The 72089-nt window shown below is 41.1% G+C and overlaps 1 protein-coding gene and 1 pseudogene across 1 annotated transcript; both read left to right on the top strand.

Moving 5' to 3' along the window:
- Positions 1-20592: 20592 nt before the first annotated feature.
- Positions 20593-21474, top strand: LOC142443621 (ADP/ATP translocase 3 pseudogene; annotated as a pseudogene).
- An 8891-nt stretch (positions 21475-30365) lies between these two features.
- On the top strand, positions 30366-48063 carry LOC142443620 (albumin-like). Its single transcript, XM_075544931.1, has 14 exons — positions 30366-30444; positions 31139-31196; positions 32092-32224; positions 33608-33819; positions 34306-34438; positions 35398-35495; positions 37232-37361; positions 38177-38391; positions 39701-39833; positions 41575-41672; positions 44120-44258; positions 45334-45557; positions 47059-47191; positions 48022-48063. Exons 1-14 carry the CDS (start codon positions 30366-30368, stop codon positions 48061-48063), a joined length of 1827 nt encoding a protein of 608 aa, XP_075401046.1.
- The last annotated feature ends 24026 nt before the right edge of the window (positions 48064-72089 follow it).

Here is a 72089-nt window from a genome sequence, read left to right as displayed (position 1 = left end):
GGGCTCATACAACCCTTACCACAATCTATACATACATCAATTGTCTAAAGCATTTTGTACATTCATTGCCATCATCATTCTCAAAACATTTGCTTTCCACTTAAGCCCCTGGCATCAGCTCCTCATTTTTTCTCCTCCCTCCCCACTAGCCCCTGCTTCATGAATGCTTGATAATTTATAAATTATTATCTTGTCATATATTGCCCTGTCCAACATCTCCCTTCACCCCCTTTTCTGTTGCCTGTCCTCCAGGGAGGAGGTCACATGTAGATCCTTGTAATCAGTTCACTCACTCCAACCCACCCTCTCTCTACCCTCCCTGTATCGCCACTCACATCATTGGTCCTGAAGAGATCATCCGCGTAGATTCCCTGTGTTTCCAGGTCCTATCTCTACCAGTGTATGTCCTCTGGTATAGCCACACTTGCAAGGTAGAATTGGGATCATGATAGTGGGGTGGGGCGTGATGGGAGGAAGCCTAGGTAGCATTTGGGAACTAGAGCAAAGTTGTATGTTTCTTTATATGAGTTCTTTAATGCTTTATTTAAAAAAACATTTTATTAGGTGCTCATACAACTCTTATCACAATTCATACATACAACAATTGTGTAAAGCTTTTCTGTACACTCATTGCCCTCATCATTTTCAAATCATTTGTTCTCCCCTTAAGCCCTTGGCACAGGTCCTCCTTTGAACTCCTCCCTCCCTGCTCCCCCTACCTCATGAGCCCTTGTTAATTTACAAATTATTATTTTGTCATATATTGCCCCTTTTGCGTTTTTGTTAAAGCTTACCTCAGTAGACTCATGTTGTACTTGTCCTTTTGTGCTTGACTTACTTTGCTCAGCATGATTTCCTTCAGTTCTTCCCATGCAGCCATGTGCTTCATATGTTCATCACTGCTTTTTAGTGATGTGTAGTACTCCATTATATGTACATACCACAGTTTTTAAATCCAATCATCAGTTCATGGAAATTTGGGTTGCTTCCACTTCCTTGCAATTATGAACTGTGCTACAATGAACATTGGAGCACAGATGTCTGGCCTTGGTTTGTTTCTTGCCTCTTCTGGGTATATGCCTAGTAGGGGGATGGCTGGGTCGTATGGTAAGTCAATTTCCATGTGTTTTAGGTATTGCCAGATAGATTTCCATAGTGGTCATACATTCTTACAAGTCCACCAGCAGTGGATGAGTGTTCCTCTCTTCCCATAGTCCCTCCAACAGTTGTTGCTTTCTGATCATTTGAATTGGCCTACCTTTGAGGGTGATAGGTGGTACTTTATTGTTGTTTTAATTTTCATTTCTATTATGGCTAAAGATTGGGAACATTTTCTCATATGTTTGTTGGCCATTTTCATTTCTGCCCTGTGAAACTTCTGTTTTGGTCCTTGCCCACCTCTCAAGTGGGCAGTTAGGTTTTTTTTTCTTTTTGGAAGCTAGCAGAGTATTGCAGATTTTAGTAATAAGGCCTTTGTTTGATGTGTCATTGCTAAAGATGTTTTGCCAGTCAGTGGGCTCTCTTATTACTCTCTTGGTGAATTCTTTTGATATACACAGGTGTTTTATCTTCAGTATATCCCATTTGTCAGTTTGTGCCTCCTCTGTGTTTGTCCTTCCCTATTTCTGATAGCCTATGTATTCCCTGTGCCAAAATTCTCAAGTTGGTCCCGATTCCCTCACTGATGGCCCTGATAGTTTGGGGTTTAACATCAAGGTCTGTGATGCACCATGAGTTTATTCTTGTGCATTGAGTGAGATAAGGGTCTTGTTTCTTTTTTACTGCAGATAAATATCCATTTATTCTAGCACCACTTGTTAAAAGAGGACATCTGCTTCCCATTGATATTTTTGGTGCCCTTATCAAAGATCAGTTGTCTGTATGCTGATGATTTTATTTCTGGGTTTTCAGTTCTTTTCCATTGGTCTGAGTATCTGTCATTGTACCAATACCATGCTGTTTTGACAACTGTGGCTGTATGGTATGTGTTAAAGTCAGGTAAAGCAAGCCCTCCTACTGTGTCCTTCTTCTTGTGGAGATCTCTGCTAAATCTGGGCTTCTTCCCTCTCCATATGAAGTTGGTAACCAGTTTTTCCATTTTCTGAAGAAAGATGAGGGTAACTGTGTTGGAATTACATTAAAGTTATATAGTGCCTTTGGCAGAACTGACATCTTGAGTATATTGAGTCTTCCAATCCGTCAGCATGGGATATCCTTCCATTTGTTGAGGTCGCTCTTGGTTTCTTGTAATAGTGTTCTGTATTTTCCCCTGTATATATCTTTTGTTCTTTTTGTCAGGTATATTCCTAGATATTTCAATTTGTGTTTGGCTATTGTGAAGGGTACCACCTTTTTGATCTCCTATTCTGTGGTCTTATCCGATGCGTATAACAGTCCGATGGACTTCTGTTTGTTGGTCTTGTATCCTGACAGCCTGCCAAACTCCTCTATTGCTCCCAGTACTCCCCTTGCGGAACTTTGGGGATTTTCCATATATAAAATCATATCATCTGCAAATAACAATAGTTTCACCTCATCCTTCCCCAGACAAATAACTTTGATGTCTCCTTGCCGTATGCTGTTAACTAAAACCTCCAGCACAATATTAAATAAGAGTGGGGACAAGGGACATCCTTGTCTGGTCCCCATTTTCAGTGGGATTGTGTTAGTCTTTTCTTCATTGACTACCATGTTGGCTCTTGTTTTTTCATATATAGCTTGTATTATCTTCAGGAATTTTCCTTCCATTCCTATCTTCTCAATGGTCTTAAACAGGAATTGGTTTTGGATGTTGTCGAATGCTTTTTCTTCATCTATTGATATTATCATGTGTTTCTTGTAGTTATTCATGTTAATGTGATGAATAATACTAATGGTCTTTCATTTGTTGAACCATCCCTGCATTCCTGGTATGAATCCCACTTGGTCATAGTGAATTATTTGTTTTATATACTTTGGTATTCTTTTGGCTAGTATTTTGTTAAGGAGTTTGCATCGATGTTCATTAGGGATATTGGTCTGTAGTTCTCTATTCTTGTGGGACCCTTGGCCGGTTTGGGTATCAGAGTTATACTAGCTTCATAGAAGGGGTTTGGGAGTTTGCTGTCCTTTTTCTATGTTCTGGAAGAGTTTGTGTAGGATTGCGGTTAGTCCTTCCCTAAAGGCTTGTTAGACTTCTTCAGTGAAGCCCTCAGGTCCAGGAGACTTTTTTTGTTGTTAATCCCTTGATAACCTTGTTTGTTTCTTCAGTTGCCATGGTCTGTTGAGATTCTTGACGTCCATCGAGGATAGTCAATGGAGGACTTATTTTTTCCAAGAATTTGTCCATGGCTTCCAAATTATTGAACTCACTGGAGTACAATCCCTCGCAGTACTGTATAATTATCCTTTTGATATCATTAGGGTCTATTGTAATGTCCCCTTTTTCATCCCTATTCTTGCTATTGAGATTTGTTCCCTCCTTTCTTTGGTTAGGTTTGCCAGTGGTCTGTCGATTCTGTTTATCCTTTCAAAGAACCAAATTTTAGCCAGCATTAACTTTTTTCATAGTTTTCTTATTTTCCCTCTCCTGCTTCTCAGCCCTGATTTTTATAATTTATTTATTTTTTTGCTATTAGTAGGATTGTCCTGTTGACTCTACTCCAGTTGTTGTAAGTTTTGTGCCATCATATCAATTATGAGTCTCTCTTCTTTTCTCCTGTGTGCATGTATTGCTATGAAACTTCCTCTGGTTACTGCCATTGCTGTGTCCCATAAGTTTTGGTACGTTGTGTGCTCATTCTCATTGGTTTCTAGATATTTCCTAATTTCATTTCTGATGTGTACCAGTACGTTCTCCTTTTGTAATAGAGATGTATTCATCCTCCAATTGTTTGCTCTGGTTTTCTTCATCTTTCTTTTGTTGATTTCCAGCCTTATAGCACAGTGGTCAGAGAGAGAGATCTGTGTGATAACAATGTGCTTAAATTTATGTAGATTCACCTTATGCCCTCAGCATGTGGTCTATCTTTGAATATGTGCCATGTGGGCTTGAGAATAATGTGAATTTATTTATATTTTGATGAAAAGCTCTGTAAATATCTATCAGGTCAAATTGTCTAATTGTACTGCATAGCTCTCTAGCCTCTTTTTGAGTTTCTTTCCCTGTGATCCATCTTTTTCAGAGAGCGGTGTTTTGAAGTCACCCACTGTAATTATTGAGGCTGTGATTTCTTTTTTAATCTTTTCGAGTGTTTGGTTGATGTTTTCAGCAGGTCTCTCATTCGGGGAATATATGTTTACAATACTTAGTGGTTCGTTGTCTACCATTCCCTTGAGCATTATATAGTGTCTCTCCTTTTTATGGTTTGCACTTTGAGGTCGATTTTATCTGAGATTAGGATTGCAACCCTGCTTTTTTTGAATTGTTCTTTGCTTGGTATGACTTTCTCCGGCCTTTGATTCTCAGCCTATTTTTGTGTGTAACCTTGAGCTGTTTTTCCTTTAGGCAGCAAGTATGATGAAGAAAGCTGATAGTGCCCACATGGAAGAATCACAACAGGATGTGTGATCACAAGTTGCTGAAGGGATCAGTTATCAGTCATCAAAGAACAAAAAATCATATAATGTGTGCTCACCTCCCCGATATGATCACTGAAGACAAATGGGTGCATAGGCAAATATGGTGAAGAAAGCTGATGGTGCCCAACTATCAACAGATATAGCACATGGGGTCTTAAAGGCTTAAAGGTAAGCAAACAGCCATCTAGCTCAGAAGCAACAAAACCCACATGGTAGAAGCACATCAGCCTGTGTGACCACCAGGTGTCTAAGGGATCAGGAATCAGGCATCATCAGAACAAAACATCATATCATTGCGTAGGAGGGAGTGTGCAGAGTGGAGTCCTAAACGCCATATGTAGGCAATAGAACATCCCCTTACTGAAGGGTCGCGTGGAGGAAACAAGCCAGTCAGAGTACAGTGTAGCAACAATGAAACATACATCTTTCCTCTAGTTCCTAAATGCTTCCTCCCCTGTCCCCACTATAATGATCCCAATTTTACTTTACAAATCTGGCTGGACAGGAGAATTTACAGTGGTACAGATAGGAACTGGAAACACAGGGAATCCAGGGCAGATGATCCCTTTAGGCCCAGTGGCGAGAGTGGTGATACCAGGAGGGTGGAGGGAGGGTTGGATGGAAAGGGGGAACTGATTACAAGGATCTACATATAATCTCCTCCCTGGGGGATGAATAACAGAAAAGTGCATGCAGGGAGACTTCGGACAGTGCAAAATATGACAAAATAATAATTTATATATTATAAAGGGTTTGTGAGGTAAGGGGGAACCAGAAAGGAGGGTGAAAAATGAGGAGCTGATGCCAGGGGCTTAAGCAGAGAGCAAATGTTTTGAGAATAATGAGGGCAATGAATGTATAAATGTGCTTTACACAATTGATGTACATATGGATTGTGATAACAGTTGTATGAGCCCCTAATAAAATGATTTTTTTAAAAAGAGAGCGGCAACAACCCTGCACCCTGAATTTGGACTTCTAGCCACTTAAATTGTGAGAAAATATATATCTGTTTTTAAAGCCATCACCTGTAGCATTTATATTACAGAAACACTACATAACTAAGACACTAAATAAAAAAAACAGATTAAAAAAATTACAAGTTACATGGCACCATTTATTTCAAATCTCCCCCAAAAGGCAAATTCATGACACAGAAAGCATACCAGTGGTTGTCCCCGACTGGCATAGAAAATATGGATTACTTGTAAACATGCAGGAATAGATATTACTTACAAATAGATGTGAGGAAAGTTTTGAGGTGATGACACTGCTCTAAATATGAATTGTGATGATGGTTGTACTACTTTAAATATGTACTAAAATAACTAATTTGTACCTTAACTTAAATAAGTTTAGTGTACATAAATTATACTACAAGAAATAGTTAACAAATGAAATACACCTATACCCAATATTCAAAAGTCAACCAAACACTTGATGGGAAGACCAACGTATTGTCTGTATTCTGAAGTCCAGATTAGAAAGATATTTAGACCTAAAATTGTCCCCGAACACCACTCTTTTCCCTTAATTTACAGCTAAAAAATACCACTCCAGGTTAGGTGATGAGCCACCAAAAGACAGTGTTCTTTTAAATGTTAGTTTGGTTTTGGTATTTTGTGTTTTTAATGAACCCTTTGCACTGAAGCAGTGGTTCTCAACCTTCCTAATTCTGTGACCCTTTAATACAGCTACTCAGGTTGAGGTGACCCCCAACCATAAAATTATTTTCATTGCTATTTCTTAAGTATAAATTTTCTACTGTTATGAACCATAATGTAAATATCTTATATGCAGGATGTATTTTCATTGTTACAAGTTGAATGTAATTAAACATAATTAAGCCATAGTGATTAATCATAAAACAATATGTAATTACATATTGTGGAATATTTATGTTTTTCTGATGGTCTTAGGTGATCCCTGCAAAAGGGTCATTCAACCCCAAAGGGATCATGATACACAGGTTGAAAACAGCTGCACTAGTGGATCAAGGTACTTCTTGCAAAGGGAGGCATTTCTAGGGTTTGGATTTCAGGGACTGGGACTAAGATTGGCTTCTGACGGGGTTTGCCATCAGAGGGTGCCAGCAAGAGGAATAAATTCCATTTAATCCTGACAGAGTTATGGGGAGAAAATTGCAGAAAATTATGTAAGTGTATGGGTTCAAACGCCAGGAATTCCCAAGGGAAATGAAATATACCAACACAAAAATTAGTCCACTAATGTTTATTCTAATATTCATAATAGTCAAAATGGAAATGACCTGCATGGCCATCAACTTCTGGATGGATAAATACAGCATTGTACAATGAACTATTCTTCATAATAAAAAGAAATGAAGTGTTAAAAATTCAAGCTTTGAGTCACTATATTAAAGGGGTCTGTAGGCAAACAATGTAGTTATGTAGGAAACGTTAAGAGAAGATGTAGAGAATAGACAATCACTGTACCAAAAGAACTAATCAATATTCCACCATTTTGGGAGGTCGCACATGAGCAAGAACCAATGGTACTGAATCAAGAAGTATGAACTGCACTGAATACGTTAACCATTGGAAATGTTTTATAAAGTTAAAGAAGCACTGGAAACCCTCACTCATGTATGCAAAGAAACTTAAAGGACAGCTATTTTGCCAATGGACTGGAAGAGATCCATATTGGTGTCCATTCAAGAAAAAGTGATTCAAAGGAACGCAAATAATATCATGGACATAACATGGCCGTGGGATTTTGCTGAGGGTCATCCAACAATGATTGCAGCAGTACATTGACAGGGAACTGCCATCAGTCCAGGCTGGATTCAAAAGAGGATGTGCATCAAGGGGTATTACTGATGTCTGGTGGATCTTGACTCAAAACAATGCAGAAAGATATTTATTTCTGTTTCTTTGACTATGCCAACACATTCAACTGTGTGGATCATAGTCTGTGGATAACTTTGAGGAAGAGGGGAATTCCAAAACCCTTCATTGTGCCCATTCAGAACTGTATAGATCAAGAGGCAGTTGTACACATAGAAAAGGGATGATGAACATCATTGTCAGTTTAATAGAAGAAAGTATTCTTGCATTGAGGGGGTACTTGTGTGGAGGCCCAATGTCCACCTGCTACCTTTATGCTAAGCCTATAAATATATGCACATAGATCTATTTCCACATCCTCATATATAAACATATTTATATATGTAGAGAGCTTTATGTAGGCCTGTATATATGTCCTTTGCCTCCTAGCTCTTTCATCTTTTTCCTCTTCCTTTCCTCTTGTCCTACTATCAAGTTCATCCTTCATTTGGGTTTCAGTAATTCTTCTCAGTTACATTACCCTTGGTCATGCCCTACCTAGCCTCCTGCAACCTCCTCACTTGTTCCCTTGGATCATTTGTTGTTCCCTTGTCCCTGGGTTTGTTAACACCACTTCCTTTTCCCCTACCTCCCTCTCTCCCAAGTCCACCCAGAACTGGTGGTCCCGTTGTTTTCTCCTTCAGATTGTTCATCCAACCTATCTTATTTAAAATGACCTGTGGATATAATAACATGCACAAAAGCAAGATGCAACAAAACCCAGAAACAACAACAACACCAACAAGCAAATGACAAAAATCCAAACAAAACACAAGAAAGAAAAGGTTGTAGTTAATTCAAGGATTGTTTGTTGGCCTTTAGGAGTGTTTTCCGGTCAAGTATGATGGTGGGCCAATCACTAGCCCTAAAGTCTATTTTTGGTATTCCCTGGGGACTTTGTTTCTCTGTTCCCTTGCTGGTCTATTCCACAGCTTTAGTTTTTTACCTCGGTGTGGGATCAGATTGGGCGGAATTCCTACACCGTGTCTCCAGTGTTGTCCCCTGTAGGGCTATGGGTCAGTGAGGGTTGTTGTGTCTCATATTGGGGCCAGCCATATCATCTTCTCTGTGGATTGGGTAGTCTGAGCAGGAATCTCATCCTTGAGGCTTGGCAGACTAGGATGTGCTTCACTCTTCTCCGTTCATTTGTGCCCCTGTTCTGTGATCAGACATGTCCCTCTCCCTGAGCTGCAGCTTCAGTGCTGTACTCTGAAATAAATTTTTATGGGGGGAGGGGCAAGTGTCCACTTAGTAGTTGGGATTGGGGTTGACCCCTCAGACCTTTCCACTGGTTCCCTACTCATGTTATAATCACATCTTGGAGCACTGGGTTGAAGTCTGGTCCCTCTTTCCCTGTGGAGTTATAATCAATACCCTCCCCTTGGGTGGGTTAGTGCCTTATGTCCCCTGCTACCCATCTCTTTTGTATTTTTTATCCTTTCACCTCCTCCTTTTTAGTTTTCTACCACATGTATCACTGGGTTTGGTCTGCCCCCTGCCAAACTACCTGGTCCTCACCCAAGCAATGTTTGTATACAGTAACTTTTCCCCTATGCCCCTTTTGCATTGTTTAAATCTTACCTCAGTAGACTCATGTTGTACTTGTCCTTTTGTGCTTGGCTTACTTTGCTTAGCTTGATTTCCTCCAGTTCTTCCGATGCAGTTATGTTTTTCATATGTTTATCGCTGCTTTTTGCAATGCATAGTACTCCATTGTATGTATGTACCACAGTTTTTTAATCTACTCATCAACTGATGGAAAATTGGGTTGTTTCCAACTCCTTGCAATTGTGAACTGTGCTGCAATGAACATTGGAGCACAGATGTCTTGCTGTGTTTTGTTTCTTGCCTCTTCTGGGAACATGCCCAGTAGGGGGATTGCTGTGTCGTATGGTAGCTCAATTCCCATCTGTTTTATATATCACCAGATCAATTTCCATCGTTGCTGTACATACTTACAAGTTCACCTGTACATACATGCTGTACATACTTACAAGGGAATGAGATTTCCTGTCTCCCCACAGTCACTACAACACTTGTTGCTTTCTGATTTTTTGAATTGGGTATCTTTAAGGGTGTTAGGTGGTACCTCATTGTTCTTTTGTGTTTCTCTTATGGCTAAAGATTGCGAACATTTCCTCATATGTTTGTTGGACATTTGGATTTCTGCCCCTGTGAAACTTCTGTTCAGGTCCTTTGCCCACCTCCTCAGTAGTCAGTGTTTTTCTTTTTGGAAGCTAGTAGAGTACTAGAGATTTTAGTAAGAAGGCCTTGTCTGATGTGCCATTGCTAAAGATGTTTTCCAGCATGAGGATTTTATTATTACTCTCTTGGTGAATACCTTCGATGTACACAGGTGTCTTATATTCGGTATACCCCACTTGTCAATTTGTGAAGCTTGAATATTTCTTGAGTTCTTTCAGTTGCAGATGTGTTGAGTGTGTTCTTCCCTTGTGGTTTCTGCTTATAGGTCCTTTCACATTTCATTATAATATTTGGCTGTGTCTTCTTGAGTTGCCGTTTAAATGTTTTATTTAGGTCTTTGACTTTCTCCTTTCCTCTAGTTGCTTTAGCTACTTTACAATTAAGAGCAACTTTCACTGTCTCTTCTGGCATGCACTTCGTTCTTTCCTTTCTTTCCTGATTTTTAATGACCATTGCTTTCTCATGCATGATCATCTTTTTCTTTTTATAATCATTTTATTGGTTGCTTGTACAACTCTTATCACAATCCAAACATCCATCCAATGTGTCACGAACTTTTATACATTTGTTGCCATCATTTTAATTTTTTTGGAAGACCAATGACCTGCTTTATAATCTTTTACAAAGGGACTTCCTGGAAGATAGCGATGGAGTGACACATACCAGAGGAACTCTGCAAAATTTAGCCTAGGAGAGTTGCTTAGAGGGAAATTTAATGCTGCTGGAACGCAGGAGGGGAACCATAAGGATAAGTAGGCACAGATCCATGGGATTTTGAGGGGCTGGGGGCTTTTGGTTTACCTCAGTGGAGGCCCGCTGGGGCTTGACCTTGGCCCTGCCACTGTCTCTGCTGGAGCCGGGACATTTGGAGCCCATAAAGGTGCTTGGTCTCCATACAGCCACATTTTGCCAATGCCTGTCTTGGGCCATCGACTGGACACTTGCTGCTCCATGGTCAGGGATCAGGTTGCAGCTACATTGTTGCTTTTGTTGCCATTTCTTCTCTCTATTTCCTCATAGTCTTTGAGGGCTGGCAGGGACTTTTCCTCAAAACAGCCACAGCTTGCCCGAGCCCCTTGGGGCAGGGACTAAACTCTTGAGGCTCCTTGGGCAGGGAGAGGGCCTCAACTACATTGTTGCTTTTGTTTACATTTCTTCACTATATCCCTGCACAGTCTCAGCAGGCTTATTTTAATTTTATGTTCTCCTTTTTTTCTCTTTCCTGTTCTCTCATACTTCCCTGATGACCTGAGACCACTCCCCTTAACCTAGGGCATTTACTCCTGCACCACAACAAGCTATATGAGCTCGACCCTGTGTAGATAGCCTGAGGCTGGGGAAAGTCCTGCAGACCTCCACCAGGGGATACGCTGCCCAACTTCTTACCGGGAATTACTGTCTATGTGCTTTTGGCCCTAAGGCAGCTTGGCCAACATTTGTCAACATTCCAAGCTGTGGCAGTAACCTCTGCCCAATGTCTGTAACAATAAAACAGGGAACCCACTAGCCTTCTGGGGCAAACCCTGATAGGAAAGCCACAGGCGGATAAACTATTAGGGAAGTTTCATAGTGAAATTTGTTGTAGACAGTTCGAAGAAGCACCCCTACACATCTCCCAGAGAAAGCCAGTGCTCGTCACTTGCCTGGAAATAGCTCCTGACTCCTCTAAAACAACACAACCCAAACAGCCATCAGCCCCAATGACCTCAACGAGAAAACAGGAGAAACAAAAGGCAATGGCAGAAGATATCTTGAACAAAACAACATGCATTCAAGAAGCAGACATTGAACTGTAACAGAAAGAAAATTTCAGAATGCTGCTTGGAGTCATACAGGATATGAGGGAAACAATACAGAAAAAAGATGAAATTATAGAGGAGTTAAAGGCCAGATGCCAAAGGGAAATACAGGAGCTTAGGGATGAGATAACAAAAACTGCAGCAGAAACACAGACCTCAGATCCACTGGAGGAAGCAGAGAACTGCATCAGTGACTCGGAGCACAGCCAAACACACTTTAACAAACACGAACAAAAATCTAATAAGATCATCAGAGAAGCTGAAGAAAACTTAAGAGCCATGTCTGATTCTATGAAGCTGAACAACATTATATGAAGCAGAATTATTGGCTTACTGGAGGAAAACACAGCAAAGAAATCATCTGCAAAAATAGTGAGAGAATTCTTGGAGGACAACTTCCCCAGCTGAATGCAAACCAGGCAATCATTCAGGAGGCCGAAGGAATACCAGCTAGAGTAAATCCCAAGAAGAGGTCACCAAGGCACATAATAGTTAAACTAAAGAATGATACATACACAAACATCCTCAAAACACTAACGAGAAAGGAAAATAGGAAAACACCCAACACAACAGTTATAAAGTTATAAGATGACATTACAGAGTCCGCAGATGGAGATAATAACCCTGAATATCAATTACCTGAATTCAGGCATTAAAAGACTGAGACTAGCTGACTAGCTTAGAAAACACAACTGATTATGCTGCTGCCTAGAGGAGACACAGTTCAAGGCTACAGACAACAACAGGCTGAGAATCAAAGGCTGAAGAAATGTATATGAAGCTAACAACAATTTTAAAAAAGCAGGGGTTGCAATCCTAATCTTGAATGAAATAGACCTGAAAGTGCAAACCATAAAAAGAGATAAGGAGGGACACTATATAATACTCAAGGGAATGGTAGACAAAGAAGGACTAAGCATTATAAACATATTTTCCCCGAATGACAGACCCCTGAATATGTTAACCAATCACTCGAAAAGATGAAAAAACAAATCACAGCCTCAACAATTATAGTGGGTGACTTCAACACACTGCTCTCTGAGAAAGATAGATCACAGGAAAAGAAACTCAACAAGCAGGCTAGAGATCTAAACACTACAATTAGGCAATTTGATCTGATAGATATTTATAGAGCTTTTCATCAAATATAAACAAATTCACATTATTCTCAACTGCACATGGCACATATTCCAAGATAGACGACACACTGAGGCATAAGGAGAATCTACATAAAATTTTCACATTGATAACCCACACACCTCTATCTCTAACCAACGTGCCACAAGGCTGAAAGCAACAAAAGGAAAATTAAGAAGTCAAGGGCAGACAATTGGAGAATGAATAACTCTCTACTGCAAAAGGAGTGTGTACTGGCACAGCTCAGAGATGAAATTAGGAAATTTCTAGAAATCAATGAGAATGAGCACATGATGTACCAAAACGTATGGGACACCTCAAAGGCAGTTATCAGAAGTTTCACAGCAATACATGCACACCCGAGAAAGGAAGAGAGACTCGTGATTGATATGATGGCATAAATTTTACAACAACTAGAGCAGAGTCAGCAGGACAATCTTACTAATTGCAAAAGTAAAGAAATTATAAAAAAAACAGGGCTGAGATGCAGGAGAAGGAAAATAAGAAAACTATGAAAAAAATTAATGCTTCTAAATGTTGGCTCTTTGAAAGGATAAACAGAATCAACAGAATGCTGGCAAACCTAACCAAAGAAAGGAGGGAACAAATTAAATAGCAAGAATAAGGGATGAAAGAGGGGACATTATAACAGACCCTAATGAGGTCAAAAGAATAATTACACAGTATTAAGAATGACTGTACTCCAATGAATTCAATAATTTGGAAGCCATGGACAAATTCTTGGAAAAATAAGTCCTTCATAGACTATCTGCGATGGACTTCAAGAATCTCAATAGACCATTGCAATTGAAGAAACAAACAAGCTTATCAAGGGATTAACAACAAAAAGTCCCCTGGTCCTGAGGGCTTCACTGGAGAATTTTACCAAGCCTTTAGGGAAGAACTAATACCAATCCTACACAAACTCTTCCAGAACAAAGAAACAGACGGCAAACTCCCGAACTCCTTCTATGAGCTCTGATACCCAAACCAGGCAAGGATCCCACAAGAATAGAGAACTACAAACCAATATCCCTAATGAACATCGATGCAAAACTCCTTAACAAAATACTAGCCAAAAGAATACCAAAGTATATAAAACAAATAATTCACTATGATCAAGTGGGATTCATACCAGGAATGCAGGGATGGTTCAACAAATGAATGACCATTAGTATTATTCATTACATTAACATGAATAATTACAAGAAACACATGATAATATCAATAGATGAAGAAAAAGCATTCGACAACATCCAACACCAATTCCTGTTTAAGACCACTGAGAAGATAGGAATGGAAGGAAAATTCCTGAAGATAATACAAGCTATATATGAAAAAACAAGAGCCAACATGGTAGTCAATGAAGAAAAGACTAACACAATCCCACTGAAAATGGGGACCAGACAAGGATGTCCCTTGTCCCCACTCTTATTTAATATTGTGCTGGAGGTTTTAGCTAACAGCATACGGCAAAGAGACAGCAAAGTTATTTGTCTGGGGAAGGAAGAAGTAAAACTATCGTTATTTGCAGATGATATGATTTTATATATGGAAAATCCCCAAAGTTCCGCAAGGGGAGTACTGGGAGCAATAGAGGAGTTTGGCAGGGTGTCAGGATACAAGACCAACAAACAGAAGTCCATCGGACTGTTATACGCATCGGATAAAACCACAGAATAGGAGATCTGTTCTGCCAAAGGCACTATAAAATTTAATGCAATCCCGATACAATTACTCTCATCTTTCTTCAAGGAAATGGAAAAACTGATTATCAACTTCATTCGGAGAGGGAAGAAGCCCAGATTTGCAGAGATTTCTGCAAGAAGAAGGACACAGTGGGAGGGCTTGCTTTACCTGACGTTAGCACACACTATACAGCCACAGTTGTTAAAACTTCATGGTAATGGTAACACGGAAGCAATTCAGAAAAAAGATGAAATGATAGAGTAGATAAAGGCAACACACCAAAGGGAAATACAAGAGTTAAGGGATGAAATAATAAAATCCAGTGACAAATTGCAGATCTTGTCAATGGGCTTGAGGAGCCAGAGAATCGCACCAGTGACCTAGAGGATAAACAAGCAGACCTCAGTAAATCAGAAAAGCAGTCAAATAAGACAATCACATTAGCTGAAGAAAACTTGAGAGCCATATATGATGCTATGAAAAGAAACAATATTAGAATAATCGGACTACTGGAACAAGACAAAATAAAGAAGTCAGCAGCGAAAATAGCATGAGAATTCTTAGAGGAAAAGTTCCACAGCTTAATAAATGAAAATCAGTCATCTACTCAAGAGGCTCAAAGAACACAAACCAGAGTGAATCTCAAGGAGAAGTCACCTAGACACATAATGGTCAAATTATCCAACTATGAGGAAAAGGAGAAGATCATAAAAGCAGCTAGCGAAAAGCAAACAGTCACGTATAAAGGGACCCCAGTAAAGAGTATGTTCAGACATATCAGCAGAAATGATGAAGAAGAGGACACAATGGAGTGACATTTTTCAAAAATTGAAGGAAAACAATGCAAACCCAAGATTACTTTACCCAGCCAAATTATGTATTAAGATAGAGGGAGAAGTAAGAGTCTTCCCAGACAGGGACAACATCAAAGAATACATAAAAAGAAACCCAGCCCTACAAAAGATCCTTGCTGATCCAGTATGGGCAGAAGATCAACACTCACCGGGGGCAAATAAGAGACCATCACATAGAACAACTCCACCCACAGGATGACAAAGAGGAAACAGCCCCCAGGATAGCATCAGCTCAATAGTGGAAAGAAGATAAACATCAACCATACACACAAAACAAGTGGATATGATAGGTAGATAAGAAAATATCCAACACAAAAAGTACTAGATATCATCACAACGTCCACAGATGGATATAATAACACTGAATATCAATGGCCTGAACTCAGGCATTAAAAGGCAGAGGCTAACAGACTGACTCAGAAACATAACCCATCAATCCGCTGCCTTCAAGAGACTCGTCTCAAGCTTACAGACAGAAAATAAGTTGACAATTATATGCTGGAGAAAAATATACCAGGCAAATAGCAATGCAAAAAAAGTAGGGGTAGCAATCTTAATATCTGACCAAATTGACCTCAAGATATAGGCCATAACAAGAGACAAGGAGGGGCAATATATAATGCTCAAGGAATCAATACACGAAGAACCAGGGAGCATAATAAACATATATGCACCTAATGAGACCTGTGAAATTCGTAAATCAAACACTCCAAAAGTTGAAGAGATCACAGGCTCAACAGTTATAGTTTGTGATTTTAATACATCACTCTCTGAAAAAGACAGATCATTGGGAAACAAACTCAACAAGGAGGCTACAGATCTAAATAGCACAATTAGCCAAATTGTTTTGATAGATATTTTCAGAGTTTTCCACCCACATGCAAAAAATTTCACATTCTTTTCAAGCCCACATGACACATACTTGTAAACAGACCACATACTGGGATACAAGATGAACTTGAGTAAATTCAAGCACATAGAGGTTATAAAGATGTCACTCTCCGATCATTGCACCATAAAGCTGGAAATTAACAGAAGGACAGTGAAGAGCACAAGGGTAAACAATTGGAGGATCAAAATTTTCCTATTGCAAAAGGAGTGGGTATTGACCCATATCAGAGATGAAATCAAGAAATTTCTAGAAACCACTAAGAACTAAAATACGATGTACCAAAACGTGTGGGATACAGCAAAGGCATTTATCAGAGGAAGGCTGATAGCAATAAATGCACACATTAAAAAAGAAGAGAGACTCATGGATGATGTGCTGACACAAAACATACACCAATTAGAGCAGAATCAACAGAACAACCCTACTAATAGCAAGAGGATAGATATAATAATAATAAGAGCCAAGATACAGGAGAGGGAAAACAAGAAAACTATGGACAAAATTAATGCCGCTAAAAGTTGGTTCTTTGAAAGATTTAACAGAATTGATAGACCTCTGGCAAACCTAATCAAAGATGGGAAGTAACAAACGACATTTGCAAGGATGAGGGATGAAACAGGGGACATTACAACGGACCCTAATGAAATCAAAAGGATAGTTACACAGTAATATGAAGGTCTATACTATAGCGAATTCAACAATTTGGAAGACATGGACAAATATTTGGACACACAATCCCTCCCTAGACTATCCCAGATGGATGTCAACAACCTCAACAGGCCCATAGCAATGGAAATAATAGACAACGTAATCAAGGGATTATCAACAAAAAATCCCCCGGGGCCAGATGGCTTCACATGAGAATTCTACCATTCAGGGAAGAACTGACACCAATCCTATACAAACTCTTCCAGAACATAGAAGAAGACGGAAAACTCCCAAACTCTTTCTATGAAGGTAGTATAACTTTGATACCTAAAGAGGACAAAGATGTCACAAGAATCAAGAACTATGGACCAATATCCGTTATGAACATCGATGCAAAAATCCTTAACAAAGTACTGGCCAATAGAATTCAAGAACATATTAAAAAAATAATTCACCATGACCAAGTGAGATTCATTTCAGGGATGCAGGGATAGTTTAACATATGAAAGAACATCAGCATTATTCACTACATAGGTAGGAAAAATGATAAGAACCACATGATAATATCGATAGATGTGGAAAAAGTATTGGACAACATCCAACACACATTCCTGCTTAAGACAATTAAGAAGATAGGAATAGAATGAAAATTCCTCAATATTATACAAGCCATATATGAAAAACCAACAGCTAATGTGGTTGTTAACGGAGAAAAGATGAAAAAATTCCACTGAAAAAGGGAACTAGACAAGGATGCCCCTTGTCCCCACTCCTATTTACCATCATCCTGTAGGTCCTAGCTAACAATATAAGACAAAGGAAAGATATTAAAAGTATTCAGCTGGGGAAGGAAGAGGAGAAATTATCATTATTCACAGACTATATGATTCTATATATTGAAGATCCCTCAAACTCCACAAGCGGAGTGTTGGAAGTAATAGAGGAATATGGCAGAGTGGCATGATACAAAATCAACAAACAGAAGTCTATTGGACTGCTCTACACATCAGACAAGATCATAGAAGAGATGATTAAAAAGTTTGCACCTTTTATAATAGCCAACTAGAAATTGAAATCCCTAGGGATATACCTGACTAAAAAAAATGAAAGATTTGTATGAGGGAAATTATAAAACACTACTTCAAGAAATAAATGGAAGAATATCCTATGCTCCTGGATTGGCAGACTGAATATAGTAAAGATGTCAGTTCTGCCCAAGGTACTATATAAGTTCAATGCTACCCTGATACAAACACCACCATCCTTCTTCAAAGAATTGGAAAAACAGATTACCAACATCACATGGAAGGGGAAGAAGCCCAGAATAAGCAGAGAACTCCTCAAGAAGAAGCACAAAGTGGGAGTGCTTGCTCTACCTGATTTTAGCATGTACTATACAGCCACAGTAGTCAAAACAGTGTGGTACTGGCATAATGACAGATATTCAGACCAATGGAAAAGAGCTGAAGACACAGAAATAAAAACATCAGCCCACAGGCAACTGACCCTTGATAAGGGCCCCAAAATATTAAATGGGAATCAGATGTCATCCTCAATATATAGTGCTGCTAAACATGGATATCTACCTGCAGAAAAATGAAGCAAGACCCTTACCTCACCCCATGCACAAGAATAAACTCAAGGTGGATCACAGACCTTTAGATAAAACCTTAAATAATTAGGGCCATTAATGAGGAAATTGGGACAAACCTGAGAATCTTGTCACAAGGAATACATAGGCTTTCAGAAATAGGGAAGGATACAAATACAGAGGAGTAACAAATAGACAAGTGCAATATATTGAAGATAAGAATAAGACACCTGTGTACATCGAAAGAATTCATTATGAGAGTAATAAGAGAGTACACAGACTGGGGAAATATCTTTAGCAATGGCAAATCAAACAAAAGCTGTCTTACTAAAATCTACAATTCTCTGCTAGCTTCCAAAAAAATAAAAACTAATTGCCCACTGAGGAGGTGGGCAAAGGACTTGAACAGAAGTTTCACAGGGGCAGAAATCAGAATGAACAACAAACATATGCGAAAATGTTCCCGGTCTGTAGCCATAAGAGAAATGCAAATTAAAACAACAATGGGGTACCACCTAACACCCTCAAAGATAGCCCAATTAAAAAAATCAGAAAGCAACAAGTGTTGGAGGGACTGTGGGGCGATAAGAACACTCATCTGCTGTTGGTGGACTTGTAAGTATGTACAGTACTATGGAAATCGATATGGCCATATCTAAAACAGATGGAAATCGAGTTACCATATGACCCACCAATTCCCCTACTGGGCATATACCCAGAAGAGGCAAGAAACAAACTAGGCCAGATATCTGTGCTCCACTGCAGCACAGTTCACAATTGCACGGAGTTGGAATCAACTCAAATTTCCATCAACTGACGAGTGGATTAAAAAGCTGTGGTATATACATACAATGAAGCACTACATATCGCTAAAAAGGAGTGATGGATCTAGGAAGCACATCACTGCGTGGTGTCCCAACAGACTGGACTGGAAAACACTCCTAAAGGCCAACAAACAATCCTTGAACTAACTACAAGCTTTTCTTTCTTGTTGTGACTTTTTTTTGTCATTGGCTTATTGTTGTTTTGTTGTATATTGTTGCTTGGTTTTGCACTGTCTTGTTTTTGTGCATGTTATTATCTCCACATGTCTGTCTAAATAAGACAGGCTGGATGAACTATCTGGAGGAGAAAACGTGACCGACAGTTCTGGAGGGACATGGGAGAGGGGGAGGTGGGGGAAAAGCTAGTGGTGTTAACAAACCTAGGGACAAAGGAACAACAAGTGATCCAAATTGGTGTTGAGGAGGGTGTGGCAGGCCTGGTAGGGCATGATCAAGGGTAATGTAACCAAGAGGAATTGCTGAAACCCAAATGAAGACTGAGCATGATAGCAGGACAAGAGGAAAGTCAAAGGAAATAGAGGAAAGAGCTGGGAGGGAAATGGTATTTACAGAGGTCTAGACAAAGGCATGTACATATGTAAATATGTTTATATATTAGGATGGGGAAATAGATCTGAGCGCATATATTTATAGGTTTAATATTAAGGTAGCAGAAGGACATTGGGCCTCCACTCAAGTACTCTCTCAATGCAAGAATACTTTCTTCTATTAAATTGGCATTCTATGATGCTCACCTTCCCAACACAACTGCTGAAGACAAAGCGGGTGAATAAGCAAATGTGGTGAAGAACGCTGATAGTGCCTAGCTATGAAAAGAGACAGCATCTGGGTTCTTAAAGGCTTGAAGTTAAACAAGTGGCCATCTGGCTCAGAAGCAACAAAGCCCACATGGAAGAAGCACACCAGCTGGTGTGATCACGAGGTGTTGAAGGGATCAGGCATCATCAGAAAAAAAATCGTACCATGGTCAATGTGTGGGGGAGTGCGGGGTGGGAACCCAAAGCCCATTTGTAGGCCACTGGAAACCCCCTTAAAGAAGGGTCTCAGGGAGGAGATGAACCAGTCAGGGTGTGATGTAGCAACGATGAAAAATACAACTTTCCTCTACTCCTTAAATGCTTCCTCCCCACCCCACTATCATGATACCATTTCTACCTTGCAAGTCTGGCTAGACCAGAGAATATACACTGGTATAGACAGGAACTGGAAACAGGGAATCCAGAGCAGACGATCCTTTCATGACCAGTGGTGTGAGTGGTGATACTGGGAGGGTAGAGGGAGGGTGTGTTGGAAAGGGCGATCCGATTACAAGGATCTACATCTGACCTCCTCCCTGGGGAACGGACAACAGAAATTTGGGTGAAGGGAGACGTCGGACAGGGAAAGATATGACAAAATAGTAATGTATAAATTATCAAGTGGCCCTTTTGGTCCTGGTGGCTGCGGTGGAGCCAGCGGCGCCCACCCTCCAGACCCTCTCGTGTTCATTCCAGCTGCCCGCCCGCGCCGCTGCCCGCTCCAGCACCATGACAGACCAAGCTAGCTCCTTCGCTAAGGACTTGATGCCGCCACCACCTCCAAGACAGCCGTGGCCCCGATCGAGCGGGTCAAGCTGCTTCTGCAGGTGCAGCACGCCAGCAAGCAGATCGCGGCGGACCAGCAGTACAAGGGCATCGTCGACTGCATCGTGCGCATCCCCCAAGAGCAGGGCGTGCTGTCCTTCGGGCGCGGGAACCTGGCGAACGTCATCCGCTACTTCCCCACGCAGGCGCTCAACTTCGCCTTCAAGGACAAGTACAAGCAGGTCTTCCTGGGCGGCGTCGACAAGCACTCGCAGTTCTGGCGCTACTTTGCCGGCAACCTGGCCTCGGGCGGGGCGGCGGGTGCCACCTCCCTGTGCTTCGTCTACCCGCTGGACTTTGCCCGCACGCGCCTGGCCGCCGACGTCGGCAAGTCGGGCACGGAGCGCGAGTTCTGGGGCCTGGGCGACTGCCTGGTCAAGATCAGAAAGTCCGACGGCATCCGCGGCCTCTACCAGGGCTTCAACGTGTCAGTCCAGGGCATCATCATCTACCGCGCCGCCTACTTCGGCTTCTAAGACACCGCTAAAGGCATGCTGCCTGACCCCAAGAACATGCACATCGTGGTCAGCTGGATGATCGCCCAGACGGTGACCGCCGTGGCCGGCGGCGTGATCTCCTACCCCATTCGACACGGTGCGCATGATGATGCAGTCCGGCAGGAAAGGAGCGGACATCATGTACACGGGGAGCCTGCACTGCTGGCGGAAGATCTTCCAGGACGAGGGCGGAAAGGCCTTCTTCAAGGGTGCCTGGTCCAACGTGCTGCGCGGCATGGGCGCAGCCTTCTTGCTGGTCCTCTACCATGAGCTCAAGAAGGTCCTCTAGGCCCCGCCCACCGCGGCCGGTCCCCGCCCACTGCTTGCCCGCCCCGCCCCTCCGTCAGTCTCCGACCAATCATGTCCATGTGGCGTGGCTGCGGGGCTGCCCCTAACCAATACCGGCTCCCCGCCTGCCCACCTCCAGTATTTATTTCAGAATCATGTCTCCCTGGCAGCTGCCAGCGTAGCCAGCCCCTCCTGTAGCCAGGGCGTCTGTCCGTCTGCGCCCCTGCTGTCCTTGCGGGACATTAAATCCATGACGCAGCCAAAAAATTTTTTTTCAAGTGTTAATGAGGGAGGGAGGAGTAGGGCGATAGGAGAAAAAAATGAGGCCCTGATGCCAGGGACTTAAGTGGAGAGCAAATGTTGTGAGAATGATGATGGCAATGAATGCACAAATGTGCTTTACACAATTTATATATGCATGGATTGTGATAAGAGTTATATGAGCCCCTAATAACATGATTAAAACCCCCCAGAAAATTTCGAATAAAAAAACACTTTTACTTATAGGCAATACAAAGTTTATAATTATCAAATAAATAAAATATTTTTTGAATAAGGCAGAATTTAAGTACAAATTATATTTTAAAAAGTACTTCCAGATTGGAGTAGTCCCCTCACTCTTTTCTCTAAGTTCTCATGACATTGCTCAGACCTTTGCTGTAGACAGCACAGTTAGACAGTGATGTGCTGTAGACAGCACAGTTAGACAGCACAGTTAGACAGCGATGTGTCTTTTCTGTACACATTTATTTATTTATAATCATTTTATTTGGGGCTCATACAACTCTTATTACAATCCATACACCCATCCATTGTGTCAAGCACATTTGTACATTTGCTGCCCTCATCATTCTCAGAACATTTTCTTTCTACTTGACCCCTCGATCATCTCATTTTCCCCTCCCTCTCCTGCCCTCCCACCCTCATGAACCCTCGATAATTTATAAATTATTATCATTTTTTCATGTTTTACACTGATCAGTGTCTCCCTTCACCTATTTTCCTGTTGTCCATACCCCCTGATGGGGTTTATATGTAGATCATGGTGATCGGTTCCCCTTTCCTCCCTCCACCTTCCCCTTTCCTTTCTGGTATTGCTACTCTCATTAATGGTCCTGAGGGGGTTATCTGTTATGGATTCCCTATGTTATTTAGGCTAAAATTTAATGTTTTATCATTTAATCACTCAATTAAAATTTTGTTTTTAATCTTATCTCTACCCATGTACATGCTCTGGTCTAGCCGGATTTGTAAGGTAGAATTGGGATAATGATAGTGGGGGGAGGGATGGGAAGAAGAGAGGAAGCACTTAAGAACGAGAAAGTTGTATGTTTCATCAATCATTGCTACACTGCACCCTCACTGGCTCATCTCCTCTCTGAGATCCTTCTGAAAAGGGATGTCTAATTGTCTGCAGATGGGCTTTGGGTCTCTACTCCGAACTCCCATTGATACCACTGTTTGTTCTAGGCCTTTAATACATGACACCTGATCCCATCTATACCTCATGATCACACAGGCTGGTGTGCTTTTCCTATGTGGGCTTTGCTGCTTCTGAGCTAGATGGCCACTTGTTTAACCTTCAACGCTTGATGAGCCCAGATGCTATATCTTTTGATAGCTGGGCACCATCAGCTTTCTTCACCACATTTGTTTATGCACTCATTTTGAAGGATGACATTTTTTTTGAATTGCCAGGCTTTTCTTCTGAGGTACTGCTGAGTGAACCTGAACTTCCAACCTTTCAATTAGCAGTCAATCATGCTGACCAATTGTATCAGCTTCACTGTGAGGGAACCTCATTTATGAGCTTATGAAAATCCCACTCCTCATGTCCTAGCTCAGTTTACACTCTATCCAAAGGGCTATCTCTTGTCCATTTGCAGGTCTATGGGGGGAGATATAGCTGTGTTATGGTCTGTCTGTGATGAAGGCAACATACTCTGAGAAGAGGTCTTCCAAGGTCTATGTGGACAGGTACTTCAATGAAGGAGTATCTGAGTCATGGCCTAGGTGAGAGAGGAAGGAGACTTGTTCGTTGGAGCCCTTTCTGTGTGTACTCTTTATCTTTCAGGGCAAGGCAGAATGAGAGGCAGTCAGAGGGGCCCTTTTAGAACATGGATTTTAGAAAAAGGTCACGTAGTTCTCTGTCATATATGAGTCTCCTCTCTCTTGGGTCTAAAGTCAGTACTGCAAAAACAAATAAATAAACAAATAAAGTCAGTACTGTCCCAAATAACCTTGTCATCTGTCCATTTTTCCATTTCTACACACGTGCCATAGACTGTTCATTCTTCCCCTGACTGAGCTTCCTGCCCTTTTGCCCTCAACAGTCTCCTGTCCAGAGTAACCTTTCTGAAAAACAAACCAGATCCTATCACGGAGCTAATAAAATCATGCAACAACTCACTGCTTTCTGAATAAACAGCAACTTCTTCCTGTTTCTCAGAAGACATGCAAAATATAAGACATCAAATTTTCCTCTAATTCATATATGCTCTCCACTCCCACTCTCATGATCCCAGTTCTACCTTAGAAATCTGGCTAGACCGGAGGAGGTACACTAGTACAGATAGGAACTAGAAACAATGGGAATCCAGGGAAGATGAGCCCTTCAGGACCAGTGGTGAGAATGGGGATACCGGGAGGGTGGAAAGAAGGTGAGGTGCAAAGGGGGAACCGATTATAAGGATCTACACATAACCTCTTCGCTGGGGGATGGACAAGAGAAACATGGGTTAAGGGAGACGTCGGACAGCATAATACATGACAAAGTAACAGTAATTTATAAATTATCAAGGGTACATGAGGGACAGGGAGAATGAGGAGCTGATACCAAGGATGATCAAATATTTTGAGAATGGAGAGCAAATATTTTGAGAATGATGAGGGCAATGAATGTGCAAATGTGCTTGACACAATTGATGTATGTATGGATTGTGATGAGGTGTATGAGCCCACAAAAATGATTTAAAAATATACCGTGTACTCCTTGACTAAGGCATATCCATGTGTTGTTCACTCTATTTATTATTTTTAATTTTCTTGTTCATTACTTGTGCTCAATTACAGCTGAGCTCAAAGGGCCTGTCTCTAGGACAGCCCTCGGAGGCTCTCAGGCACATGGTGTTACTAAGTAAGAGCCATTTAACACAGGGACATCAATTGCATCATGAAATTTTCAAATTGTCTAATGACTTGCTTGGACAATCATCTTACATTATTTCTCCACAGACATTTTACAGTTTTCTAAAATATTCAATCTTTCTTTAGGTCCTGTTGTATTCCTCATCCTCAGTTTTGTCTAGAATCCTAAATAATGGCAAATTCTTCCATCTATTTCTGTCTGTCAAACTGCTTTTCTTTTCCCCCTAACACTCCTGCAGGAAGTTCCACCATCTTTCGATTGGAGCCCAGCTCTTGGCTTTTGGGGTTTTGGGCTTGGAATGAAACATTTAGAGGTTTCCTGTCCTCTTTCTCCCTTGCCTTCCCTTAGTCCTCTTTTATTCACCTCATTTGTGTGGGCCAAGTTCTCTTACAATAACAATGAACCCAGAACTTGCATACTTGAAATTTAAAAAAATCATTTTTTGGGGGGTTCATACAATTCTTATCACAATCCATCCATCCATCCAAGCACATTTGTACATTTGTTGCCATCATCATTCTCAAAACATTTGCCTTATACTTGAACCCTTAATATAGGCTGCTCATTTTCCTCCTCCCTCCCCATTCACCCCTACCTCATGAACCCTTAATAATTAATAACTTATTATTATTTTGTCATATGTTACAATGGCCGACGTCTCCCCCCGCCCTCTTTGTTCATCGCCCAGGGAGGAGGCTATAGGTTGATTCCTGTAATCAGTTCCCCCTTTCTACCCCACATTCCCTCCACCCTCCAGGCATCGCCACTCTCACCACTGGTCCTGGAGTCATTTGTCCTGAACCCAGAACTTGCATATTTGAAATTTCACAAGCTGCTGCTCTTGCATAAATAAAAAGAAGGTGGGGCTCATACATTTTATTCAGGCAGGAACGTTTCCTTGACCTTAGAGCTCCTGCTCTGCTACTTCTCTATTGTCACCGGGCTACTTTGCATTTCACAGGCAGAATAACAGAACACTGTTTTATGTGTACATTTGACCTCTTTGCCTTACTGCCATGTGAGCTCTTTGAAGTCAGAGACTGTGTCATGTTAATTGTTCATATTCTCAGAGGCAAGTAAAGGCTTACCACTTAGTGAGAGCGCACTAAATTTTAAGCATGAGTGAGCAATAAGGTGATGTTACTTAAAATAAACATGGAATGTACTTTTTTGGGGTTGTACCATGTCACTAAGAATGCTGTTCTTAAATAAATATTTGTGTTTGTTAATACAAGGGTAATGTTTGCTTCTGGAAACCAACATTTCCTGTTGTGTAATTTTTCCATGTTTTAAGGTAACTACCGAGAGAAATTTGGACTCATCAATACAGTCATTTGTTTAGGCACTACATGTTGAGATGATAATTTACACAATTCTAATTTATCAGTCAATACGAGGATATCTTAAAAAGCTTGTGGAAAGTGGAAGTAAAAGATAATGGAATTTCCACAAAATTTTTGAAGTTCTTTTGTATCTAGGGTAAATCTAGAAATTAAAATACAATTGCAATGGTAATTATATAGCTTATCTAAAAATTTAAGATTCACAATCATGAATCTGAAGGAGTTTTTGAAAGTCAATGCTGTTATCAATACCATGCTTTTACTGATATTGGCTCTTTGTGTTATTTGAACACGTAGTTTTTGCAACAGTTTGTTATTAAATGAACCATATTTACAATTAGCACCTTCAAATCTGTAAGTGTAATTCTAATTAAAGAATGTTATTGTTTTCACTGCTGTAAAATGAAAAACTACTTTTCTATAAGTTAAGAGGTTATATAGTCAATATTTGAGAATAATTTTGAAAACATTTCCTTTTGAAAGGTTGTTTTAACTACTTCAAGATGCTTTCCCTTAAAAAGCTTAGGCTAATTACTTATTGGATATCTTTCATAAAGGTTGTGACTTTCTTTGAAAAAAATCATTTCTTGATAGTAGGCTGTCCATAACTGCTTTAAACACAGAATTCCATGCTGAGTTGAGTGGGAAACTGAGGGAGTTTTAGTTCCGTTCTGATACAAGAAGAATGTAAAACAGCTAATAAATTAAAAGCCTTAGAAGACATAAAAGAGAATAATTATTTACTCTTTAATCAAAGTATTCTAAGTTTGATTCACTTAAGTTTCCATATAGGAGTATTTTAGCCTTCCATACTGTGTCATTGTATTGCTGTTGTTGTTGTTAGGGGCTGTTGAGTTGCTTCAGACTCACGATGACCCTTAAACCCAACAGAAGGAGACAATGCCCAGGCGGGCGCCATCCTCACAATTGTGGTTAATTTTGAGCCCATTGTTGCAGCCACTGTATCAAGTTAGCGTATCAAGGGCCTTCCTCTTTGTGCTGCCCTCTGCTTTCCCCAGAACGATGTCTTCCCGGGGACTGGTCCCTCCTGACAGCATGTCCAAAGTACGTGCGACGGAGTCTCACCATCTTTCATCCTTTTATAGGACGGTAAAAAACTAAATTTCATAAGCTTAAGTTAAAATTTATTTTGTTTCAGGTCATATGAATGCCTTGTATTCCATATGGACAAAAAGCAGTGCAAATCGAACACTACTAATCTCTCTATAGGCATGCGTTCCGTTTGAATTCCTTCTGAAGATTTTGATCTGACAGAAGTTACCATGGAGTATTTCAAGTTACATATTTACAGATTCTGTTTTATGTTGGTTTATGTTAGAGTTGGATAAGCCTGGATTTTAGGTATTACCCACTTTTCTTCTTGGATTAGAACATTTGAGAATTCAATATAGAAAACTATAAATTTGTTTAGAAAATTGAAAGAACACTCTTTCTTTAAAACATTATGTGAATTCGATGCAGAGCAATGCCTAGCGATGTATCGTGGAACTCTGGGACGAAGATACTTTCAGATTTGGAGCTTGAATCTTTAGTTGGATATTAATTCCTACCAGTGAGGCCCCTTTCTCTTTCCCTAATATTGTATTTGGTCTGCTTCCGCATAAGGTCCGAAGTTAAAAAACATTGGTCACTCTGCTGTAGAAAGATGAGGTTTTCTACTTTTGTGAAGAGTTATAGTGTCTCTGTGAGTTAGAATCAATTTGATGGCCGTGAATAAGAGGGCTGTTACATTAGGAGCATGGAAACCCTTAATATTCAGTGCACTAAATTCAACTTGGTCTGTTTTGCATGGACTTACATGGATATCTGTATCTATCTATAACTGCATAGTTTGTATTCAATAGATGCACCCATCTTCATTACATATAGGCAAATTAATTCTTTTAAAATCAAAGCTTTAAAATTTATTGGCATAAAAAGGTTTGTGGAATTCCGTTTTTATTTGTTAAAGCTCAATTGTATAGTTATTTCCATTTTTTGTTCCTCATATTTCATATCTGTGCCTGTATGAGGAATGTGCGCACACAAAGATAAGATTTTTTTTGTTCTTCAATGCTGATAACTGATCCCTTTAGCACCTCATGATCACACAGCCTGGTGTGCTTATTCCATGTGGACTTTGTCCCTTCCGAGCTAGATGGCCGCTTGTTTATCTTCAAGGCTTTGAGACCCCAGATGCTATATCTTTTGTTAGCCAGGTACCATCAGCTTTCTTCACCACTTGCTTGTTCACCCGTTTTGTCTTTATGAATTGTTTTGGGAAGGTGAGTATCATGAAATGCCAGTTTAATAGAACAAAATATTCTTGCATTGAAGGAGTCGTGTTTCCAAAATTTGATGAATTGGATGAAAGCATTCCTTTTTGGTTTCTCATATATCTCAATATGATATTGTAGTGCCTAATAGGTGGAGAGACAAATATTATCATTTTAATTTATTAAATGAAAATATATGCTGGAATATACGTATGACTGAGTTGGTGAATTAGTAATACAATTATGTTCTATGTTGAGGATTGCAGGTTTACTTTGGCTTTCCACAGAGACTCATATCCAGGAACAGGCTAGAGCTAGCCACTGGCACTTTTTAGGAGGTTAAAAGAAAAGTTGATAGATTTTATCTAAGAATTATGTTCTTTATTTGGAAATTTAGATGAATTATTTTTATTCTTTTCCAACAGAGGTTAAAAAAGGATTTACTAAATGGAAATAATTCCAAAGGCAGTATTTTTAAATTTTTTATATCTGTGGCCTGAAAGACCACCTTTAAGCCACCTAAAAATATTTTATTTTCTTGGGCTATTCATTAAGTGAAATGACTGATTTAGTACTAATTATCCTCATGGGCATTGAAGAAACTCAATATTCCCATTTGTGATCAGTGGTTCTTCATCAATAGAGCAAATGAAGGGTAATCCTTTAGGGTAGATCAGATTCTTTGGTGAGAAACATAGGAAAGGACATTGTAAAAATTTATATTAATTATCCTTGATTGACTTTAAAAAATCATCCTTTTGGGGGTCATACAACTCTTATGACAATCCATGCATCAATTGTATATATGTTGCCCTGATTCTTTTCTAGACGTTGTATGGCTTTTAATCATGCTGCTATTACATTTTTCATTGGCACTTAATTCACATAACATACAATTCATTAGCTCTCTCATTTAGAAGGATCGTGCAACCATCGGCACAATCAATTTTAGACATTTTCTCCTTTTTTACAGTTGTGGTTGTTAGTTCCCCATTTCCTCTCAAGCTGTCTTGACACATTTCTAGGTAAGTACTATAGAGATACCATCTCTATAGATTTTATATACAGATTTGGATATGAATTTCATATCCAGAAAAGCCATTAAAAATCACCCCAAGAAACAAACAAGCCATCCACAATGACAAAATCAAACCTAGAAATCCTCAGTTGAAAAGCAAGCAAAAAATATTACAAACTAGAACAAATTACAAATGCATCCAAAGGAAGATCAAATGATAAAGTGTTTCATTTTAAGCTCTCTGCATCTTCCATAGTTCAGGTGAAATGCTCTGTTTGAGAGCAAGGCTGTTCTCATCCTTGCAGTATGGACAGAGGGGATTTTCCTGAAGCTTAGCTCACACGAGGACTCTGCAAATGGAGTTTGGACTTCCACTGCATCCATACCCCTCAGCCACTGGGTGTTCACATAACGCTGTTTTTAAAAATATATATTTGATTCCATTAAAAGATATAAGTGCCCAGTGACAGTGCTTGAATCACATTAGAACTTTGAATGCAAATGTGAAACTGATGAATACCCATTTCAGGTATTTTTGTTGCTATGAGTTCATAGTTTGCCTAAGAGGCAAGATCAGCCTTTTCAGTTAGAATAGTTTCAAGAGAATGAAAAAGAAATAGATGACCCCTGATGTGTGTTTATGTTAAAGAAAATCATTAAGGATAAAAGTAAAGGGGGAACTGATAATGTATATAGTTTAGAACTCAACTCTTTCAGTGTGTTTTATTTTCAAAGTAAACCTCTGCTTTAGTTAAATTTTTGAAAATATTAAAATTTTCAAGTGGGGAATTAAAGAACGTAGTGATCAAAATTGGGAGAAATAATTTAAATGCTTATCTAAAATGTTGTAAGATGTTTTACAAAACTTTAATGGATTACAAGGTCTTATGGAAAACATCGTTCCACATGGCAAACAGATGCAATGGGTTTATTCAAACAAGCTTTTGGCAAAAATATTATGAATTTTGTAATCGCTGGGCAGCCAATGACACGCAAGGATGAGGCTAGTTAATCTACACCTACTGGTTGGAGAAGTATATTAGTGCTAATTTCTCCCTATCCATTTTACCTTTCCCCTTCTCTCTAATCCCACAAGTCTCTGGCAAAATGAAGTGGGTAACCTTTATTTCCCTTCTCTTTCTCTTCAGCTCTGCTTCTTCCAGGGGCTTGTTTCGGCAAGATGCACGTAAGCATTCTCTATTTTCTACTATTCAACTCTAATTTTACTTTTGTTAATAAAATAAACTTTTAGTAGACTATGCCTAATTGCAGAATTAGCATGTCTTTTTAGGTGATGATGATATTTTTCTTTGGTGAAACTTGAGGCAGTTTTGTCTTATTAATATATTTCTAAAATTCCTTTAAAATAGTATTGAGGAAAATGGTTTAGTAATGATCGTTTCCTTTGACCCATGTAGAAACCGCAGGTATTCCAAATTAAGCCTTCGAGGATAGCGCTGGAAATGGAATTCAGATGCCCAAATCCATACTATGAACATGCTTTAAAAATAATCTAAATATATGTTTTTAATCTTGTAACTTGAACTTGCATTTATATTTATTTTCTCCTCAGCCCTTCTTTTCAGTAATTCCTAACAGATACTTTAAGACCACTAGTGCTTGCTGAAGTATGAATATGAAAGTATAACAATGTGATGATTTTTAGAATAATATCATTGTTCATATGATAATTATTAATTTGAGAGGGAGATGAAATAGTTCACCATCATTATAAAATTTTCTGTTGTGATCAGAGCCTGGAGCAAATACATCAGTCTAATGTAAAGTAACAAAAAGTAGCCTCATATGCAGTCAGGCTTTTCAGTGTTTAAATCAAATTTATGTATCGTTCTTCCTTTGTTTCATACTTCTGCCCACAGACAAGAGTGAGATCGCTCATCGCTACAAGGATTTGGGAGAAGAGTTTTTCAAAGGCCTGTAAGTTAAACTAGTGAGGAGTCAAATGTAATGCCACTGAGCTCAAGCCTTGGGGAAATAATCTATATCAGTTCTATCCAACATGGTAGTCATTGGTCCCAAGTGCCCAGTGAGCACATTAAATGTGGCAAATGGAACTAGGGAACAGAATTCATAAATTAATTTACTAGACCTTTAATTTAAATTACCACACGGGACTCTATTGGTTGTGGTATTCTATTGGACAGTGCAGCTTTGTAGTTCACATGTAACGTGCAGGATGGAAGTAGGTGTATACATAGTTCCCTTGTCAGCTTAATTACAAAACCCCCTGTGCATAGCAAACAACACCAAAGCTTTTCAGGGACTATGTTAACATTTTAAAAATCTAGCAATATTGAGAATTCCTTATTCTTAAAACTTGACGCTCTCCCATGGTCTAATTAAATGAGGTGTGTGTGATTTTATTTCTTGCCTTCAGTACTTCATAGGTGCAATGTAAACCTTCAGTCTTCATCAGGACACCCAGCTAGGGTTTCCCTTGCTGAATATCTCTATGGGTGTGCTTCTGTTGCTGTGCATGCACATGCATTTAAACATGATAGAAACACAGCCTTCTTTGCCTGGAAGTTACACATGCCTGGTTAGTCTTTAGATAATCGCTGTTACAAATGTTTTTCAAAATTTTAATTTTTATAAAATAGTAAGCAAAATGTATGAATTATACACGTATACAGATAGATGATTTGTCCATGAGCACAGCCACCTGCATTTTTTATTGTTTTATTAGGGCTCATACAACTTATCACAATCCATTCATAGATCAATTATGTAAAGCACATTTGTAAATGTGCCACCTGCTTTATATTGAAGTTGTATTGTGGTCTAAATGTGCTGGCTGTGTCCTTTGTTTCAGATTGCTGATTACCTTTTCTCAGTACCTACAGAAGTGCCCATATGAAGAACATGTGAAATTAGTAACCGAAGTAACTGACTTTGCAAAAACATGTGTTGCTGATGAGTCAGCTGAAAACTGTGGCAAGTCACTTGTAAGTATGTTCTGATGTAGGTCATCCTGGGTTTAGAAAAGGGAAACAGCTCTCCTTAATTTTCTCAATTATCCTGAAATGGCCAATGAAAAGAAGGCGCCCTGGTGCTGCAGTGGGCTCTGCACTCGACTGCTAACCATACGTAACACTGAAAACTCAGCAAACACAGGGAGCCGACTGAAGTGATTGACACATTAAGCACACACCCCCCTCCCTGGGGGATCAACAACAGAAACACTAGTGAAGGGAGACAGCGACTGATGTAAGATAAGAAAATAATAATAATTTATATTTTATCAAGGGTTCATGGGGGTGGAAGGGTGGGAGAGGAAGGGGGAGAGAAGAGGAGATGATACCAAGATCTCAAGTAGAAATAAAATGTTTTGAAAATGTTAATGGCAACATATTTGTTTAATACAACTGATGTATGGATTGTTATGAGATGTAACAGCCCCAAATAGAATGATTTATTTGAACAAGCTTTTTAAAATACAAATAGGTATCGACAGAGCAACCATTGCTACTTCTCTGTAGAGTAACTGTATCGTGGCTCTACAATAGCTTTTAAGACTTTTATTTATTGATACCTCACCCAAAAGTAAGTGTTTATAAATGGAAATTGTCATTTGTTAAAAAATTAATATTGGTGTCTTTTCAGAGAGGTTAACAGAGATAGCAAACTATGCAGCTTTTATCTTGAGAAAGATCTCAAGTGATGTCTGTGCTAGTGTTGTTACTTATAAATTAATAGTGTAAATATATATTCCTTGGTTCAAGGATGTATAGAGGCCCGAAGTATAGACTAGACCTGCTTCAGAGGGTTTCCCAGGTTTCATCTTACTGTCAGCAGACAGCTACCTTTCCCCCTGAGCTACTGGTACGTGTGAGCCTCTAACCTGTTAGTAGAGCACCGCGTGCCTTCCCAGGGCACCCCTGTGTCACTCAGTTTTGAATAACATCTGTTGAGTAACTGAGCGTCTCCAAAAGGAACAGGCTCAATGTGAAGCTATCTGAGCAGCTTTCTCTCTCCCACGAATCACCTGCTACCTAGAAGTCTGCCTTCCTGAAGGCTTCTTTGGATGACTGCTGAGACTTGCGCCTTAGTTGGGGTTAGATGTGAAGTCACACGCAGTAAAGGCACTGACACCAGTCTTTTGCCCTGATGTTTTGTTCCCTCCAGGCCGCAGCGTGACAGCTGATTCTTCTGAACACGACACACAGACAGTTCAAGCACAGGGAACCCTCTAGGTTGGGCCCGGGGATGGATGGTGTGGATCATTTTATGATTTGCTAACAAAGCCTTCTCTATTGTATTAAGGATTTTGTACCTTGTGTTGAATAGAAAGAAGCTAAGTAGTGCCTTATTTTCTTCTCTTCTTTCAGCATACTCTTTTTGGAGATAAATTGTGTACAATTGCATCTCTCCGTGACACGTACGGTGAATTGGCTGACTGTTGTGAGAAACAAGAACCTGAGCGAAATGACTGTTTCTTGAAACACAAAGATGAGAACCCACCTCTCCCTCCAATCGAGCGGCCCACTGCCGATGTTCTGTGCACTGCCTTTCACGATGATGAGCACAGGTTTTTTGGAAAGTAAGTCATCCCAAGTGCACAAAAGTAAACAATATTCAATAAACCTACTGATCAAGTCTTTGGATAACAATTACCACCACAGAAATGTTTTCAACAGAAATGCTTGGATGCTTTTGTTGAGAGTCCATTTTCAAAAGAAGGAGTATTGACTGCCACCCAATTCTATACAACAAAACAATTGGACCAAATGTCTCTTAGAGTCCTTTGAAACAGGGTATATATTATATGAACATATTTGAGATTGGCATTTCTCAAAACATTGTTTATGCTCAGCATCAACAGTAAATTCAATTTCATTAATAATTCACTCTCAAACTGTAAGAAGACACCCATAGTATTCATATATGAACAAGCTAAATGATAAGAATTTTTACTTAAGGAATTATGACTATATTACTCATCTTTTGATTTTTGGGTTGCTCCTTCTCTGTTTCTAGACACGGTTTTAATGGAAAATGACTCCCTGTCTTCCTTTTAAAACTTTAGATACTTATATGAAGTCGCCAGAAGATTTCCTCTCTTCTATGCCCCAGAGCTCCTCTACTTTACCAAGCAATACAAAGACACCATGACTGAATGCTGCCAAGTTGCAGATAAAGCTGCCTGCCTGACACCAAAGGTATTTTCCCGAACAGCCAAATCTCAGCCTTCAGCTGTTTTATGACTAGATTTAGGGGAGCTAGCCTCTGATACAGACTTCCCAGTCATGGTCAAGAACGTGTCTTCTTCTTTCCTCCCCACTGGCCCCTCCAAAGATATTTCACCTCTTTTGAAGGCCTCTCTCTGACTTCCTCAGAGGGTCCTTTAAAGAGTGTGTGGAAACCTCTATCATCTTTTAGTCCCACTTTCCCCCTGAATTTTTGAAGGCCCCTCCAATCTATCTAAACATCCCACAACTTTTTACGGTGCAGGTTGCTGTAGTGAGACACAGACATTTAATTGTCAAACTGCACAGCCAAGAAGCAAACCTTCATGAGGTTGTTGTTGCTGTTGGGAGAGGAATTCACACTGGAGGATTTTACTGTACCTCGAAGCCCGGCTTCATTTGTTTTTCTTTCTCATTTTACAGTGATAACCTTTATTCTTTTTTCCCCAAGGGAGTTTCTTTTCTTTTTCTAAACCATTTTATAACTGTCGATTAAGTAGGCATTGCATTTCAGGTCATCAATTTTATGTCAACAATTGAAACTGCCCATCAACCCCCTCAACTATTCGGCCTACCACTCCTGCTAGGGGTTTCCTGATGGCTCCAGGGTTAGTGGAGGATGGAGTGAAATGATTTATAGGCAGAATTAGGAGTTAACTTCTCTGGGAGGTTTGTCTCTTCTCGTCTCTCATGTTCTTTCCCTTCGTCCATGGCAGCGCCTCCATGCCACTTCTCAACTACCTAGGGGCTCCCACACTCCCCAGACGGATTTGTCCTCTGCCCGTATTGCACATAGTTACCATTCATGAGCAATTAGGGACGCAGAAGTATATTCTCTCTTTATAATTTAATTGTCATGACATCAGAGTTTATGAAGGGATGTTTTATTTGAAACTTTGCCTTTCTAATTCTTCAATGATCAATTTCCACAGCTTGATGCTCTGAAAGAAAATGTACTGACTTCCTCTGCCAGACAGAGAATGAGGTGTGCCAGCATTGAAAAATTCGGAACCCGGGCTTTCAAAGCATGGTAAATCATGTTTATTTAGCTTCCATCTTTAGAGCAATTAGCATAATGATTGCTCCATTGACAACACTTTACACTGTCCACAGTACACTCAGGGCCTTCTTGAACATCCTTTTGGTTGTCTAAAGTGCAAAAATTTAGTTCAACTGTAAGTTAGACTATCAATGACAGTTTGTCATCAATTTTATTTTTCCTAAATAGTCAAAAGTTTAGAAAGTACAGTAAACTTTGTCTTTCATTAAAAAGAGGGAGTTAGTCAATCTGCCATTTTACTAATAAGTACTGGGCTTCTTTTTCTAATTTTTCAATATTTCTTAGAGTTATAGTCAGTATGTGTTAAAAATTTATTTAAAGCAGCATTGCCAACCCTGAAATACCCTGGAAATCCACCCCACCCCCCATTTTCCTTTGTGGTCCTACTCATTTGATTCAACCATTGACCAAACTAAAATTACTTTTCATAATGTCATAGTTTCTTTTCTTCTCTTAATATCTTACCCTTTGCTTTCTGAGTACTTACCTATTCTGGAAGAATTTAAAACACCTGAGCCAGAAAATTAGTAACACTCAGAATTTGCCATGTGTTAGTCAACACTGAATCAAGAAGAACAGGAGATAAAATGAAGATAAAAGGAGACATCACAGGTTCTCTGGAAATCATCAATTAAACTTCCTCTGCCTGATATCTCTGCCATTAACACCAACACCACTATCCAAGTCAACAAATAAACAGTCTATGAAGTGATGTTTAGTTACACACTAGCATTGCCTTGGATGTGGGAGAAAGTAGGGGGAATACCTTTTATCAGAATTCGATAACTTTGCAATGATTTGGTGACAATGATGATATGTACTTTTTACATCTTGTCATGGAACTTAGAGACTCTGCTGGATAAATTCCTTGGCGAAAACATATTTTGTTTTTATTACTTTTAAAATACTTAATTGAATTATCTTTTATTACTCCACAACTCTGTGAAATTTTAATATTTTATTCTTAAAGACTTTTAAGTGGAGTCTGATGGCATAGTGGTTAAATGTTGGGCTCCTAACCTGGAGATTGGTAGTTCGAAACCACCAGCCACTCTTCGGGAGAAAGGTGGGGCTGCCTACTTCTAAAAAGAGGTATAGTCTCTGAAACCGGAATCATCTTGATGGTAGTGAATTTTTTAGTGGGGTTAGAGACTTTTAGAAGGTCTTTATTGTCTAAAATGAAAGGGGATTATAATCTGCCTGGTACTCCTAGTTTATAATAGGCTGTCATATGCATGATCTAATTTAATTCTCACATCAGTGCTATTGTGACTACAGAAGTTAATTCTCAGAGAGGCTAGTCAACTTGCCTCGCATCACACAGGTAATAAGCGAGGAAGCCTGAATTTAACTGTGAATCTGGGCTTCAAAGTATTGCCTCTTGTAGAATTCCTCTTTAAACGCATAGTTTGTGATTAGGCAAAACTTTGAAAAACCCTCGGAATATTGTAGTCGACATACATGCTGCTGGCAACTAACAACCAACAACAGACATCTACCTACTGTACACATTCTTACAATAGATAATTTTTCCCTCAGGGATAAAGATAAATTTGTTCAAACTAACATTAAATTCAGAAGTAATGAATTTTGCAGAGTGTTTCCATACGTTAGGTGGCTTGAATTACCTGACTACATTACTTTCCTGCGTTTTCACAGAAAAGATTGCATGTTAATAATCCATTTGATGGTGTGCGTGTTTTCAGGGGTGTAGCTCGCCTAAGCCAGAGGTTTCCGAAGGCTGATTTTCCAGAGATTTCTAAACTAGTGACAGGTCTTGCCAAGATCCACACGGAATGCTGCCATGGAGACCTGCTGGAGTGTGCTGATGACAGGGTGAGGACTTGTCAGAATGCTCTTTGGTTGTTTACTCACTTATGCCGATAGAATGAATCCTTTCAGCTCCATGGAGACAGCTATCAGGGAGATTGTGTTCGGTGTTCCTTTCTGCTCTAACTCACACTTTTCTTGTTTGTGGTCCTTTCCCCAACCCCCAAGTTGTTAAGGTTCTTGTGTTCCATCAATGGATTCCAACCTTACCAATCCTATACTAGGATTGAGATTTGCCCAATAGAGTTTCCAATGCTGGAAATCATTTTTTAAAGGTGAATCTCCACAATTTTTCTCTCTGGGGCAGCAGGTTGACCAGCTGTCATTTTTTCCAGTTAGCCAATGATCACTTAACTACTGTAGTATAGGAACTACTTTTACATTTTTTAACCTACTTGTTCAAAGTAGTCGGAGGGTGGGTGGTGCAAATAGCATGCTCAGCTAACTACTGGAGGTTTGAGTTCCTCTAAAAGTTTTTCAAAGAAAAGGATGGTGATATAATTTTTAAAAATCAATCACTGAAAGCCCCATGGAACACAGGTGTAGTGACACACATGGGTTACTCTTATTTGAGTTTATAGATTTTTCAAATGACCCGTTTGATTCATCACTGATTAGTAACCTCTCTCAGTCGTATTTTAGCTGAGAGAAGGGACAAACTCCTCAACATGAAGGAGGGCAAGTATAGAGGTAGATTCCCCTAGAGATTGTTTTAGGGAGTAGACGGGGTTGGAGAAGGGTGAATAGCTTAGGAAAACTTTGGAAGGTGTACACAGCACGTACATAAGGCACATGGACATTTTTCATCAACTCGTTTGCAGGCGGATCTGGCCAAGTACACATGTGACCATCAGGAAAGCATCTCCAGTAAGCTAAAGGCCTGCTGTGATAAGCCTGTGCTTGAGAAATCCCATTGCATCACCGAGCTCGAGAATGATGATATTCCTGACGACCTCACCCCGATGGCTGCTGATTTCGTGGAGGACAAGGAGGTGTGCAAAAACTATGACGAGGCCAAGGATCTCTTCCTGGGCACGTAAGTGGACAAGGGATGATCTGACAAGAGAAGGCTCTGTGGAGGTGCTCCCATTTTCATGTATCCCGGCGCTCCTTTTCCCTCTTCCTGGCCAGGCTTTACAGGTTACATTTCCATCATATCAGAGTTTCTCCAACTATCATAAGGCAACACACGCTCACTACAAAGACCAATACAGAAGAGTATAAAGAGTCAACGAAAGTTCTTCCAGTTATTCCTGCTGCCCCCTCTTTGCTCCTTAGGGATTTTTCTGGAGCGATTTTCCCAGAAACATTTTGTTGATATGTAAATATATAGGTTATTCATTCATCTGATTAGTTATTGAAAGGGAATTTCCTGAATATCTACAATGCACACATATGTGTACATGCATATATGGACAGATATGTAATGACAGGTAACAAAAATCTATTAAAAGAAAGACCTGGAACCTGCCATCAGGTATTTTAAATTCAAACAAAACTTCAGTGACAGGGAAAGGCTGTGAACTTCATGGACAAATAAAAGCTTATCTCATAGGTGAAAAGTCAGGAAATTTGAATTTCTGCTTTACATTATAGTATCCTTTGTATTAAATAATATTTCCTAAATAATACACTATAAAATTTCAGAGAGAAAAATGAAGACTATTTACTCTCTGTCTCTGTCTTCTGACCATAAATATCCAGTATTCATTGAGTGGATAAGGGTATACATATTAAATTCAGGCCCGTTGTGAGGTAGAGTCAAATCAAACAAGTGTTCATTGTAAGATTAGACATAATTTATCAAACATTTCCTATGTTTCAGTGTCTTTTATATAGATTATATTATTTAATTCTCACAACAATCTTCGTTATGAAATTTAAAAGAACTCAAACAAAATAACCCATTGCCATTGAATTAATTCCAATTATTTGCCACTTCATAAAGGGTTCCTAGGCTTTGAAAATATTTCCAGCCACAGATAGCCACATCTTTCTCCCCTGCTTCTACCTATGGGTTTGAACCACTGACCTTGCAGTTGGCAGTCTAATGCTTCCCGACAGACATAGATCACATTATTGTTCTCACTCTACAGAAGAGAAAAGTAAGATTCCATGAGGTTTAACAAGTTGCCTGAAGTGACATAGCAAAACTAAAAGAGAGAACCAAATGTGAACTCAGACAGTTTTAATATCAGAATCTCTAACCCTCCATTCACCCTTCGTTACTGTCTAGGGATTTAGTTAAATTTGGGCCTTTGGATGGAGAATTAATCTCTAAGTTGGTTGTGGATTTACTGTGCTCATTTTGTCTAACTCATGCTATTGCATTTTATCGCATGCAGGTTTTTGTATGAATACTCAAGAAGGCATCCTGATTATGCTGTGACGTTGCTACTGAGAATTACCAAGTTCTACGAAGCCAAACTGGAGAAGTGCTGTGCCATGGCCGATCCTCACACCTGCTATGGCAACGTGGTAGGTTGCTTTCAAGAAAACTAAATCTGGCTCTTGGGCTAATGATTCCAGTCATGACCAAGGAAGACAGGGCAGTGATGCACAGTGAAATCTCTCAAAATTTAGTTCTTTTCCTGATATGGTTTTCAATTCTGTGCTCTTAAACTTATTGAAAGTAAAACCAAAACCAGCCCTTAAGAAAAATGATGAATAAAACCCCGAAAAAAAGCTCCAAAGAGAGCAATCTCCCAAACTACAAATTCTTGAGCAAGATTTCTGTTCTGTTTTCATAGTCCCAAGATCAGATTAACACAAAGTAAATTTAAGTGTTCATTACAGTAACTTGAACTCAGATAGCATGAAGGTAATTTTGGTTCCAAAACTTAGTATAGTACTAGAATTAATATCTTAAAGGAAAGTTGGAGAAACTCCACCTTTATTTTTGAGAAAGTTTAGGCATGGGTTTTTAGGAATTTACAGAAGGAGAACACAGCAGTTGTGGAGGATGATCAGGTCCCCTTCAAGCCCATCCAAGGAGCAGTCAGTGATTCATGGTCAGCAGTTTCAACCCAGCAGCTCCTCCGTGGGAGAAGAGAAGCGTGTCTGCTCCCATGTACATCTGAGGACTCAGAAACCCAAAGGAGCAGTTGTGCTCGGGCCGAGAGGCTCCCACTGGGTCAGAGTTGACTCCACGATAGTGTGCTTGTTGTTGCTTCAGACAAACATATCTGCTGCTTTCCCTACCACGCTGATTAAGAGGAAAATAATTCTTTCCTCTACTCGGATCTGTATATGCCAGACACCACACACCTACTAATCGCCAAGTCTAAATCTGTACTCTCAATAATTTTAAGATCTCACAGGAAACCTGGCCTAAAATAATAATACAAGTAATGATAAATGATTGAGCATTTATTGTTTGCTACCAAACTAAACCAAACCAAAATAAATCCACTGTCTTTGAGTTGATGCCGACTCATCGTGACCCTACAGGGAAGAGTAGCATCATCCTACAGGGTTTCCAAAGCTATCAATCTTTATGGAAGCAGACTGTCACACCTTAGCTTCACTGGGCAGCTGATTGAGTCATATCGATGACCTGATTAGAAGCCAACTACTCACCACAGTGCCAACTAAGGCTTCTTCTTGATGGGCCAAGTGCTATTTTAATTCCTTCAGTTCCGTTTATTCACCAAACCATTCTGACTATGGGAGCACCATAGTCATCCATTTTTGATAGATGAGGTTTGTGAAGCTTGGAGAACTCTGTCTAACCTACACAACTGGAAAATGAGTCAGATGATCTGACTCAAATGGCAATGTGAACTCCAGAACGTGGACAGTGTTTGTAAGCACTCACACTCACAGTCCCAGCACTTAAAATAAAGAGCTTGAATAGAATGTGATGGATTTGACATCAATGTCTTTTTGAGGTAGCACTGGTTGGGAAAGGAGACCTGGTGGTAGAATGGTTGAAGCAGTGGACTGCTAACCTCAAGGTCAATGCCTCCAAGCCTCCAGCTGCACTGTGGGAGAGAGGAAAGACTGTCTGTTCCCTGTAAGATTTACAGTCTCATAAACCCTAAGGAGAAGTTTGACTCAGTCCTACAGGGTCTCTATGGGTTGGAATCAACTCTGGGTTGACTTGGCCTGACTTGGTATTGGCTGAAAAGGAGGAAGATCTTATTCTGCCTAAAGTGTGAAATGTGACCTGCATCTCATCCTAGCAGAATCTAATACATTTAATTATCCTGTGTTTCAGATGGAGGAAATGAAACCTCTTATTGAGGAGCCCCAGAAGTTAGTTAAAGAAAACTGTGAAGTTTTTGGCAAACTTGGAGAGTATGACTTCCAAAATCAGTAAGTGATTTTGTATTTTGGCTAATTTTTTTCTTGTTGAGTTTATGACTATTGAAGAATTAGCAAATCCCTGGATCCCAAGTGCCTAGAGGGTAATTATCTAACAATGCAAAGATTGGTGGTTCAAATCCATTTAGTAGCTGAATAAAGGCTCATGAAAGGTTTCAGTAGAGCTGAAAGCTAAGAAAACCTTAAGGAGTTACAGATATTCTTTAATACATGGGATTGCCTTGAGTCAGAATTGAGTTGATAGCAGAGCTTTTTGGCCTTTTTTTTTCAATGTGGAGTACTTAACATAGAAATCTCAATAATTGGATATAGTATATGTATATTACTGATCAATTCTTATACATAAACACAAATATATACAAGGACTAGAGAGAGAGAGAGCAGTTGGTGCGATGGAGATATCTGCACTGGCCCGAATGTTAAGGCGTAATTTACAGATAACTAGAAGACCTTACCAGGAAAAGATCCATAGTAGGAATAGCAGTAATAGTAGCAGAGCCACCAGAATTGAGATGTAACATATGGGTTGAAGAATTAAATATGACAAAATTAATTTAGATATATATGTGAATATCTTCTTCATCATGGCTATTTGACAGGAGGACATATTTAGGGAATACATAATGTAGCCTTGGAGGATGAACATTTTGTTTTTCTCTACAATGTCCTTTTGTAGCAGTGTCAGAGACAGACTGGCCTGATGGACCAAGGTCTCAATCTGAAAGTTTGATTTATGGAGGTGAAATAAGGAAGCAAGACACCATTCAGTAGACGTATATTATATAGTATAAATGTTAGCACTTTTTGGGGTGCTAATAGGACCGTAGTGTGAACAAAAAGTGTTTTTCAAAGAGTAGATTGCCCTCACACAGTGGCTTTCATTGACGATGGAGATTCTTAATGTAAGGGGGTTCTAAAAGTCCCTTGAAAGAAAACCCATTATCACTTAATGCCCTTTTCCCACAAACTTTTTGTAGCCTCCTCCGAAACAACTACTGCTTGTTGTACATGGTGCTAGGTGAAAGGAGTACTTATATTTAATTTAATACCTATTGAGTCAATTATACTTTCCCCCATATTTTTGTTCAATGTGTGGAGGTAACTGACAGCGATGGCTAGAGTAGCCAAACTGCTAATTTACCTCCAACGATTCATCTGGCACATCAGAAATATCCTTTTCCTTGATATACTTTAAAAAAAATTTAAATCACTTTATTTATTGGGGGCTCTTATAACAATCCACACATTAATTGTATCAAGCTCATTTGTACATATGTTGCCATCATCATTTTTAGAACATTTTCTTTCTACTTGAGCTCTTGGTTTCAGCTCCTCCTTTTCCCCCCTCCCCCAGCTTCCCACCCTCATGGACTCCTGATAAATTATTAATGATTGTCATTCTCATATTTTACACAATCTGCTACCTTCCTTTGCCCACTTTTCTGTTGTTTGTACCCCTGTGGGCCTGTTAATACATTGATTATTATAATCGGTTCCCTATTTCTCTCCCTTCTGCCCATACCTTTCCTATACTCTCATGGTATCACCACTCCCATTACTGTTCCTGAGGGGTTTTACTGTGTGTTGAGAGCGCGTATCTATACCAGTGTACATGCTCCAGGCTAGCAGGATTTGTAAGGAAGAACTGGGGTTATGATACTGGGGGTGGGGGTGGGGAAGCATTAAAGAACCAAAGGAATGTGGCGTGTTCCTTGGTGCTATGCTGCAACCTGATTAACTCGCTCCTTCTTTGAGACCCTTCTGTGAGGAGATATCTAGTTGTGTACAATGAATGGCCTATGGGTCTGTACCCCGTCCCCATCATTTGTATCAATATATTTATTTGTTTGGGGTCTTCTAATGCCTGATACCTGTTCCTGTCGACACCTTGTGATCACACAGACTCTTGTGCTTCCTCCATGTGCGCTTTGTTGCTTCCCTGCTAGATGGCCGCTTGTTTAACTTCAAGCTTTTAAGACCCCAGATGCTCTATTTTCTAATAGCCAGACTCCATCAGTTTCTGAGCACATTTCCTTATGCACGCATTTTGTCTTCAGTGATTGTGTCATTTCCCATGTTATATATATAAGAACATGTGTTCATATGGTCCAGTTCAGAGACATGGTAATATTTACTAGGTAGTTATGAAAGCAATGAAACAATGAATAAGTTTTTTAATAACATGAAATGCTGGTATAAGGTAGATATACTTTTTTTTTTCAGATTATGTGAGACAGGTGGAATTCAAAGCTAGATCTACCGAATTGCTCAGGACAATGTCTTTCTATACTGCTCCCCTGGGCACTAGGAAATGGAGATGAAATTAGAACTGGAAAATAAGATATTCCTAGTTGATTTTAGCTCTTTGTTGTTGTTTTTTTGCTTGAGGTACTATTTTTTTTTACTTGGCTGAAACCACACGGTCTGTTTTGTCACAGGCTCATAGTTCGCTACACCCGGAAAGTGCCGCAAGTGTCAACGCCAACTCTCGTGGAGATCTCAAGAAGCCTGGGAAGGGTGGGCACCAAGTGCTGCCCACTTGTAGAAGCACAGAGAATGCCCTGTGCCGAGGACTATGTGAGTCTTTACAACTATCATCTAGTTAATAGTGATGAACTTTACGTGCTGGCTTCCAAAGAAGGGGTAAACTAAAGTGTGTCTGTATGTGACTTTAAGAGCTGCCAGGATTCACTTGGCTGTTTATGTTCTCCTACCCACTAAAGCAGTGATTTAGTGATCTCAAAGAAGGTAAATTGTTTGCGAGGGGTGGGGGGCCAGCGTTTTCATTTTAATACTTAACAATCTCGTATCTTTCTATATATTTTTTTACTTTCATTGGTGACTCTCCTCCCCAAGGCATCCATCTCAAGGCCCCACTCAGTTTGTTTTTAACAAGGTGTGCTTAGAGAGAAAGTATTTTCAAAGTTCCTTCTTGTTGTGGTCTTTTGAAAATCTATAATAATCACTTTATTGGGGGCTCATATAACTCTTATCACAAACCATATAGTCATCAATTGTATAAAGCATATTTGCAGATTCATTCTCCTCATCATTCTCAAAACATTTGCTCACCACCTAAGCCCCTGGAAAGAACTCCACATTTCCTCCTCTCCTTCCATGCTCCCCGCTTCCTCATGTACCCCTGTTCCATATTACACTGCCCGACGTCTCCCTTCACCTGCTTCTCTGTTGTCCAACACCCAGGGAGGAGGTTAGATGTAGAGCGCTGTAATTGGTTCACCCTATCCACACCATCTTCCCTCCACCCTCCCGCTTTCATGACTCTCACCACTGGTGCTGAATGGATCACTCTTCCTGGATTTCCTGTGTTTCCAGTTCCTATCTGTACCAGTGTACATCCTCTGGTGTAGCCTGATTTGTAAGGTAGAATTGGGATCATTTCCCAAAGTGGGGGGAGGAAGCATGTAGGAACTCGAGGAAAGTTGTATGTTTCATCGTTGCTACACTGCACCCTGACTGGCTCGTCTCTCCTTGCAGTCTTGAAGATAAGTCATGGCCTCAATAACCCTGAATTCAATGGTGCTAGTTTAAACACAACACTTATGTGACCCATTGGTAAGAAGGCGTTCATTGAAACACTTCCAGCTACGGCTTTTTAAAAACTCCCACTCTTCCTCTGCTTATCCTTTAGCTGGCTGTGGTTCTGAACCAGCTTTGTGTGCAGCACGAGAAAACACCAGTGAGCGAAAGGGTCACCAAATGCTGCTCAGATTCCTTGGTGGACAGGAGGCCATGCTTCTCAGCTCTTGATCCTGATGAAACATATGTTCCCAAAGAATTCAGCCCTGAAACATTCACCTTCCACGCCGAATTGTGCACACTGCCAGATGATCAGAAGCAAATCAAGAAACAATCGTGAGTGTGTCGTTATTGTGTGCTATCTCAGTCTGGTTAATGAGAAAGGTAAACTGAAATGTGCCACTTTTCAGAATTAGTGATTGTGTAACACACAGAAACGTATTAAGTACTGACTCCATAGAACTGGTAAAAGTATTAAGAGCAAAATGGACAGCCTTTACAATTCTCTTAGCAGAATACTGGCTTACCGATTATGCAGAATAGTCTTTTATTTTCTTAGCAGAAAACTATGGCTAAAGAGCCACAGTAGAATAATATCTCATTCAGATGCATGAGAAAGGGTTGAGCAATTCACGAACTCATTTGTGCAGATAGAAATTTAGTTAGTTAATTTGGGGACATGAATGGGAATTTTGTCTTTGTGTTTAAAATGCTGAATCTACAGGCACAGCAAATCCTCAAGATGTGTTACTGGAAACACCATGAGGGATTAGAGTGGCATGAGATGTAGCAAAAGATAATTCCTCTCATCCACAGGGGGCCCTGGTCGTGCCTTAAGTGTAGCAAGTCTTAGGCACATTACTGCAAACCTTTCTCTGATGTTGTTGTCTCTGTAGATGCCAATGGTAGTGAAGCTCCTGTTCCCAAAGTCTTTTTCGTTGTGCTTAAGTAGTTCATGGTTTGTGTTTTGATATTTGAGAATATGTACAACAAAATATGTACCAATCCAATAGTATATGTTCTACAGTGACATTGATTATATTCTTCAAGTCGTGTAAACATTCCCACCCTCTCATTCGGAGTCATTTCAGCCGTAGACATAAGCGCATGGCCCTCTAAGGTCCTAGGTAATCAATCAAGCGCTGTTATCATTTGACCCCTAAGAGATACATGAAAATGGCCTCACGCTTAACGAAGACAATTTTTACTAGATAAGCTAAAATTTTGCTTGATCTTAAGAGGACTTCAGGAGATATTTTTTGCTTCATATTTAAAGATCTATCACAGCAATAGTTTTTTGAGTACACAAGTTTTGATAGGCTTATTTCCTGCTGTCTCTGCATTATTACACATGAATGGGTCAAATTTCAAAGATGCAATATAAAGATTCTCAACTGATAGACTTTAAAAATGAACTTTGAGACAATAAAGCTATTAAAGGATTATTTTGAACTCTTATATAAACTATCCTGATTAATAGGATGTAAATTCCAGAATCCAGGTAATGTGTACTTGTAAATATATAATCCTTTTCAGAGTTTCCAGGGAAGTAACGGCCCTTTTCTGTTTTTATATCTTTGACACCACATAGGATGCTGAGAAATTTACATTAGTGATATCATCCACAGTCCCTCTAGCCCTATGAAGATAGGTTTTACTATTCTCAGCATCCAGATGAAAAGAATATTGAACCTTAAATGGCACGTTTGTGCCTCCAAACCAGAGTTGTCTGCGTTCAAGGCTGAAAAATCGTAAATAATAACAGCAGTACACTCCTCATCACCTTCCTCTTTCTTTATCGGAGCACCCCACTATCTCTTCCTTTGTTCTAACACAGTGTGCTTGCCGAGCTGGTAAAACACAAGCCCAAGGCTACAGATGAGCAACTGAAAAAAGTGACCGGAGACTTCACCGTTATGGTGGCGAAGTGCTGTCTGGCTGAGGACAAGGAGGCCTGCTTTGGGGAGGAGGTACTGACATGGCCATCACTGTGATAATTTCCATGGTTAATCAGGTTAGGGCTTGAAACAAACAAACCTAACCCTCTAAATGTCATGGAGTTGATTCTGACTTATAGCAACCAGGCTCGACAGAGCTGCGTGCAGGGTTTCCAAAGCAATCCCCTTTATGGGAGTAGAGAGCCTCATCTTTCTCCTGCGGAGCACTCAGTGGTTCACACTGCTGACCTTGCTGTTAGCTGTCCAACACATGCGTTGGACTAGGGTTCGTTTGCCTAAAGGTCACTCTATGCATATATGGTAAGAATATTTTTCTACATAGAATTGCCTCCAAAACAATCTCCAATATTAAAAAAATATGTATGCTGCTGTCATGTAGCATATTATTAAACAATTGTCCTGTCCTGGTTCTAAAATGAAGAGGGTTATGAATATAAGTAAAAACATGTGTAAGGGCTGAAGATCTGAAATCTTTTATTAGAAATAACAATGAACAAAACCTTTCATTTCTTTAGTCATTTTTGTGGGAAAATGCTTTATGATTGAATTTGTGATTAAACTTGGCAGCTTCATTTCAGAGATTAGTGAATGAAGGGGGAAGCTTATATTTTAATGTCTGAGCTATTTTCATATTTTCCCACATGGATGGAAAGTAATTTTTATCCCTTTTGGACAATGAGTGTCAGTGAACTCTCTTCAAAGGCCTTTAATATGAAATTGGAGTTAAAGGATATGATGCATGTAAAAGTATTTTATCATCACCAGTGTGTAGGTAAATACTAATTTGCATCCTAATAGCAATGCCACTATTTCCCTGACATCTGCCATTTCATTCTTCTCAGGGCCCCAAACTCGTTAAGGAAGCTCAAGATGCCTTGGCTTAAAAACAACAGCTACACGCATCTCAGGTACCTATACTTCAGATGTTTTAAAAATAACTCATCATAATTCCTATTATTAAAATAGTGAAAATTGACTAGCCGTTTGCTAAGAGTAACATAGACCAATCCCTTACACTGTTCTACATTCTTTATATAAACTTATTTAATTCTCCAAAGAGTAGCATATCTTGGGTATATTCTCATTCCCATTGTACAGGAGGAAATGAAGACACACATTAGTCAAGTAATTTGCACAAGAGTCACCTGGACAGTAAAGAGGTCAAGCCAGAGTTCAAAGTGAACTGCATTGACACTAGAGCATGAGCTCACCCCTGTGTACTCTCACCCAGATGACAAATAACATTGAGCTGTCCCAGTAAGTGGTGTCTCTGCAATGTGAAACTGGCAGTAGGAGACTGGACCATAGGAAAGTGTATTTTTATAAGTCAATACCAATCAAATAGTGATGATTGGTCATGGTACAGTCTGATAACTGGATAGAAAACTCATTTTACTGATGAACACAAAGGGTCTATCTTATATGAACTTCCACAGTAGTGCATAATTTGTAACTGAATGTCCAGTGTATCACTCACTCTAGAGAACATTAATAAAAATTCTCTTCTATGACACTTTAAAGCATAGATGTTTGAGCATAACCATGTTACACATTTGATGGTAAAGTTTTTGAAGAAATAATAAAAGCATAGAATTAGCTTTCTTTTTAAAAATGAAATTGTTCAAATATATATATTTTTAGCAGTGTTATTTTCCAAACCCTGTGATGTGTTCTTCTTCACTAGGTTTTAAGTAATCTTCACCCATATGATAATGCACTCAATGTGGTGCAATCAGGGCAAAAGCAAATACTTCTATCTCTACACATTTTGTCATTTCAAACCATGATGTTTGTGTCCTGTTACTGTTGTTGAGTTGGCTCCAGCATGGGGATTTGAGAGGCAGAGTAGAACTTCCCTACAGAGTGTCCGGGGAAGTCATTGGATTGGGAGGAGATTGCCTGGGGTTTGTTTGGTTTTTTTCTCCTCATGGGGCCACTTTGGTTCAAAGAGCTCACCTTTTGTTTAGTAGGCAAATGTTTAACAATTGTCCTCCTGTTTTAACCTCTAAATGACAATACACACACAGACATATATATATATACATACTTTTTTTTCTTGGAGGAGCAACTTTGAGAAGAAACTTTGTTAGTTATAATTAACTTAGGTAACAGATAATTTAATGCTTAATTAATTAATTAAACACTGAATTCCATGCTTCTGAGCAGTGATGAGGGAAAGTTTGAGGCTCAGAAGCAGGACTATTCAGTCACAAGCCAGGACACAACACAGGGATAGACCCAGGTGTATGACATGTGCCCGAATCACAATCCTAGCTGGAATGGGAACAATTACGGATTAAACACTGCTGGAAACCTCATTTCCCTCTTAGAAATCAAGGGCAGTGTGCATGTTGCTTTGCAAACAAACCTCTTGATTGACAGAGTTAAAAACCATTGTGCCGAGCTCAAAGAGGGCAGCTGACCACACCACTGTCCAGGTGTCTGGTCCAGTGCTGCCAGCAATGCAATGTCGCATATCAGGCTCCTGAAAGGGCTCCCTAAACCGCTTCTGAATTTCCCATTCCAGGCTTTTGGAATGCCCCCTTACTGGTCATTGCTACTGATCAGCCAGAGTTTAAACTTGGGATCTGTCCTAGTTCAGCTTTGGCCTTGACTGGAGTGATTCAAACTGGTTGAAGGCCTGCTTTGCAGCCTGAGAAGTCTCGTGACTTCAGTGATGTAGGAAGGCCTTCAGTCCTCCTCTGTGTGACCTTTCTCTCTCCCTAAGGGTAAGCTGCCGTACACCCAGGACAGGTTGAATTATTTTCATTATCGCTCAATGCATTACTCTCAAGCGCAGGATTTTCAGAAAGAGAATCTAGATCATTGTGGTACTTTAACTAGATTTGCCATTGTACAAACAGCACTAATGCTTGTCTCCTTGTCCCTGTGTCTTTCTCTAGCCTATCATGAGACATAAAGATCTGGATTTGGTTCATCGGCATTTCTACTGTGTTGGTGTAAAACCAACAACACTCTAAGCAACACAAATTTTGGAATATTTTCCTCTTCCCCATGTGCTGAAATTAATAAAATTAAAACCTTCTGACCTCATGGTTTGGGACTCTTATTTTCCAGAGGTGTGTTAGTGTTGTTCTAAATAGCACACTCTCATGGGGACATCTTACTCACTTACATTCTGCCACAGAGTCACATCTTACACATAACGACTCTCTCAGGCAGGCTTGGACTGACTGGTGGGTTCTGAGGCCGTAAACATTTACTGGGACAGAACGTTTCATCTTTAATCCTTGTCGCAGCTTATGGGTTTGAATTGCCTACCTTGTAGGTAGCAGTCCAATACATAACCCATGATGCCTTTGGAGTTCATTGGAGCATTTCTCACTGCATTAAATCAGTTCTTTTTCATAGTGATCCAATAAGACAAGGAAGACCTGATCCTGGGAGTTTCCAAGACTCTAACTTGTTTTTTCTTATTCCCTACCTACCCCAAAAGTTTTATAGGCACATAATTCACAGATCATACAACTGAACAGTTCAATTGCTCATTCCCATCAAGGGGAGTTCTGTAATCACCATGATATCTATCTAAGAGCCCCCTCCCACCTATAGTCAAATCCCCTTCAAATTGAACGGTACCATCAGTACCAGTTCTAGTGCTCCCTCCCCCTTCCCACCCTCACAGTTCACTCCAGATATCTCCCTTCCGTCTTCATCTCATCCCACCTGTGCATTCCTGACAACACTTTCTATCAGTTATTATCATCATACATCCATTCCTCCTGTGCTTCACAGCTGGGAAATCCAACAGGAAATAGTGCAAGACAAATTGCACTAACATGGTAAGGATGAGATCATATTAGCAGGAAGTCAAAAACACAATGGTGCACAAGATGGACCAGACATCCCTCCCAACCCCGCCCTCATCAACCTCCAAAACGCCATGGAAGATAAAATTCTCTCATGGGACATAAGAGAGATACTTGCACCCAGTATAAATTCAGGTGGTGTCTGTAGGCAGATAACTGGCCTGGTACCAAGTTCAATCCCGTATAATCAGGAATACAATGTACTCTGCCTGATAGGAAGGCTGTTCGGGACTCTGGCCTTTGGCTAGCGTGGATCTGCCAGTGGATCACTCTGACTAGATACTCTACAGATGGGTTTTGGGCTCCCACTGTCCTCCTTAGCCTTCTCCAAATTGGGTTCTCATAATTTTATCTTAGTTTCTTTTCACCCTATTAGAATTTATAATTGTCATCTCAGAATCACACAAGCTGGTGTGCTCCTTCCATGTGGATTTAGTTGAGTTCTCGGTTAGATGGCTGCTTGTTTGAATACAAGCCATTAAGACCCAGGCACTATTTTGATTGATAGCCAGGCACCATCTGCTTTCTTCTCCGCACATTGCTGTCGTGTCCTTATCTTCAGTGACATTTATGACTGTAACTCTTCATGGGAGTAGAAAGCCTCATCTCTGTTTCCTCTTTCTCCCTCAGAGCTGGCTGGTGGTTTTGAATGCTCACCTTGGAGTTAGCAGCCCATCGTGGAAGCACTGCATCACCAGGCCTCATTCGGATGTTGTCTGTGGTTGTTGTTAGGTGCCAGTGAGTCAGAGGCTCCAATCCATAGTCACCCTTTGTACCATTGAACGAAACAATGCACAGTCAGGTGGCATTCTCAGCACACTTCTATGCCTAATCCCACTCTGTCGACACATCTGCCCCTGCTACACTGCCTCATTCACTGACCAAGCTTTATGTCTTTCTCCAGGGACTGGCCTTTTCTGGCAAAATGTCCAAAGTATTTATGGCGAATCTTTCCATTCTTGGCTCTAAGGAGATTTCTAATTTTTTTCAATACAGATCGGTTTGTCCTTTCAGCAGTCCATAGTACTTTCAATGTTCTTCTCTAGCTCCACAGTTCAAATGCAACTTGGATCAGGAGTGACTTAGTCATTACAAGTGCACCTTAGTTCTTTTTGAAAAAATTATAAGTTGCTTTATTAGGGGCTCATATAACCCTTACCACAATCCATACATACATCAATTTTCTAAAACACATTTGTACAGTCATTGCCATCATCATTCTCAAAACATTTGCTCTCCACTTAAGCCCTTGGCATCAGCTTCTCATTTGTTCTCCTCCCTTCCAGATCCCCCTCCCTCATGAACACCTTTTAATGTATAAATTATAACTTTGTCATATCTTGCTATGTCCGATGTCTTCCTTCCCCCACTTTTCTGTTGTTCTTCCCCCAGGGAGGAGGTCACATGTAGATCCTTGTAATCAGGTCCCCCTTTCCAACCCAATCTCCTTCTACCCTCCCAGTATCGCCACTCACACCACTGGTCCTGAAGGGATTATCCGCCCCGGAATCCCTGTGTTTTTGGTTCCTATCTGTAACAGTGTACATTCTCTGGTCTAGCCAGACTTGCAAGGTAGAATTGTGATTATGAAAGTTGGGGGGGGGGGATGGAGGAAGCATTTAGGAACTAGTGGAAAGTTGTGTTTTTCATCGTTGCTACATTGCACCCTGACTTGATCGTCTCCTCCCTGAGACCCCTCTTCAAGGGGAACTCCAGTGTCCTACAAGTGGGCTTTGCATCTCCACTCTGCACTCACCCCCTCATTAACTCTTGTAAAATTTTTTGTTCTGATCATGCCTGATCCCTTCAACACCTCGTGATCGCACAGGATGTTGTGCTTCTCTCATATGGGCTTCATTGTTTCTCAGCTAGATGGCCGTTTGTTTACCTTCACACCTTTATGACCGCAGACAATATATCTTTTGATAGCTGTTCACCATCAGTTTCCTTTGCCACATTTGCTTATGCACCAATTTGTCTTCCAAGATCATATCATGGAGGTGAGCACACAATGAAATGATTTTTTGTTCTTTGATGCCTGATAACTGATCCCTTCAGCACCTCGTGATCACACAGGCTGGTGTGCTTCTTCCATGTGGGCTTTGTTGCTTCTGAGATAGATGACCGCTTGTTTACCTTCAAGCCTTAAAGACCCCAGGCACTATATCTTTTGATGACCGGGCACCATCAGCTTTCTTCATCACATTTGCTTATTCACACGCTTTGTCTTCAGCTGTCGTGTCGGGAAGGTGAGCATCATACAATGCCAATTTAAGAGAAGAAAGTATTCTTGCAATGAGGGTGTACTTGAGTGGAGGTCCAATGTTCTTCTGCTGCCTTAATACTAAACTTATAAATATATGCACATAGATATATTTCCCCATCCTAATATACAATATATTTGCATATATACATGTCTTTCTCTAGACCTCTATAAATTCCCTTTGCTTCCCAACTCTTTCGTCTCATTCCCTTGACTTTCCTCCTGGCACACTATCATGCTCAATCCCCACCAGGGTTTCAGCAATTCCTCCTTTTTATATGACCCTTGATCATGCCATACCAGGCCTCCCACACCCTCCTCACCACCAATTTGGATCACTTCTTATTCCCTTGTCCCTGAATTTGTTAACACCACTTCCTTTTGCCCCGCCTGCCTCTCTCCCATGTCCCCCTGGAACTGTCGGTCCTGTTGTTTTCTCATCCAGATTGTTCATCCAGCCTATTTTATTTAGACAGCCCTGTGGAGATAATAACATGCAAAAAAGCAAGACAAAGCAAAATCAAGGAACAATATACAACAAAACAACAACAACAAAACATAACAAGAAAGAAAAGCTTATAGTTAGTTCAAGGATTATTTGTTGGCCTTTAGGAGTGTTTTCCAATCCAGTCTGTTGGGGCATCACGCCCTGAACCCACAGTCCACCTTCACTATTCCCTGGGGACCTCACCATTCCATTCCCTTGCTGTTCTGTTGCAGCCCCAGAGTGTTTTGCCTCGGTGTGGCGTGATCAGATTGGATGCAATTCCCACACTGTATCTCGATGTTGTCCTCTGTAGGGCTATGGGTCAGTCAGGGGTGTCATATCTCACAGTGGGGCTGGCCATGTGGGCCTCTCTGTGGACTGGCTGCTGTAATTGGGGTCATCGTTTTCAAGTCTTGGTGGGCCAGGATGCACTCTACTCTCTCCTCCTCCCCCTTCATCAGCACCTGTGTGCTTTGATCAGATATGTCCCTCTCCTGGAGCTGCAGCTTAAATGCCTTCTTTTGAAATAAATTATTCTGGGGTTAGGGGCAGGTGTCCACTTAGTAGTTGGGATTGGGGCCAGCCCCACAGAAGTCTCCACTGGTTCCCTATTCCACGCCGGCATGATGCATTCACATCTTGGGGCACTGGGTTGAAGTCTGTTCCCTCTTCACTTGAAGAGATATAAACTATACCCTCCCCTTGGGGGTGAGTTAGTGCCCTTCCTCTACCCCCCACTCCTCATTTAAAAAATTATTTATTATTTTTTTCCTTCCCCCACATCCTCTTTAGTTGTCTACCATGTGTATCCTTTTTAGTTGTCTGCCATGTGTATCGATGTATTTGATCTGGTCCCTGCCACATTACCTGGTCCACACTCCAGGAATGTTTGTATGTAGTAGCTTTTTCCCTATGCCCCTTTTGCATTTTTTTTAAAAAAGATTATCTTAGTGGACTCATTTTGTTCTTATCCTCTTGTGCTTGACTTACTTTGCTTAGCATGATTTCCTCCAGTTCTTCCCATGCAACGATGTGCTTCATAAGTTCATCACTGCTTTGTAGCGATGCGTAGTGTTCCATTGTAAGTATATACCACAGTTTTTTAATCCAATCGTCAGTTTATGGAAATTTGGGTTGTTTCCACCTGCTTGCATTTGTGTACAGTGCTGCAATGGACATGGGAGCACAGATAACTGGCATTGGTTGGTTTCTTGCCTCCTCTGGTTATATACCCATTCGAGGGATGCCTGGGTCGTATGGTAACTAAATTTCCATCTGTTTTAGGTATCGCCAGATCTACTTCCATAGTGGCCATACATACTTACAGGTCTGATAGCAGTGGATGAGAGTTCCTGTCTCCCCACAGCCTCTCCAACACTTGTTGCTTTCTGATTTTTTTAATTAGGCTACCTTTGAGCGTGTTAGGTGGTACCCCATTTTTGTTTTAATATGCATTTCTCATATGGTTCAAGTTCTGGAACATTTTCTCATATGTTTGTTGGCCATTTGGATTTCTGCCCCTGTGAAACTGCTGTTCAGGTCCTTTGCCCACCTCTCAAGTGGGCAATTAGTTTATTTCTTTTTGGAAGCTAGCAGAGTATTATAGATGATAATAATAAGGCCTTTGTCTGATGTATCATTGCTAAAGATGTTTTCCCAGTCTGTGGACTCTATGAATTCTTTTGATGTACATAGTTGTTTTATCTTCAGTATATCCCATTTATCAGTTTGTGCCTCCTCTGTGTTTGTGTCCTTCCCTATTTCTGATAGTCAATGTATTCCCTGTGCCAAAGTTCTCAAGTTGTTCCCAATACCGTCATTGATGATCCTAATAGTTCGGGGTTTAACTTCATGGTCTGTGATCCACCTTGAGTTGTGCATGGAGTGAGATAAGGGTCTTACTTCATTTTTTGCAGGTAAATATTCATTTTCCCTAGTACCTCTTGTTAAAGAGGGAATCTGATTCCCATTGGATATTTTTGGGGCCCTTATCAAAGATCTCTTGTCCGTATGCTGATGATTTTATTTCTGGGTTTTCAGTTCTTTTCCATTGGTCTGAGTATCTGTCACTATACCAAACCATGTTGTTTTGACAACTGTGGCTGTATAATATGTTTTAAAGCCAGGTAAAGCAAGCCCTCCCATTGTGTGCTTCTTCTTGAGGAGTTCTCTGCTAAATCTGGGCTTCTTCCCTCTCCATATGAAGTTGGTAACCAGTTTTTCCATTTTTTGAAGAAAGATGAGGGTAATTGTATTGGGATTGCATTAAACTTACATAGTGCCTTTGTCAGAACTGACATCTTGAGTATATTGAGTCTTCCAACCCATCAGCATGGGGTATCCTTCCATTTGTTGAGGTCACTCTTGTTTTCCTGTAATAATGTTCTGTAGTTTTCCCCATATAGATCATTTGTTCTTTTTGTCAGGTATATACCTAGATATTTCAATTTGTGTTTGACTTTTGTGAAGGGTACCACCTTTTTGATCCCCTCTTCTGTGGTCTTATCCGATGCGTATAACAGTCCGATGGACTTCTGTTTGTTGATCTTGTATCCTGCCACTGTGCCAAGCTCCTCTATTGCTTCCACTACTTCCCTTGTGGAACTTTTGGGATTTTCCATATATAAAATCATATCATCTGCAAATAACGGTAGTTTCACCTCTTCCTTCCTCAGATGAATACCTTTGATATGTTTTCTTTGCCTTATGCTGTTAGCTAAAACCTCCAGCACAATATTAAATAAGAGTGGGAAAAAGGGGCATCCTTGTCTGGTCCCCCTTTTCAGTGGGAATGTGTTAGTCTTTTCTCCCTTGACTACCACGTTGGCTGCTGGTTTTTCATATATAGCTTGTATTGTCTTCAGGAATTTTCCTTCCATTCCTAGCTTCTCAAGTGTCTTAAACAGGAATTGGTGTTGGATGTTGTCGAATGCTTTTTCTTCATCTATTGATATTATCATGTGGTTCTTATAATTTTTTATGTCTGTTGAACCATCCCTGCATCCCTTGTATGAATCCCACTTGTTCATAGTGAATTATTTGTTTTATATGCTTTTATATTCTGTTGGATAGTATTTTGTTAAGGATTTTTGCATCAATGTTCAGTAGGGATATTGGTCTGGAGTTCTTGATTCTAGTGGGATCCTTGCCAGGTTTGGGTATCAGAGTTATACTAACTTCATAGAAGGAGTTCGTGAATTTGCCATCTTTTACTATGTTCTGGAAGAGTAGGAGTGGTGTTAGTTCTTCCCTAAATGCTTGATAGAATTCTCCAGTGAAGTCATCTGATCCAAGGGATTTTTAAAATGTTGATTATCCCTTGATAACCTTGTCTATTTCTTCTATTGCTATGGGTCTGTTGAGATACTTTACGTCCATCAAGGATAGTCTAGAGAGTACTTGTTTATCCAAGAATTCGTCCATGTCTACCAAATTGTTAAATTCATTGGAGTACAATCCTTCATGGTACTGTTTAATTATGCTTGTGATTTCATTAGGTTCTGTTGTAATGCCCCCTCTTTCATCCCTTATTCTTGCAATTAAAATTTGTTCCCTCCTTTCTTTGGTTACATTTGCCAGTGGTCTGTCAATTCTGCTTATCCGTTTTTATAACCAACTTTTTTTTTTAAACAATTTATTGGGGCTCATACAATTCTTTTCACAGTTCATACATATACATACATCAATTGAATAAAGCACATCTGTACAGTCTTTGCCCTAATCATTTTTTTCTCTTTTCTTCTTTTACATTTTATTAGGGACTCATACAACTCTTAACATAATCCATACATATACATACATCAATTGTATAAAGCACATCCATACATTCCCTGCCCCAATCATTCTCAAGGCATTTGCTCTCCACTTAAGCCCCTTGCATCAGGTCCTCTTTTTTTCCCCCCCTCCCTCCCCAGTCCCCCCTCCCTCATATGCCCTTGGTAATTTATACATCGTTATTTTGTCATATCTTGCCCTATCCGGAGTCTCCCTTCCCCCCTTCTCTGCCGTCCCTCTCCCAGGGAAGAGGTCACATGTGGATCCTTGTAATCAGTTCCCCCTTTCCAACCCACTCACCCTCCACTCTCCCAGCATCGTCCCTCACACCCTTGGTCCTGAAGGTATCATCCACCCTGGATTCCCTGTACCTCCAACCCTCATATGCACCAGTGTACAGCCTCTGTCCTATCCAGCCCTGCAAGGTAGAATTCGGATCATGGTAGTTGGAGGGAGGAAGCATCCAGGATCTGGGGGAAAGCTGTGTTCTTCATCGATATTACCTGACACCCTAATTAACCCATCTCCTCTCCTAAACCCCTCTATGAGAGGATCTCCATTGGTCGACACTTGGGCCTTGGGTCTCCACTCTGCACTTCCCCCTTCATTTAATATGATATATATATATATATACATATATACACATACATATATACATATACACATACATACACACACTTATATCTTTTTTTTTTGCATGATGCCTTATACCTGGTCCCTTGGGCACCTCGTGATCGCACTGGCCGGTGTGCTTCTTCCATGTGGGCTTATTTGCTTCTGAGCTAGATGGCCGCTTGTTCACCTTCAAGCCTTTAAGACCCCAGACACTATCTCTTTTGATAGCCGGGCACCATCAGCTTTCTTCACCACATTTGCTTATGCACCCATTTGTCTTCAGCGATCCTATCATGGAGGTGTGCAGTCAATGATATGATTTTTTGTTCTTTGATGTCTGGTAACTGATCCCTTTGGGACCACTCGATCACACAGGCTGGTGTGTTCTTCCATGTGGACTTTGTTGCTTCTGATATAACCAACTTTTAGCAGCATTTTCCCCCATTGTTTTCATATTTTACCTCTCCTGAATCTCAGTCTTGATTTTTATAATTTATTTTCTTTTGCTATTAGTAGGATTGTCCTGCTGACTTGCTCTAGTTGTTGTAAATTTTGTGCCAGCATAGCATCATGAGTCTCTCTTCCTTTCTCAGGTGTGCATGTATTGCTATAAAACTTCCTCTGATAACTTCCTTTGCTGTGTCCTATAAGTTTTGGTTCGTCGTGTGCTCATTCTCATCGGTTCTAGAAATATCCTAATTTCATCTGTGCTCTGTCCCAGTAGACACTCCTTTTGTAGTAGAGAGTTATTCATCTTCCAATTGTTTGTGCTTGGTTTCTTCCTTTTCTTTTTATTGATTTCCAGCCCTATGGCACAGTGGTCAGAGACAGAGGTCTGTATGATATCAATGTGCTTAAATTTATGTAGATTCACCTTATGCCTCAGCATGTATATGTGCCATGTGGGCTTGAGAAGAATGTGTATTTTTTGTATTTTGATGAAAAGCTCTCTAAATATCTATCATGTCAAATGGTCTATTTTTAGTGTTTAAATATCTAGCCTGCTTGTTTAGTTTCTTTCCCTGTGATCTATCTTTTTCAGAGCAGTCTGTTGAAGTCACCCACTGTAATGGTTGAGGCTTTGATTTATTTTTTAATCTTTTGGAGTGTGTGATTGACATATGTAGCGGGTCTCTCATTCGGAGAATATATGTTTACAATTCTTAGTGGTCCTTTGTCTACTATGCTCTTGAGCATTATATAGTGTCCCTCCTTCTCTCTTTTTATTGTTTTCACTTTGAGGTCGATTTTATCCGAGATAAGGATTGCAACCCCTGCTTTTTTTGAATTGTTGTTTACTTGGTATGCCTTTCTCCAGCCTTTAATTCTCAGCCTATTTTTGTCTGTAGCCTTGAGATGTGTCTCCAGTAGGCAGCAGATTGATGGGGTTGTGTTTTCTAAGCCAGTCTGCCAGTCTCATTCTTTTAATGCCTGAGTTCAGTTCATTGATATTCAGGGTTATTATCTGCAGACTCTGTGATGTCATCTTATACCTTTTGCGTTGGGTGTTTTCCTACATTTCTTTCTCATTAGTGTGTTGAGCGTGTGTGTGTGTGTGTATCATTCTTGAGTTCTTTCCATTCTTAAGCTAATGCTATCTTGGGGTCTGTTTTCTCTATGTTGCCCTCTGGGTGAGGTTGTTCTATGTGTTGGTCTCTTACTTATGCTTGATGAGTGTTGTTCTTCTGCCCACACTGGATCAACAAGGATCTTTTGTAGAGCTGGGTTTCTCTTAATGCATTCTTTGAGTTTTTCCTTCTCTAGGAAGACACTGACCTCTCCATCTATCTTGATCGATAATTTGGCTGGTTAGAGTATTCTTGGGTTTGCATTGTTTTCCTTCATTTTTTGGGATATTGTACTCCACTCTCCTCTTCTTTACAGTTTCTGCTGATAGGTCTGAGCATATTCTAATTTGAGAACCTTTATATTTGATTGCTTGTTTTTCCCTAGCTGCTCTCATAATTTTCTCCTTTTCGTCAAAGTTGGTTAGTTTAACTATTATTTGCCTTGGTGACTTCTTGGGATTCAGCTTAGCTCATGTTCTTTCAGCCTCCTGAATGGTTTCCTGGTCTTCATTCATGAAGCGGGGGAAGTTTTCCTCCAAGAATTCTTTTACTATTGTTGTAGATGATTTCTTTGTTGTGTCTTCCTGTGGGTAGCCAATAATTCTAATGTTGTTCCACTTCATATCATCAGACATAGCTCTTAAGTTTTCTTCAGCTTCTCTGGTGATCTTATTAGATTTTTGTTTGCATTTGCTTATTATTATTATTATTTTTTTTATTAATAAATCTTTTTATCGGGGCTCATACAACTCTTATCACAATCCATACGTACATCAATTGAGCAAAGCACCCTTATACATTGGTTGCACTCTTCATTCTCAAAATTCACCTTCCACTTGGGTTCCTGGAATCAGTTCGGTTTCCCTTTTTTCCCCTTCCCCTCCCTCCCCGCTCTCCCCTTCCTCTTGTCCCTTAATAGTTTATAAATAATTATTACATCTTATCTTACACTGCCCGACATCTCCCCTCACCCACCTTCCCATTGCCCATCTCCTCGAGAGGAGGTTACACATAGATCTCCAAGATCGGTTCTCCCTTTCTACACCCCCTTCCCTCCTGGTGTCGCCACTCCTACCGCTGGTGTTGAGGGGTTCATCCGTCCTAGATTCCCTGTGTTTCCAGATCCCTACTGCACCACTGTACATCATCTGGTATAACCAGGTCCACAAGGTAGAATTGGGGTCATGATAATTGGGAGGGGAGGAAGCATTCAGGAACTAGAGGAAGGTTTTGAGTTTCATTGTTGCTACACTGAACCCTGAGTGACTCATCTCCTCCCCACTATCCCTCTGGAAGGGATGTCCAGCTGTCTACAGATGGGCATTGGGTCCCCATCACGCACTCCCCCTCATTCACGGTGATGTGATTTCCACCCCCACCCCCGCCTTTGTTGTTTGAGACCTGGTCTCCTCTGCCCTTCACAATCACCCATGTTGGTGTGCTGCTACCGTGTGGGCTTTGTTGCTTCTGGACTAGATGGCTGCTTGTTTGCTTTCAAGCCTTTAAGTCCCCTGACTCTATATCTCTCAGAAACCGGGCACCATCAGCCTTCTTCCCCACACTTGCTTATGCACAACTTCGTCTTCAGCGATTATGTGAGGAAGGTGATCACACAATGATTGTTTTTGTTCCTTGGTGTCTGCTTCATGGTCCATTCAATGCCTTGTATTCGCTTAGGCTGTGTGCTTCTTCTCTGTGGGCTTTGTTACTTCTGAGCTAGGTGGCCGCTTGTTTGCTTTCAAGCCTTTAAGACCCCAGACGCTATATCTTTTTGATAGCCGGGCACCATCAGCTTTCTTCACCACGTTTTCTTACACACACGTCTGTTTTCAGTGATCATGTCGGGAAGGTGGGTATCATGCAATGACCGTTTAGCAGGGCGAAGTGCTATTGTACTGGGGGAGTATGCATGAGGAGTCCCAATGTTCATCTGCTACCCTACTACTGAACCTATAAATATATGCACATAAGTATATTGCCCCCATAATCATAAATATATTTACATATGTACATGTCTGTATTTAGGCTTCTCTGTATGCACTTTGCCTCCTACTCCTTTCCTCCATTTCCTTTTGCCTTTCTCCCATCCCACTACCATGTTCAGCCTTCATTCTGGTTTCAGTAATTCCTCTCAGTTACCTTGCCCTTGGTCACTCCCTACCAGTCCTCCCCTCCCCTCCCTTCTCTGGTTTTGAACCACTCGCTGTTCCCTTGTCCCTGTGTTGGCCAACACCTCCTCCCTTCCCCTACCTCCCACGCTCTCATGTCCCTCCAGGACCGTTGGTCCCGTTATTTTCTTCTCTCATTGTTTGCCCAGCCTATCTTGTCTAGGTGGACCTGCTGATATAGTAACATGTGCATACAAATGCAGAAGACTTTGACAGTGCCTAAGTGGCACATATGAACATGGCTTCGACAGCAGCAACACCGACACGCTGATAATCAGAAAAGCCACTAACATACAAAATTTACAAGGTTAAAAAAAAAGACAGAGCAAAAAGATAGCAAAAAAATAAAAGAAAAATTGCTAATAGTTCAAGGTCAGTTTGTTGGCCTTTAGGAGTATTTACCAGATGAACCTTGTGTGGTGCCACGTCCTGGCCCCAAAGTCCATCCTTTATACTCCCTCGGGATCTCTTTGCTCTGCTTACCCCACTGCTCCCTTGCACGCCCCCAGTGTTTGCCTCAGTGTGGTGGGGTCAGCTCAGTCGCACTTCCCCCACTGTGTCTCAGGTGTTGTCCCGTGTAGGGCCATGGGTTGGTGCAGGATGTCACATCTCGCAGTGTAGCCAGCTGTATGGTCCTCTCTGTACGATGGGCCCTTCAAGCTGGGCTATCGTCCTGTGGGCTTGGTGGGCCCAGGTGTACTCCACTACGTCCTTTCTCCTTCCTTTGTTTTAGCTTCCTTCTGGATGTGGTGTGGTGGGTCAGTTCCTTTCCCATTCCAGATAATCTATTTTCATTTTCTGTGGTATTCCCTTCGAATGTGGGGGTCAGACTAATTCTGGCTTGGGCCAGCATGTCGTCCAACTTCTTTGTGTAGTCCTCCATACTTAACGTTGACCTCCTTGTTTGGTGTGTCGTGGTGGGGTCCATATGCATGTTCCAGTTCTGTGGGGACACAACCGATACTCTTCCCCTGGTGGGTTAGTACCCTGTTCCCCCCTCCATACCATCCACTCGGATTCTCCCCATCCCGGTTCTCCCTCTCCCTGCCCCACTACTCCTTCTTTATGCTGGGCTCTCATGTACCTCCCTAAGTGTGGTCTGCCCTCCCTCCAACTATCTATGCTTCCCCCCGTTTATTGTGGGATGGATGTTTATTCTTCTATTTCTGTCATGCTGATTGTACTTACCTCAGGGGACTCATGTTGTACCTGTCCCTTTGGGTCTGGCTTACCTCGCTTAACATAATTCCTTCCAGCTCTTCCCATGAAATAACGTGCTTCATGTGCTCATCCGTGCTTTTCAGCGCTGCATAGTACTCCATTGTGTGTATGTTCAAAAGTTTAATAATCCACTCGTCTATCAATGGAAACGAAGGCTGTTTCCAAGTCTTTGCTATTGTGAATTGTGCCGCAATAAACATTGGAGCGCATATGACTTGTTGTGTTTTATGTGCTGCTTCCACTGGGTATATGCCCAGTAGAGGGATGGCTGGGTGATAAGGTAGATCAATTTCCATTTTCTTTAAGTATCGCCAGATTGTTTCCACAGTGGCTGTATAAATCTGCATGACCACCAGCAGTGGAGGAGGGTTCCTAGTTCATCACAGCCCCTCCAACACTTGTTGCTCTCTGATTTACTGATCTGGGCTAGCCTCAGGGGTGTCAGGTGGTATCTCATGGTTGTTTTGATTTGCATTTCTCTGATGGCAAGGGACTTCGAGCACTTTCTCATATGCTTATTGACCATATGGGTCTCCTCTCTTGTGAAAGTTCTTTTCAGTTCTTTTGACCACTTCCTTAGGGGGTTAACTGTTTTCCTCTTTTTGCAGGTCACGATGGTGTTGTAGATTTTAGTAATGAGCCCTTTGTCTGATGTGTCATTACTAAAAATCTTCTCCCAGTCTGTGGGTTGTCTCGTCACCCTCTTGGTGAAGTCTTTTGAGGTGCACAGGTGCTTTATTCTTATTATATCCCATTTGTCAATTTCCAGTTCACCTGTGTGTATACCCTTCCCTGTTGCAGTGAGCCTATGGGCTCCCTGGGCCAGTGCTCTGAGCTTAGTCCCTATTCCCTCCTTAATTGTCCTGATGGCTTGGGATTTGACTTCTAGATCTGTGATCCACCTTGAGTGTATTCTTGTGCATGGGGTGAGGTAAACATCTTGTTTCATCTTTCTACATGTTGATATCCATTGTTTCCAGCACCACTTATTAAAGAGGGCACACGCTTCCCACTTGATGTTTTTGGGACCCTTGTCGAAGATCAGTTATCTATATGCTGATGATTTTACTCATGGGCTTCCTGTTCTTTTCCACTGGTCTGAGTGTCTATCATTGTGCCAGTACCATGCTGTTTTGACCACTGCAGCTGTGTAATAGGCATTAAAATCAGGTAGGGTGAGTGCTCCAATTGTGTCCTTCTTCTTGAGGAGTTCTCTGATAATTCTGGGTTTCTTCCCTCTCCATATGAAGTTGGTGGTCAGTTTTTCCAATTCTTTGAAGAAGGTTGATGGTATTTAGATTGGTATACCATTGAACTTGTAAAGTGCTTTAGGAAGAACTGTCATATTTACTATGTTAAGCCTACCTAACCATGAGCAGGAGAGGGCCACCCATTTGTGGAGGTCACTTTTGGTTTCCTGTAATAGGGTTTTATAATTATGCTTATATAGGTCTTTAGTATTTTTTGTTAAATATATTCCTAGGTATTTCAGTTTGTTCTTGGCTACTGTGAAGGGTACTTCCCTCTTAATCGCCTCTTCCATGGCCCTGTCTGATGTGTATAGAAAACCTACCAACTTCTGTTTATTGATCTTGTATCCTGCTACTCTTCTGTATTCCTCTCTCGCTGTGAGTACTCCAACTGTGGAGTTATTGGGGTCTTCAATGTATAGGATAATGTCATCTGCAAATAGTGATAGTTTCACCTCCTCCTCTCCCAATTGGATCCCTTTGATGTCCTTCCGCTGTCTTATGTTGTTAGCCAGAACCTCCAAAATGATATTGAATAGAAGAGGGGACAGGGGGCATCCTTGTCTTGTACCCTTTTTCAGTGGGATTGTTCTTGTCTTTTCTCCATTGACTATAATGTTGGCTGTTGGTCTTTCATAGATAGCATGTATGAGCTTGAGGAACTTACCTTCCAATCCTATCTTCCTGATTGTCTTGATTAGGAATGGGTGCTGGATGTTGTCAAATGCTTTTTCTGCGTCTATGGATATTATCATATGGTTTTTATCCTTTTTCTTCTCGATATGGTGTATGATATTGATGGATTTTCAGATGTTAAACCATCCCTGCGATGAATTCTACCTGGTAGTGGTGGATGATATGTTTTATATACCTTTGTATTCTATTGGCCAATATTTTGTTAAGAATTTTGCATCTATGTTCATTAGAGATATTGCTCTATAATTCTCTATACCTGTGTGGTCTTTGTCCTGTTTAGGTATCAAAGTAATGCTGGCTTCGTAAAATGAGTTTAGGAGCTTGCCATTCTTTTCTATGTTATGGAATACTTTGTGGAGGATCGGTGTCAGCTCTTCCCTGAATGCTTGGTAAAATTTTGCTGTGTAGCCATCTGGCCCTGGGGCCTTTTTCCTTGGTAGGTTTTTGATGACACTCTCTATTTCTTCCTTCGCTATGGGTTTGCTGAGGTTCTTGATCTCTGTCTCAGATAATCTAGGGAGAGATTGTTTTTCTAAATATTTATCCTTATCTTCCAGGTTTCTGAATTCATTAGAATACAAACCTTCATAGTACCTTGTGATTATACTTTTTATCTCATTGGAGTCTGTTGTTATTGCCCCCGATTCATCCCTCATCCTGGCTATTGATGTTTGCTCCTTTCTATCCTTGGTAAGCTTTGCCAGAGGACTGTCAATTTTATGGATTCGTTCATAAAACCAGCTTCTAGTTGCATTAATCCTTTGCATTGTTCTTTTGTCTTCTCACTGGTTTAACTCCGCCCTGATTTTTATTATTCCTTTTCTCTTGCTATTGGAGGGGTTGTTCTGTTGACTCTGTTCTAGTTGTTGAAGGTTTTGTGTTAACGTGTCTGTCATACACCTTTCTTCTTTTTTCATATATGCGTTCAATGATATCAAGCTACCTCTGATAACTGCCTTTGCAGTGTCCCATAAATTTTGATATGTTGTATGCCCGTACTTGTTAGTTTCTAGAAACTTCCTAATATCCTCTCTGATCTGGGCCTGAACCCATTCATGTCGCAGGAGATTGTTGGTTATTCTCCCACTATTATTTTTGATTCCGTGATTTCTTCTGTCATTTTTTAATTGTTCGATGAAATTGGCCGCACCATTATTAGGTGCGTAAATATTCAATATGCTAAGTGCTTCCTGGTTTACTGAACCTTTGAGCATTATGTGGTGTCCCACTTTGTCTCTTTTTGTTTTGGATCTTGAGGTCTATTTTGTCGAAGATTAATATAGCCACTCCTACTTTCTTGGAGTTACCATTTTCTTGGTAAACTTTCTGCCAGCCCTTTATTCTTAGCATGTACTTGTCTGTGCGCTTAAGATGTGTCTCTTGCAGGCAGCAGATTGATGAATTATGTTTTCTAAGCCAGTCCTCCAGCCTCTTTCTTTTAATGTATGAATTGAGCCCATTGGTATTCAGAGTAATTATTACTATCTCTGGCTCCATAATTGCCATACCCTGCTTTGTGTTTTGGGTCTTTACTCTTCATATCAGTGTGCTGTGTTAGAGTGGAGCATTTCTATCATGTCCTCTTTTCCATCTGAGACCCTGTTGTCCTAGTACCTGTTGCTGGCATGTTGGCTTCTAGATTGAGATGGGCTATATGGTGGTCTCCTGATGGTTCTAGTTGGAGCTTGATCCTCTGGCCATAGTGAGTCAGCCAGTATATTCCACAAGGTTGGGTGACTTGCAGTATATTGTTTGAGTTCTTCCTTGTCCTGGGAGACCCTTATCTTACCCTCTATCTTAATGGATAACTTGTCAGGGGATAGGTTATAGGCATTTTAATCTTTCAGTTTTTGGAAGATGTTGCTCCATTCTCTCCTCCTCTTCATGGTTTCAGCTGATAAGTCCGAGCATATTCTTACCTGCGCTCCTTTGTATGTGACTGTCTTCCTTTCTCTTGCTGCTTATAACATTTTCTCTTTTTCCTCTAAGTTGGATATTTTTACTATAATATGTCTTGGCGTGTTCTTCTTGCGATTTAGCTTAGCTGGTGTCCTTTCTGTTTCCTGTATGAGCGTCTGATTCTCCCTTGTTAGGTTGAGAAATTTTTCTTCCAGAAATTCCTTTGCTATCTTGGCTGTCGATTTGTGTGTTGTGTTGTGTTCCGGTAGACTGATTATTAGAATATTATTCCTCTTCATAGCATCTGTCATTGATCTCAGGCTATCTTCTGTTTCTTTAATTTTCCTAGCTGATTGTTTTTCTCGCTTGCTTCATTCTGTTTGAGGGTCCTCGAGTTCACTGATATGATTCTCAGCCTCCTCAAGCCTAAACGCAGCTTCTGTGACCTTTTGTGTGGCTTCTGCTACCTCCTCTGTTCGTTTCTGCAGGTCCTCTTGGCGGGTAGAATTCATCCCATCTATTGTGGACTTCATCCCCTCTGTTGTGCATTTCATCCCCTCTATCATTGCATTCTTATTCTGGGTTGCTTCCCTCACCTCCTGTATGACTGCGAGCAGACTTCTGAAGATTTCCTTTTGTGGCTGATCTATATCTGTTTCTTCTATGAGCGACGTTAGGTCTGTTAAAGTGCCTTGTTTCTCTGTTTGTTTGTTTTTTCTTTGGTTGGGAGTGATGTGATCTGTTGATTCTTTCTTGATCCTTCCATAGGCCCCATGCTTCTGGGAGACCAGGATAACCTTATCTATATTATTATTAAGGATTCTTTCAGGCGATTGCCTATGACCTACTCTAAGGGTGGGTCAGACTGCTGTGTAGACCTAGTTCTCCGTCGTGTTGGTGACCCACAGTGGTGAGATGTTTCAGCAGCTGGAGTGGGGGCTGGAGCCTCAGTGAGTGCCCTCAGGCTGCTTTGACCAGGTTTGACAGGGTACCCTTAGCAGCCCCCTTTTTGGGGTGGAGGGGGGTTAGTAATAAAAAGGATTTAAAAGGTTAACAATTTAGAAATAGTTTTTAACACAATATTGGGCAGAGGAAGAAAAAATTGGAGAGAGAGGAAGGAGACTCTATTAAAAAAGAGGGACAAGCTGTGAAAATAGTAGAGGTGGAAGGAGAAGAAAAAAGAGAGAGAAGGAGAATCTATAGAAAAGGGGCAGAAGAGAAGTACTAGCATTAATGAAAAAGTAGGAAGGAAGGAGAGAGCGAATACAGCACAGAAAGTAACAGAAAGGAAGATAAAAAAACAAAAACAAACAAACAAACAAACAAAAAAAAACAAAAACAACAAAAAACAATGCTAGATGGAGGATGTGTAGATGTATGTATCTAAAAATTTCCCCCTTTCCCTCTAAGCGCTGGTGATGCCTAATAGAGCATGGAGGTGGGTGAATTCACGTCCCAAGATGTGGTGCTGATCTTGGCTCCGGAGCGGGGCTATGTGGTGGTGGTGGTGGTGGTGGTGGGAATGCTCTTCAGCTGACCAAGCCCTCCCAGGTCCCTGCAGGCCTGTAGATCTGAGCCTGTGGTCGGAGGATACACCGGTGGGAGCCACTCCCCACTGGAGGTTCTCCTGCTCTAGCTGGGAAGTGCTAGGGTCACTAAGGGTACTGTGAGGAGGCACAGGCCACAGTGTCCACCTCCTGTGGTGCCTGGGGTGCGCTGCGTCAGGTTTAGGAGTTGGCACTGGGGACTCCACAGGGCCCCTAGGTGGTGAGAGCCGGCTGGAGCACACAGATAGCTCCGCAGGGACTGCAAAGCTGAGTCCCAGGCTCCTCCACAGGCGGAATGTTTATTGCTTAATCTTCCCTGGCTGTGAGCGGGTGCCGGCAGGCTCCTCTGCCGAGCCGCACGGACAGAGGCAGGAAACTGCAGAGGGCAATGGGGCCCATCTTCCGCCCAGGCTCAGGACTCAGAGCCGCATGGACAGCAATGGTTAGGAGGCAAATTTCAGGGGGTAATGGCGCCCATCCTCCGTCCAGGCTCAGAGCTCAGAGCCGTGGCATCTGGGATCCCTGCTGCACTCCGGAGAGGGGTGCAATGCCAGCCCACAGGAGTGCTGAGTTTTGTCACTCATGCTCCCTCTCGGCAGGGGCACCCACTCTTGCGCCTGGCACTGGGAGGGGCCCTCGGCGGGCAGATTCAGCTGCCCAGCCACGGCTCTTCACAGAAACACAGGGTCAGGGATAGGCGCGGTTTGGGCTATGGCAGGCGGGAAGTGCTCCATGTAGGGTCCCGGGTGGGAGTGGAGCAGGTGCTAGTCTGTGGGGGTGGGGGTGGGTGGATGGCCGGGCACACGGAGGGCTGGTGGAGAGGTCTGCAACAGCGGTGTGGGTGGATGGTCCCCCATGGGGGTCGCCAGTCAACCTACAGGTCTGTTACCTGGAGCTTGGATGAATGGAGGGAGGGACGCGGGCCCAAGGGAAAATCCCTGCCACGAGGGGAGAGGGGAACCTCCGGGAAAGGGAAGCTTCTCTACTAGTGGGGTCCTGCGAGTGGGCAGCTGGTGTAGGGGATCAGGTGACCTGCTTCGCTTGTCTAGGCAGGGCATGCAAGCGACTCTTGACTGGGGTCCGGTCTGGGGATGGAGCTTAGGCTAATCGCCGGTGTGCAATGGCGGCAGCCTAGTGACTGCAGATGTCCCAAGAGTCCGGTCCCGTTACACCAAGATCCCTGCTCAGGACAAATGCGTGGGGGTGGGGCTGGGGTGCTGTCCCAGGGGGATATTTCACTCACCAGACTCCTACCATTCAGCTACCTGGACACCAAACCCGCTTTGTTCAGAGGAGCTCTGAGAGTATGCCGGTGCCCCGGTTGGCCATCTTCCCTCTCCCATTTCTGTTTGCATTTATTAAAGTCTGCTTGGCTGTCCTCTAAGTCACTGATGCCGTTCTCTGCTTCCTCCAGTCAATTCTTGAGGTCCGTGTTTCTGCTACTGGTTTTTGTTACCTCCTCCTTAAGCTCCTGTATTTCCCTTTGGTGTACAGCCTTTATCACCTCTGTCATTTCATCCTTTTTCTGTATTGTTTACCTCATATCCTGCATGACTCTAAGAAACTCTCTTAAAATTTCTTTGTGTGCCAGCACAATGTCTACTTCTTCTACGCATGTCATTATCTTCAGGACATCTTCTGCCATTGCCGTTTGTTTCTCGTGTGTTTTTCATTAAGGTTGTTGGATCTGATGGCTGTTTTGGTTTGTGTTGTTTTAGAGGAGCCAGGTGCCATGTCCCAGGGAGTTGAGGAGCAATGGCTCTCTCTAGGAGACTTTTAGGAATGCTTCTTTGAACTGCTTACAGTTTATTTAACTATGGAATTACCCTTCCAGTTTATCCTCCTGTGGGTTCCCTCTCAGGTGAGTGCCGCAGAAGGATGGTGGGTTGCCTGTTTTGGTGTTGTGAAGGTTGGGTAGAAGTTCCTGCAACAGCTTGGGATATTTAAGAGTGTTGGCCGAGCTGCCTTGTGTGCCACCAGGTAAACAGGCAGGAATTCCCCGGTATGGAGTCTGGCAGAGTATCCCTGGAGGGAATGCAGGTGTCTCCCTACCTTTGGGCTATCTACACAGTGTGGGCCAACCTAGCTGCATGTGGTGCAGGCGTAAATGCCCTAGGCTAAGGGGAATGTCTGGAGGTCAGCAGTGGAGTGTGTGAGAACAGGAAAGAGACAAAGAGGAGAAGAAAAAAATGTAAGACACTTAGGGAATATAGAGAAGACAGGGAATCAAGAGAAGAGAGGGAAACAAAAGGAACAATGTAGCTGAGTCCCAATCTCTGCCCGGGCAGCTGCAAGGATTTAGTCCCTGCCTCGAGGTGGTGGCAGCAAGGCAAGCCATGACTGAGCCATGAAAAAGCCCCCGGGCAGCCCTCCAAGACCATGGGAGAACAGATAGGAGAGAAGGAAACAAAAGCAACAATGGCGCTGAAACCCAATCCCTGCCCGTGGGGCTGCACGGGTCCAGTCCCTGCCCCGAGACAGGAGGGAGAAAACTGCAGCTATATTGAGACCAAGACCCCCTATGGGCTCCAAATGGTCCCAGCTCAGGCAGAGATCGTGTTGGGGCCAAGGGGAAGCCCTAGCTGGCTTCCACTGAGGTTAACCAAAAACCCCCAGCCCCTCAAAACCCCGTGGGTCTGTGCCTACATATCTTTACGATGCTACTCCTGTGTTCCAGCCATGTTGAATTTCCCTCTAAGCAACTCTCTTGTGCTGAATTCTGCAGAGTCCCTCTGGTATTGCACCTTAGTTCTTAGAGTAACATCATTGCTCTTCCATACTCTAAAGAGGTCTTGTGCAGCAGGGATGCCTAATGCAATATATCTTTTGATCTTTTGAGTATTGCTTCATGAGCATTGTTTATGAATCTAATTACGACAAAATCTTGACGAACTTCAACCTTTTCTTCATTTATCATGTTGAGAGTATTTTGGTCTTCTTCACATTAAGTTGTAATCCTTACTGCAGCCTATAATCTTCGATTTTCATCAGCAAGTGCTTCGATTCCTCCTCACTTTCATCAAGTAAGTTTATGCCACCTACATTTTACAGTCTGTTAATAAACCTTCCTCTAATCCTGATGCCACATTCCTACAATCCAGCTTCTCTAATGACTTTCTCAGCATACAGTTTGTAAATATAAAGTGAGAGGATACAACCTGGATACACAGCTTCCCTGATTTCAAACCATGCAGTACTGCCTTTTTCCGTGTGTACTACTGCCTCTTGATCTATATACAAGTTCTAAATGGACACAATGAAGTGTTTTGGAATTCCCCCTTTCCTCAAAGTTATCCACAGATTATGACCCACACAGTTGAATGTGTTGGCATAGTCAAAGAAACACAATCTTTTGCATTGTTTTTAGCCAAGATCCATCAGACATCAGTAATACCCCTTGATGCACATGTTCTTTTGAGTTCAGCTTGCCTGCTAGCAGTTCACTGTCAATGTGCTGCTGCAATCATTGTTGGATGACCTTCAGCAGAATCCATGTCCGTGTTATGTCCACGATATTGTTTGTGTTCTTTTGGATCATTTTTTTTGAATGGGCACCAATATGGATCCTTGCCATCTCTCATTGGCAAAGTAG

The sequence above is a fragment of the Tenrec ecaudatus genome, chromosome 3 (genome assembly GCF_050624435.1).
Source record: "Tenrec ecaudatus isolate mTenEca1 chromosome 3, mTenEca1.hap1, whole genome shotgun sequence".
Lineage (NCBI taxonomy): Eukaryota > Metazoa > Chordata > Mammalia > Afrosoricida > Tenrecidae > Tenrec > Tenrec ecaudatus.
The sequence above is the reverse complement of the archived record's forward strand: the minus strand, read 5'-3'. Positions and strand labels throughout refer to the sequence as shown.

What these genes read in the sequence shown, in the direction of transcription:
- LOC142443620 (XM_075544931.1), top strand. Translation starts at nt 30,366, where the DNA reads ATGAAGTGGGTAACCTTTATTTCCCTTCTCTTTCTCTTCAGCTCTGCT. An exon ending in GAGCACAGGTTTTTTGGAAA is followed by an intron (nt 33,820 to 34,305) that starts GTAAGTCATCCC and finishes TTAAAACTTTAG; the next exon opens with ATACTTATATGAAGTCGCCA. An exon ending in GAGTATGACTTCCAAAATCA is followed by an intron (nt 41,673 to 44,119) that starts GTAAGTGATTTT and finishes GTTTTGTCACAG; the next exon opens with GCTCATAGTTCGCTACACCC.